General features: G+C 36.8%; 1 long non-coding RNA gene across 1 annotated transcript; it reads right to left on the bottom strand.

Annotated features, from left to right (window-relative positions):
* Positions 1-11,480: 11,480 nt before the first annotated feature.
* On the bottom strand, positions 11,481-42,954 carry LOC116422472. Its single transcript, XR_004233138.1, has 3 exons — positions 42,444-42,954; positions 12,521-12,699; positions 11,481-11,580 (listed from the first exon to the last, which is right to left on the bottom strand). It is a non-coding gene; the product is annotated as an uncharacterized LOC116422472 (long non-coding RNA).
* Between the last annotated feature and the right edge of the window lie 29,135 nt (positions 42,955-72,089).

Genomic DNA, 72,089 nt, shown 5'->3' with positions numbered 1-72,089 from the left:
TGCTCTAATTGCTAGACTCTCCTAGAGACCAGCCCATCAGCTATGACATAAAACTTTTTTGTGACTAAAAGAGAATCTCTTTGAATTCTTTCAAACTAGTTATGAATCATAACTCTCACACACTTCAGTTGGATGATTGAAAAGGGAAAAATGGATTTAAATTATAAAAGGAGGAATTCAGGCAAAACATGATGGACAACTTCCTTCTCTCTCCTAATTAATCACAGTACCACAATACATATATTAATTCCCAAGAATATCTCCACAGTTGTGATTTTGTTATCCACCAATACAGTTCACAATCCATGTATAATTAAGTAGGTAATCCTTAGAGAACTCAGAAATAAAGTGATGGGCTGGTCACATGACTATTGTATCAGAGATGAGATTTAGATGTGTCTACCTGACTACCGGCATATTATCCACTCTAGGTTGTCCTACCTTCCTCCACCATACATATATCTAGATGTATGTGTGTGCATGTTATGTGTGTGTGTATGCATTGCAATCAGATTTATCTTCATAAAACATTAATTTTTGGTCACTGCATTCTTCTGTTCTTTGTCTCTGTCTCTCCTCTCTGCCCTTCTCCCTCTCTCCTCCTCTCTCCTTCCCTGGCTGCCTGATTTCTCCTTCCTTCTTCCTCCCCTTCCCTCTTCCCTTCCAAGAATAGCTTGTGGAATCACAGAATTTCAGTTAGAAGATGGTTCAGAGGCCATTTAGTTTAATGCATTCACAAAAAAAAAATTCTCTCTATAACATAATAGCAAAGTGGTTATCTAGCTTTTGTTAAAAGACCTCAAGTGAAGGGGGATGCCCTTTCTCCTGAGGCAGCCTATGTTACTCTGGGTAACTGTTATTGTTGTGAAGTTTTTCCTTTATACCTAAAGTCTAAAAGAGCTTCTTGGCTATTTCTATCCATTGCTCAAACTTTTACCCTCTGGGACCAGACAATTCTAATCTATCTCCTACATGATAATTCTTTAAAAACTTGAAGATAATCATCATTCCTTCTAAGTTTTTGCTTCTTTTTCTTCTTCTTAGGCCAAACATTGCCAATTTCTTCAATTTATCTTCATAAACTGAAGGCCCTTCACTGTCCTGATTTCCTTTCTCTGGAAACTTTTCAGTTTATTTATGTTCTACCTAAAATATGACACCTATAACTGAATGCAATAGTGTTGTTAGAGCCTGGTAAGAGCAAAGAATAGTAGGGCTTTTACTTCCCTAATCCTGGACATTAGGTTTTTCTTTCTGCAGCCTCAGGTGACCTTTGCTTTCTTGGAATACTGATGGTTCCTATTGAGCTTGTAGTCTACTAAAACTCTTTACTTTTTCAGATGAAGTGTTTTCTAATCATGTCTTCTCCATCTTGTGTTTGCCATTCCATTTTTAGGAAAATACTTAGGCCAGCCATGTTCACTCCTCTTGCTCTCACCTTCTTTCCTACTCTTACCCCCACTTTTCTGCTTTGTTTGTGTCTTGTCTTTCTCCATTAAATTGTAAGCTCCTTGAAGCCAGAGACTATCATTATTTTTTGTTTGTATTTATATTCCCAGCACTCAGCACAATGCCTGGCACATAGTAAGCATTTAAATAAGTATTTATTGGCTTGATTTAAACTAAATGTAAGATATCATATTTATACCTATTTAATTTCGTCTACTTTAATTTGGCTTAATGTTCTAGTCAGTTGAAATCTTTTAAAATTCTTCCAATCTCATGTAATATGTTAGCTCTCCTTCTCAACTTTGTGTCATCTCATGTAATATGTTAGCTCTCCTTCCCAACTTTGTGTCATCTGCAAATTTGATAAATATATAAATTAATAAATTATATATTAAAAAATTTCCTTATCCCATCTTGATGGGGAAAAAATATGTAATGTGGCAGAAGGGATAGTATAGTTAAGTAAATTCAGAATTGATTGAATCACTACACCCAAAGAAACACTATTAATTACTCTTTTTCATTCTGAACTATCATCTTGCCCATTTGTCCTCATCTAAGAGAAGTGATTATATTTATGTTATGTTAATAACCAATTATTAAGTTATGATTGAGGTTTTTCCTTTCTGTTTCCTTATTCAGGGATCAGTCCTGGAAGGTAATTCATTCAGTCTCTGAAGGAAAAGGCTGATAAATGAAATTGGCCTAATCCTTGGGGTACATGCTCCATGATCTTGAGCTGGACTCTACCCAACTAAGAGATCTTATTTTCTTTTTTCTTTCTTTTTTTTTATTTAATAGCCTTTTATTTACAGGTTATATGTATGGGTAACTTTACAGCATTAACAATTGCCAAACCTCTTGTTCCAATTTTTCACCTCTTACCTCCCACCCCCTCCCCCAGATGGCAGGATGACCAGTAAATGTTAAATACATTAAAATATAAATTAGATACACAATAAGTATACATGACCAAAACATTATTTTGCTGTATAAAAAGAATCAGACTCTGAAATATTGTACAATTAGCTTGTGAAGGAAATCAAAAATGCAGGTGGGCATAGATATAGGGATTGGGAATTCAATGTAATGGTTTTTAGTCATCTCCCAGAGTTCTTTCTCTGGGCGTAGCTGGTTCAGTTCATTATTGCTCCATTGGAAATGATTTGGTTGATCTTGTTGCTGAGGATGGCCAGGTCCATCAGAACTGGTCATCATATAGTATTGTTGTTGAAGTATATAATGATCGCCTGGTCCTACTCATTTCACTCAGCATCAGTTCGTGTAAGTCTCTCCAGGCCTTTCTGAAATCATCCTGTTGGTCATTTCTTACAGAACAGTAATATTCCATAATATTCATATACCACAATTTATTCAGCCATTCTCCAACTGATGGACATCCATTCAGTTTCCAGTTTCTAGCCACTACAAAGAGGGCTGCCACAAACATTCGTGCACATACAGGTCCCTTTCCCTTCTTTATAATAAGAGATCTTATTTTCAATTATAAAATAAACAGAATCTAATCTAGGTGAATTCCAGCCTTAAAGTATTAAATTCATGCTTAATTATTCACCAATTGATTTTCACCTATCGGAGTACCTCCTTGTCTCAGAGTATTCAAGTATTTGGAGATCTCCATGGTTTTGTCTTTGGTTACTTAGAGAAACCACTGATGATCAATTTATTGATTATCAGCTAGTCTAACTAATAAATTGATCATTAAATTATCCAGAAACTCCATCTTTATGCTTTTCATTTATCTTACATCTTATCTATAAAAAACCCCAAAGTTTTGTTAAAATTTAGGTAAACTTTAAGCTGTTCCCTTGATCTACCAACATATTTATTGCTTTGTTCTTGAAGACATATTGACTCATAGTGATCATTGTTTTCCTTTTCTAGGTATTTATTAACCAAATTATTTAATAATACATCCTAGAATTTTCCTGAGAATCAAAGTCAAACTCACTGAACTATTTTAGTTTGCAAATTCTATTCTAAATTCTTTTATGAAAACTGGGACGCTGGCCTTTATCCAATCTTGAGGTAGATCTTGTACTCTTTGCCAGTCTAGTGGTTCAGGTTGAGGGTTGGAATGAAATGAGACATTGGAAGAACATGTAATACTTTAAAAACTTATTTAACAATAGCATAGAAAGGATAGTTCATAAGGATACAACACTGGTTCTGGTAGTCAGCCCTCCTCCCTTATCCATATGGAAATGCATCTGATCATCAGGTTATGTAGAATCAGATAGGTGTGATATCTCCTGGGCAGTGCAATATCAGTCAAATTTGAGGGGCGTTTATTTCTCATAGACTGGCCTTTTTATATCGTTGGCTCATCAACAGCTTGAGCCTTAGCCCTATGGACCAGTGAAGTCTTGGGGAATACCTTCCCTGCCATACAGGGGAAACTAATCCAGCCCTAACTAATCATTTGTGGTAGGTCTTGGGAGAAATTGATTCAGGATAATGTCAGAATTTAGTCCATGTTGCTTCTACTATATCATCATGCTCTTCTATCATCTTGCTCTTGCACACCTTGCTCTTGATTACAGCTCTGCAATTATTGTATCTGAGGATGTAGTCTATCTGGGCAAGTCGCTTGAATTCCTCAAAGACAGCTAAGGGCTCTCTTACTATCTCAATTTATTTTGGATATTGATACTCTTTTCAATCTGTCCTTTCCCTTTCAAAGATCATTTTCCCTGGCAGAAAGAGACTAGGAACTGGCTCTGTGATTTCACTGGTATAGAGACCTTCCAGATGAAGAAATTCCCTCTACAAATGCAGCTGTACCTTCCCTGAAGTTTATAATCTTTAAGAGCTCCCTTGGTTACCTGGAAGTTGAATGAGTAACACAGGGTCACATAACCAGTATGGCAATGGATTAAACCAGGTCTTGTCAGTTGAAAAGCTGTTTCTCAAGCAATTATGGCCTTGGTAGAGGAAATAGAAACGGAATAAGAATTGAACAGTTTTGCCTTTTCTTTATTGTTAGGTTATCATATTCCTTTGTTTTCTAATGAGAATTTTCTTTTCCAGTCAGTTTGGTCTCAACTGTCTCATAATCATTCAGACCTAATACCTCCACCCTGACCTATTTTCCCCTTTCTATCTGTCCAAATCTTACCTGTGTATGCTTTAAGAACAACTTATGCCCTATGAAATACACAAAACCTAAAACAATGCCTTAAATCTAATAGGCATTTAACAAAAACATCACAAATATAGCAAGAAGGAATTTGTCAACTACTGTGCCTATTGTTTAGAAAATATTTTTCAAAGCTCCTCATCTTATTTTTAATTGTATACTGTGGGCTAAGAGATAGTAGAGTTGGGCAGATTCAGAATTGATTGAATCACCAGACTGGAAGAACACTATTAATTATTTCATTTCACCCTGGAAGGATGTCCTGTGGATTGAATTTCTCTGAATTTTTCCCTGGGCTATTTGACATTCTTATCAATAATTTGGATAAAAACACGAAGGTCATACTTATAAAATGTGAAGGTGACATCAATCTGAAAGGACTAAAGAGCATGTTGGACAGTAGAGTCAGGATCTAAAACTATCTAGGCAAAAAGATAATTGGCTAAAACAAATTTAACTGGGCAAACATAGGATAAGGGTGGGGATGGGGGAAGAAGGTAGTCAATTAGGTGAAACATTAGAGTGCTGGCCTGGAATCAGGGAGACCTGAATTCAAATGTGGCCTCAGACATATACTAGCTGTGAGACACTGAGCAAATTATTTAACCCTCAAATGAATTGGAGAAAGAAATGGCAAACCACCCCCGTATCTTTGCCAAGAAAACCCTAATTGGGGTTATGAAGAGTCAGATACGAATGAAAAGTTAAACAACAGCAACAAAAGCATAAGATGAGGGAATTTATGGGTAGATATCTGTTCATAAAGGATGCAGTTGGGAGTTTTAGTGGATTGTAAACAAAAACCTAATATGATTATAGGTTGCATTAAAAGACGTATAATGAGTACCCTTGGAGATTCTTCAGGTATAAAAAGTAAGCCCCAGTTCCCTTTTGGATCAAAGATAAGGCAAGTATGATTTAGAAAGCTATGAATTTCCCCATCCCAGTCTTCTTTGCCTTTGTTCTCACATTGGCTCAAAATCATTGCTAGCTCACATACCTAAACTATGTCCTTGGGAAGTCTGCACAGAGGTCAGGGTCTGACAGAGAAATTCATAGGGTGACAATCCACAGATAATTCCCCTGAAGAAACCTGTATCTGTGCAGCTCTCTAGGACAATGAATGCTGAATGACTTTGGATCACCTACCTCTGTCAATAAAAATTTTAAGCATGCATCTCATTATGTGGATATTTACTTATGTTTTATTTTTATATTATATTATGTTCTATTATAGTAATAATTCTATAAATTAGAAAACATATACAAGTATGGGAATTTTAAGAGTGTGAGATAAGGGTGAAATAACAATTGATTGTAGTCACTGGGGAATTTCTAGAGCTCACTGAGTGACATGGTCAGATCTAAGTTTTAGGAAAAGCATTTTGGCCAATATGTGGAGGGTGGTTTGTAATGGAAGAGCCTTGAGGCAGGGAAATGGTTTACGTGGTTCTTTCAGAGGCTTATTAGTATCTTATTTGAAGTTCCCTAAGCCAAGGAAATTATAGATCTGATCCAACAAGAATGGGAAAAAGTTTAATTGCAAAAATGGCAGTAAATATTTTTTTTACATTATCTATAGTGACATTTTTCAGTTCTTTCCGCCTATACCCAAATAGGATAGAGAGCCTATGAAATTTGGTTTGTGCTTGCTTTATTTACTGTTGCCTCTTTTCTTCCCATTCAAAGCTTTACTTCCAAGATAATTAGCAGACCGAGGAGTTTTTCTACCTATCAGTCACTGGTAGCCAACGTTCTCTTGATATTGGCACAAGTGCCTGCGTCTCATAGTCTGCAAAATTCAGGCAGGTGTCCAGCTTGTTCTTCTGATGCTCCCTCAGTGCCCCAGATCCACCACAGCCATCCAAGACGGCACAAGTAAATATTTAACAGACTCAGAGGCACCTCAGCACTGTAGGACTTTGGGGGAAAAAAACCAAAACCGAAACCTGAGAAACAAGCCTGCTTTGGCATCCACATGCTTCTAGCTTGATGGAGCATATGTCTTGATGGGAGATATTGTCAACAAACTGGGCAACCTGTTGTTTTTTTTAAATTAACAATCATTATTTCTACTCAAACTCAGAAACAACAATCAGATGTGGCAGACCGCTCAGAATAAAAAATAAAATAAAATAAAAGGAGATTTCCCCTGACAGGCTTAGATGGGAAAGGGGAATGATACAGGATGAGGTGCTGTGGTTTTCTCTGGCCTATAGGGCCCCAGTTAGGCCCCAGTTATGTTCTTGGTGCAAATATATGGTATTTCAAAGCCTCTAACAAAAGATGGGTGTCTCGTCAGGAGAAAGAAGACCTCACTGAAGAGAGGGGGCTGGCAGGATGCCGCTGGAGTCAATACTGTGACTCCTTGGGACAATCAGAGGCTGGGAATTCCTTCCATAGAAAGCAGCCCTCCTTGGAAATGCCCTCTGCTCAGTGCCTGGGAGCATGGATAGGGAGTCTGAAAAGTAGCCCCCTGCCAGATCCAAAACGCCAAGGAGGCCCAGGGGAGGGATAAGGGCCATCTCCAAGGTAACTTGAGAGCTAAATCACCCAGAGCTTTATGGAGGGATCACAAATCCTGGAACTGCACCCCAGGGCAAAGTGACTGCAGAAATGGCCCTTTTTGGTGGAGATAACCCAGCTCAGAGCTCCACTCTGCCTAGCACACAAAGCCACTTGTTCTTCTCAAGAGTCTGGGCCAGAGTTGTTTAATTAAAGCTACAGGTAAATTACTTGGTTCTCTGGCTGTGGAACCCCGAATACCCGAGGCTTCGGGAATACAATGACAAGAGCACTAGTTCTTGAAGCAGAGGACACATCCTTGACCCCTCTTGTCTCTGGCATTTTTGGTCGTCTCAGCTTTCCTGGGTCTCTGTTTCTTTTTTTTCTCCCCAAAAAATTATCTCATACTTCTTTATTTTATTTCTTTTTTTTATTATAACTTTTTATTGACAGAGGTCTCAGTTTCTTTAACTGTAAAAGGAGAGGAGTTGGACTAGATGGTCTCAGATTGCCTCCATCTCTGAATCAGTGATCCCCCAGGGGTGAGGGGCAGACATCCTAGGGGTCTGCTGCCTTTCCTAGGTTGTGCTTTGGGATTTTTTCCTATTTCTATAGACCTGAATCCCATATCTGGTGTGTGTGTGTGTGTGTGTGTGTGTGTGTGTGTGTGTGTGTGTATGTGTTGTCATTTTGGTGGTTGTTGTGGTTCAGTGGTTTCAGTCCTGTCTGACTCTGTGATTTAAGGTTTTCTAGGCAAAAATATTGGAGTGGTTTTCCATTTCCTTCTCCAGCTTAGGAGAAACTGAGGCAAACAGGGTGAAGTGACCTGCTTATGGTCACACAGGTAGTGTCTGGGATCAGATTTAAACTCAAGAAGATGAGTCTTCGGATTCCAAGCCCAGGGAGCTCTGCTTCTGTCACCTAACTGCCTTCTTCTTGCCCTAGCTGCAGCCAGTCTTTAGAAAGAAGTCGGAGCCTTCTTAGATCTGAGGAGAAAACTGTACATTTGTAGATCCCTGGAGTCATAGAGAGCAGAATGGTGAGTCTAGTTTTACATATGACTTCAGAATATCTTGCCTTATGAGTAATAATAACAACAACTGACTTTATATAGCACTTGGAGGTTTACAAAGAATTTTACTCCATAGTCTCATGGAGGTCTCACTGCAGATATTTTGAGGGAGCCACGTGTATTTTGGATTGAGCCTCAGGTCTGGAGCCAGAAAGACCTGAGTTAAAATGTGGTCTTAGATCCTTAGTGGATGTGTGACCATCACTTAACCTCTGCTTGCCTCAGTTTCCTCTTCAGCAAGATAATAATAGCACCCACCTCTCAGGTTTGTTGTGAGGATCAAATGAGAGAATGATTATAGACAGCTTAGCATAGTGATTGGGATGTAATGAGTGCTACATAAAATGTTAGCTATTATTCCTTGTTATTATCCCATTTTACAGTTCAGAAAACTGAGGCTCAGAAATGTTAAGTGACAAGTTCAGGATCCCAAAGCTACCAGAAGCAGAATTTTCCCTTTAAGTCTTTCTGACTCCCAAGTATATTCATTGTACTATATAGTCTTTGAGTTAATCTCTCAATTCTTTAGCATTTGTACTCAGAGGATCTGGGCTCAGATTCGAGTTCTGCCACTTTATTTAAGGAAAGAGGCAATATGTTATCCTGGGAAGACACTAGCTCTGGTGTTGGGAGGATAATGTTCAAATTCCCCCTTTGATGCTTACTCCATCTGTGACATTGTAAAAATCACTCCAGCCCACTACGTTTTCCTTTTCTCATCTGTAAAATGTAGTCCCTCTCAGCATTAAATCAATGATCCCATACATTAGTGAAAGACCTTAAGCAAGCAATGTAACCTCTGGACTACTGTTTCCTTATCCATTAAATAATGGACTCGATCGGAGCAGAGGTCCTTTCCAGCCCTAAATCTATGATCCTACCATTCCCAGAAGAAGCAGTTACTCACTCAGACATGATAATTTACAACCAAGCAGTTTTCTTGAGTATTAGACTTATTTTTGATAACTGTGTTAAAGATCCCCAAGACCCAATCGACCAAGAGATCATTAATGGAATTTATTGAAATCTTTGGTGAAGAATGAAAATTCTCCCTGATGGAGAGTCATCTCTCTCCATGCAGTCAGGGTGCAAGAAGGCTTTCTGCAAAATCACGAAGGTGTAGCCTCCTTGTCCCCTACAAGACTACAAGGAAACCAGGGGGTGGGAAGGCCATCTCTTCATCCCCAGAATGAATTCTGGGTATTGCTGCTCGGTTACTATAGCGAGCAGCCCTTGGAAGCATGCTGGAGTGGAGCTAGCAAAAAGGCATTATCTCAGAGCATTTATATAGCAATGCTCTTTATGTCTATTATCTCATTTGATCCTCACAACGGCCCTGCATTAGCTCTCAATGTGAGAGAACGTCAGCTTGTCACTTCCCTGGGAGCAAAAAGAGTTAATAGTTTCCCTGAATGTTTAATTTCCTACCAGGGATTAATTTGAGTACTGGGGAGAATAGAGCCCTTTATGTCTTACATACTCTGCACACTAGGCTAGTGTTTCTCAAGCAGTGAACCAGGGCATATCAGTGCATCATAAAAACCTAACCATCGAGTGCGTCATACATAGAAAGTGGTGCTTTCCTTGCAGCTCAAGCATCAATTTCATTAGCAGTGTGCATTTCCTCTGGGACTGCTCATGTCTGTGTGCTTTGTAGTCTAGCCTCCCCTTCTCTGTCTCTGCTTCTCCCTCCCTCCCTCCCTCCCCTTTCTCTCATCCTTTTCTTGTCCCTTCCTCATGCTTCCCTTCCCCTCTTTTCATGGAGAATGAATTTGAGATTATACATAATTTATCTGGGCAGCTCCTAAAACCACTGGCACAGTGGGGAAATGGCTGGTTCTAGAACTAGAGGAGCTCCGAACGTACCCACTTCTGATTCTGGGTCTCTACCTCATCACCCCCCCTCTGGCTCCTCTGGTTGGAAGGCAGAGCCAGGAACTCCAAAACCTCCATTTAAAGAGCGAGCTCAGCTCAGACATCTCCTCACTTGGCTATACTATTCTGACATATCTCTGACTTCTCCACCATGATCCTCCACTACACTTCCTCTTGGTCTTTTTCAGCCTTCTGTGGGTTGTCTTCTTCCTTAGATTATAAATTCCTTGAGGGCAGAAACTATCTTTTTATTTTAGTATTTGGCACATAGTAGGTGCTTAATAAATATTTATTGACTATTGATATTTATCCCTTGTATAACATAAAGTGAGTCACTTGGGTCCTCAACTTTGGTTGAAAATGAAGAAATCAGATTAGATAGACTTTCTTGAAGCTCTACATTTGTGAGTTTATGATGACCTTCCATTGATATTCCTTTCCCCAGAGGACCTTCCACCAACCCCACCTCCACACTACCATTAATGTTTTCTTTTCTCAGAAGTCTTACATTAAAAGTTTCTTAGTATTCAATAGTTTCTCCCCTTTTAAAGCCCTTATCTCCTGACCTACCAACCATTCTCTAAAGTTCTGGCCTAATAAGCCCCCACCCTCATTTAAAATAATAACTTGCTAGCCCAGGAACTATGGCAGCAAAGGGACTATGATACTCCATCCCTTTGACTTTTGTTCCCAGGAGGCCTTATGATGGAGGAGTTGCCTAAAACATGGACCCCAAAAGTTTGCTATTTGTCACCCCTGCGTTTGGTGAGCATTGATTGGCTGGCTCAGATTTGGGACTTATGAATGAGAGGCATTATGGAAAAATGCTATTGGAACAATAGTAGAGCCACCAGAGTGTTATTATTAGGGCATGGCTTGGTTTTTAGTTATGCAGCTATGACTTTCTCTTTGTTCCACTGATGGGTTTTGAAGGTATCAGCCAAATTGGGAAAGTGGCGTTGCTGGTTTGTGGGAAAAGAATGTGCTGTCTGAAAGAATCTCTTAACCCTTAAATCTGTTTAAATCAACCACCTTCCTCTTCAGATAAATAAGGACTCTCTCTAAAATTTGGAAAATAAGAATCTCTGTCTTACTTATTATGCAAACAAATTTCTTTGAAGGGCACTATTCAGAAGCATCTAAATCTCTCAAATGGCCCAAGCAGCAGAGCCAGAAGGTCCCAGGGAAAGCATTATTCTTAGTGTAGCCTGGTAGGTATCTTGAAAAAAGATCCTTAAACTACATGCTTTTTGACAGACAGAACACTTACCAGTCTCCTCACTCTACATGGTCCCATAGTAACTGGTGGTCACCAACTGACGCAGCCCAGAATTCTGGTTGTGATTAGAGCTCACAAAGACTTTCTTGTCGGTAATTAGTCATAATATTCTGAATGAATGCCTGATATTAATCAGTCAATCAAATGGCATTTATTAAACTCTTACCAAATTCCAGACACTGTGCTAAGTGGTAGGGAAGCAAAGAAAAACCACTGTCCTTGCCTTCAAGACATCACAGTCTTAATAGGAAAAACAACATGCAAAAAAAAAAAAAAAAAAGATATATAAGATATATATAATGTCAATCAATGAAAGTCAAGCCTCTTTGACTCCTGGCCCAGGAGACTGGTTGAGTCTGAGAGGCAGATCTTCTTTACTCTTGACTTGTCCTAGAGCAGATCAAGACTTTGGGGATAGCTCCAATCTTCCATTTTTAGGATGGACCCTCGTTTTTCCTATTTCATTCCCAGTGGGTCTCTTTTTCAAATTTTTCTCTTTGAAATAGTAGCAACCCTGTTTTCAGTGTTGTAATTTTTCCCTCCTGTCACATAAAGTTGATCTCATGGATTCAGTGAGTGGTTTTGTATGCTAAAAAGTAACTGTCCCCTCCTCTCTAATAGAAGCCTAAAGATTTTTTCCCCCAGGGAGGACACTTTGGGCCCAACCTCCTCATTAAACTTCAATTACAATGAAACGGATTTCATCATCTACCTTTTGGATCTTCCCCTTTGCTACTTAAGTAGGGAAATGCTAAGGTGCCATCTAGTGGGTGGCTCCAGAATGCTTCAAATGGGCCGGCCAGGCAATATCTGGGTCCCCATAAGATTAGAACAAATGAAGTCTGATTTTATGGCTTAAATATAGTCAGCTGATTGCCTAGCATCTCATTCTACCCGCAGTACATTTGGGGGGGGCAGGTAGAAGGGGACTGGGGAGGATGGGGACCACACTAAAAACAGACTCCTCTGTTCATGAGTGCCATCGGTGGGCTGGCTACCCCCTCCCCTGGAGAGGACCGTCCCTTCGGCTTGAGCCCTTGCCTTTCCCTGATGCTTCTTTCCCCTGGGGGACCACTAATGTTCTTCTAAGTCTCATGTAGTGCCCCCAAACTTTCCCCCATGTTTCTTCCACTGTTTTGGGGTGGACCATCAGAACCTTCACCTCCAAGCCCCTTCTCACCTCCTTATAGCTGGAACGTTCTCAAGCACTGGATCTTCTTTTTCTATCTCCTCCCCCTAATTCCTCTCCTTTCAGTGCTTAGGGTCAACTGATCCAAGGAGGCTGAAATTTCAGGTCTCAGGCAAACTCAGGTCTTGGAGGGGTTCGAGGAGATTTGGGAAGCAGAAGTTTTCAGGGTCCTAGGAAGATCCAGGACTTCTGTTAGGGATATCTCTGCTAGATGATCGACTTTTTATGACCTGGTTTGAGAAACTAAGAACCCCTTATATATTTGTTCCTCTGAGAATATAAATTCTGACTTGTAAATAATTGATCTACAAATGAACTTTGGGCAAGTGAAAGACTATTTGTACATTACTATCCCCCAAACCAGTTCCTTTCCTCCAAAATGTCTTGCTGGTTTTGGTTTTTGGTTCAGATCCAAGACAACCTTGTTGTGGACACATAATAATGATAATAATAACCGTGGGTTTGCCAAGAATTTTATTTATATTATCCTTTTTCATTCTAATAACCTAGGGAGAGAAATGCTATAATTATCACCATTTTACATATGAGGAAACTGTGACTGAAAGAGACAAAGTAATTTGCTCTGTGTCATACAATGTCTGAGGCAGGATTCAAATACAGATTTTCCTGATTCCAGTTTTCTGCTCTCTATCCAAAATACCATCTGTGTAATAATAAATATGAATTGCTATTTGCTATTCTTTAAAAAGAACTGCATCAGAAACAATATTCTTAGTGGATAATGTCTTGCCTTTCATCTGCAGATCTGAAAACAGAACTAGACTAAGAAGAATTCCAATGCCTCAGATACCCTAAGTCCAGTTATTTAGATGGATCCATATTGCCCTGTTTGCCACATTTCAGGGGTTTGGTACTTTGAATTCCTTTGGGCTCTTTTCAAGTTTTCTAGTTGTCTGCTTATATCTATCTTCCTGGGATTTACAGACAGTACAAAGTACTGTCCAAACTGCTAAGGATTATCAGCTCTGTTAGAATCAATACAGTCATTGTTTTATTTAGGGGCTTTGTGGGGGTGAGAAGATGAGGGTTTAACTGTCATCCAGATAGCCTGAGGAGTTGGATTGTATATAAACTTGAACACACAAATTCTGTATGCTTCTGAGAGGTGGGATGGTGTAAAGGAAAGCATGTTGGATCTTCAAAGGGGAACCTAAGTTCAAATCCTGATTCTGCTGCTTATGCTTCTGTGATTTTGGGCACAGCACTGACCTCTCTGGACATTAGTTTTTCATCTATAAAATGAAGAATGTGCACTAGATAATCCCTAAAGTCTTCTCCCTCTTACTCTGTAATCCTATAGTGTGAACTTCATTAAGTTTGGAGTGTAGAAGGCAGAGAAATCTGAAAAGTTTTATAAAGAATTTTAACTAACAAGAAAGATGGAAAAAGGCCTAGCTCTCTTCTGAGTCTTTGTAATGCCTATATTATATTTAATTTATACAACAAGGTCATAAGGACAAGTACCTAATTGGTTCCACAAAGAGTTAGTTAGTTTCCAGAAAAAGGCAATTCTCAGCTAAAGTTGCTTGGGATATATATATCAGTAGATGAATATAAACATTAATTATAATTTGAGGAACCCCCAATGAAAAACAAAACCTTGGTGGGAGCTAAGCATTCCCTATATCCAACCAACTTCCTCAGTTTCCAGGTCAGTCTGAGTTTGATAATAAGCTTTGAGTAAGATAATGTCTAGCCATGTAAAGATAGAGTCAAACAAGACTGATAAATAACAAATATTGAAGTAATTTTGCCAAAGGACACAAGAGCCAATCAAGAATGTAATAGGGATTTACAAAAAATTTCTAACATTAAGTCAGATAGTTGACTGGGTCTAAGACCTTGAAGTAGTATCAAAAACAATCATTCAGAATGGATCCTGGTTGTGAGCAGTAATTGACCCCAAAGAAACTAAATAGCTCAAGTCCAGAATATGGTAGTAGAGAGAAACCTAGTGACCACAAGACTAATGATGACCTGATACCCAACACAGAAGTGGGATGCTCAGCAGACAGTAGTGGAGAATAGTCCAATGACATCCCAAAGAACATTAGCAGCTCTGTACCATCAGAGGTATAAGCTGCTCTGGACACATATGCTTCCTACATATGTGCTCTCCATAGGTACTCCCTTGTAACCTAAGTTCTCTGTATGTTTCTCTCCTCTACTTGTGGGAAAATGTATTTCATGCCTGCATGAGAGGGACTCTTGTCACTTTATTTGTTATGATATTAAACTGAGTGGCTTTTGGTTTGGACTCTATTGTGTCTTTGGGGTGGCAAGTGAAAGCAAACATTAATGGGAATTTATAAACCATGGCTGTGAGAGAGTGCTGACTCATAGAATACCTCAAACTTGAAGAAGCAATTTTAAGAAGTCACATGTGAAGGGAGTGCCCTGGGTGTTATCCATAAGGTAGAAGGGGAAATGGAGAGGGAGATGTGCTTCATGAATGAAAATACTAATCTCAACCCATTACTAACAGGCTTTACTATGTAGGAAAAATTCTTCAAACTGGAATGATATTCCACAAGAATCTTGTTTGAATAGGCTAAGAAAACTTGGCTGAGGTGACCTAAGGTGATGATAAATTATCAAATTAGTTAGGAATGGAGTCATTCCAGAAACTGGAATAGAGTATAGTGTTCTAGCTAAAGCCTGAAAAGGAATCCCGAAGGGAAGAAGTCTCAGCATCTTCCTTGGATCTCCTCCCTCCCCACTCCTTTCTATTTCTTTTGGCTGGAAGAAGACATTTTAAATTTTGGAGGACTGGAATATGTTAGATTTCCCTTCTTCCCATTATTGTCCTAGAAGAATACCCAGATTACCAGCCATAAGGGTTTTCATTCTATACAGTGTTCCCTTCTTCATTGCTAAGTTTCTTGGGGAGGGAGTAGTTGGCTTTCATTGTGGAGACAGGACTTAGGCTAGCCATCCTTCCCTCCCTTCGAATCCATAGTTTTGACTCACCAAACTTTAACAACCCAACATGCCCCTGTTCAGGTACTTCATCTTCTTCTCCCATAGCCATTTCCCAATCCCCTCTCTCTTATAGCTGCTTTTATGTCCTGTCTTCCTCCCTCAGAATAGAAGCTCCTTGAGGGCAGGGACTGCCTTTTTGCTTTTATTTGTATCCCCAATACTTAGCATTGTGTCTAGCATGTGTCCTTATTTAGTCATTCAGTCCCTGCTGACTCTGTGACCCTGTGGACCATAGCACACCAATACTGCCTACGGGGTTTTCTTAGCAAAGATACTGGACTGTTTCACCATTTCCTTCTCCGGTAGATTAAGGCCAACTAGATTGCTAGTGTCTGAAGCCAGAATTCAGGTTTTTCTGATGCCAGTCTCAGGCTCTATTCACTGAGCCACCTGGCTGCTGCCCACCATGTAGTAAGCATTTAATAAATGCCTTGGGAGCCAAGAACAGTGGAGCTATAGCTTTATAAGGAGCAGGCTTAAGTCCACTTTCGCCTGGAAGCTATGTGTCCTGGTGGGAGGAAATCACATACTTCTGAGGAAATATTAGATACCAATTAAGCATAGTGTTTTAATTTTAATCATTTTCCACTTGCGCCTGACTCTTGATTCAGGGTTTTCCTGGTAAAGATGCTGGAGTGGTTTGCCATTTCTTTCTCCAGCTCGTTTTACAGGTAAGGAAATTAAGGCAAATAAAGTTAAAGGACTTGATCAGATTCACACAGCTAGTAAGTGTCTGAGGCCAGATTTGAATTCAGGTCTTCCTGATTCCAGATCCAACATTCTATCCACTGTGCCGCTTAGCTACACCTTTCTGGGAGCTAATGAGATCTGGCTGAGTAAAATGATTTATAGCTGATTATTTTGGTGGGGCAAGTATACTGATGAGTTTGAACTCGTAACCTTAGGGAATTACCATCAGTTTCTCGGGAGTATCCCGAGAACCCTGATGGGAAGATAAGACCTTGTTCTGGACCTGAGACTCATATGTGAAGGTGAGAATTAGGAGAAGGCTCCTAAGAGCTTATAGGACTCCAGTTTAATACAGACCTTGAATATCCAAGAAGTCTTATCTCATTCTCTAAGTTAGTAATGACTTTCTTCTCCAATCTTGCTTAAGGTTTTATTTAATACAATTCTTTAATATCAACAAGCATTTACTAGCAGAGCTATCAGATTTCATTTTGGGAGCAGCTAGATGACTCAGTGGACAAATCAGCTTCAGACACTTACTAGTTTTGTGACCCTGGACAAGTCATTTAGCCCTGTGTGCCTCAGTTTCCTCATCTGTAAAATGAGCTGGAGAAGAAAATGGCCCAAATGGGGTCATGAAAAATTGGACTGAAATGATGAACAACAACTTTAATGTAATGATTATTCTAATACGGCATTAATGAATCATAAGAAATGAGAAGCAGGTTGATTTCAGAAAAGCCTGGAAAGACTTGTTACGAACTGATGCTGAGTGAAGTGTTCCAGGAGAACATTGTACATAATAACAGCAAGATTATGTTATGATCAACTATGATTGATTTAACTGTTCTCAGCAATGCAGTGATCTAAGACAATTCCAATAGACTTGGGATGGAAAATGCCATACCCATCCAGAGAAAGACCTATGGAGACTGAATGTGGATCAAAGCATAGTATTTTCATCTTTTTGTTTTTTTTTTTCTTACGATTTTGTTCTGATTTTTTTTACAACATGACTAATATGTGAATATTTTAAAATGATTGTATGTATGACATATATCAGCTTGCTTGCTGTCTTGGGGAGGCGGAAGGTAAGGAAAGGAGAAAGGAAAAAATTTGGAACTCATAATCTTAAAAAAAAAAATGTTGAAAATTACCTTTACATGCAATTAGAAAAATAAAATAACATTGAGGAAAAAAAATAAAAATAAAAGTTCCCAGGAACTCTCAGCATTTAAAAAAAATCTTCAGTGGCTGCCTACTGCCATTTTGAATGAATGAATGATTAAACACTCTTTAAGCATTTCCTATGTATCAATCACTATGCTAGGTATAGCTAGTTCTATGATAATGGAACATATGCAGTTCTCCAAATCACCAAGCTATACAAAATGATGCAATAAAAACTACAGAGAAATGAGATGGGACACAATGCTCAAAAACTTGCTCAGTAGCATATTAAATAGGAAAATTGTGGCCACTTTCACAGCCTCTGGATGTTGCTTGACCTTTGTTTCAAACCACTTGAGTAAATTGGACAGTCCTGGGGAGTGGGGTGGGTGGGGTGGAGGCAGTCCTCTGCTCACATCTCCTAAGGTGCCAGAGGATAAATATAGCACTTTACCTTGACAAATACCTGGTTTGCTTGTGAAAGTGAGCATTGGAAAAGTTGCATCTCGAGTTGCAGCACACAAGTTCTTTGTGAAGTAGTGTGGTTTTGTGCATTCTCACTGTATCTTGTGGACGAAATAGGGGAAAAAAGAAAACTCAGTATTTGAATTATATGAGTCTTAATACAGCCAGTTATGCTATACCTTGTGTTGCAAAAACATGAATTTATTTCAGTGCTCTTGATGTATTAGAGCAGAAATGACTGTATATTGATTGTGTTGGAATAAATTTGTGTTTTTTAAATATGAGTTATAGTGTAATTGATTATACTAGGAATAACAATATAGAAGCAAGACAGTTCTTGCCTTCAATGAGTTTATATTTTAATGTGAGACAACATTTATAAGGAAGTGCTGGCCAGGGCAGAGAAGGCCTGGGGAATTACAGAAAAGTGAAGACATAGGGAAGTTTGCCCTTTCCAGAAGCAATAGCAAAATCAATTTGGTTATCATTCCCATAGCAACTGGGAAGTTGGGGGAAGTTTTGAAAGAAAGTGTTGCTATGTATAAGGTGCTAGGATAGGTTTGTGTAAATTAAATCTTCATTTAAACACATTAAATTTGCTTTTTTAAAGGTATTTATACCCTTCCCCATTTAAATTTTAAAAGCCCAGTTCAGGCTAGTTTAAGTACTAGTGTACATGGTCTAAAAAACCGATTATGTGTGTGTGTGTGTGTGTGTGTGTGTGTGTGTGTATATATAACTATTTTGTAATATAATTAGCTTCCTTTAAAATCCTAAGTGTTTAGGTATTTGAGAATATTACTACAAGGAGTTCATAAATTTCATCAGACTACTCAAAGAGCTTGAAACACAAAAAAAATATTAGGAATGCCTGGCATAAAAGACATACCATGTGTTGTTCATGAGAACAACCCCCCAAATCTGAAATAGTTTTAGAAAAATTTATTAGGTCATTTGGTAAAGGAGAGCAAGCTGGAAAGGAAGAATGACTCCCTTTCATCCAGATTTTCATTAGCTAGAATTCAGACAATGAAACTCACATGAACACAGTTAAGCAACTTTGCCAAGAGGACCACTTGAAAGCTGAGTAGATTGAGATGGATTTTGCTAAATATAAACATTCAATAAAATTTGAGTGAAATCAAAGCACAAGGGAATTCAAAACACAAGCTTGGGTGAATCTAGGACCTAAGAGAATATTGTAGAATCCTTGTAGAATATTCCTGGAAAATAACTGAATTTAAGGTGACATTCTGGGTTCCATCATTAGTCACAAAAAGTTAGGTTCAGACAATATCAATAAATGATCAATTGTAATCCACATGAGAAGGATCCTATCTCACTCTGATCCACTTTGACCTTGAATTATGTCAACCCTTACTCAACAGGGATAATTGAAAAAATTAGGTAATTACCACCCCCCTCCCCCAAATCTAAATTTAACCAATAACCAGAAGCTCTGTCTTAACCATATCTTTTTGGGGAAATGATTAAAAAAGGCCAAATCTCTCCCTTGATTGGATAAGGGGTGTGAATGAGTTAACTAGATTACTTGAAGACAGGAATGAATGATGGAATGAGTTATTTTAAAAAAAAATTTCTTTGCTCTTAGTACTTAGCATTGTAACCTTGTACATAATAGGCATTTAATACATTTTGTTGTTATTGTTGTTGAATTTAAACTGCCAAAAAACATGTGGCAGAAAGGAGCTGAAAGGAGAGGATTTTTTTTTTTTTTTTAAACAGAGAGCACACTGGATTTCTTGGGCATGGACGGAAGTAAGGACTTCAGGATCATTTAATTTTGCCTGGAGGTGGGGTGTGGAGCTCCTGAAAATGAAAAGTGTCACCTATGGGCTGTTAATGGCAGCAGAATCAGTGTCCCTACTGTTTTCTGCCCCTTCCATTGAAAAGTGCCTCACTCCTTTTTCACACAAGCATATCTGGGGCTGTCCGCTTAGGTCTCTTTATAGCCTGGCCTTGAGGGGCCAGAGCTCTGCATGGGGCTGTCAGAAGGCCTGAACAGGACTTTATTTGCTGTCTCGTGCCAGGCTGGAGCTACAGGACACGCTCTTTCTGACACTCTGAAAGCGGGAGCCAGGCTAGTCGGGGAACTGGACCATGTCATTATTGCTAGGGTTTTTTATTTTATTTTCCCCAAGGAGCCAAGTCAGCAGGCTTCTTCTCGGAAGTTTTACAGCCTGTGCTCCTTGAGTCTGAAGCAGGAATACAGCCCTGCTCCCTTCCGGAGCCGGGAGCACAGAGCCGGGATGGAGAGCTCACGCGGAGAGCACCAGCATCCTCACCCAAGGCCAGGGACCACCTGGCCGTTCTTGATCACTTTCTTTTCCTGGATCCCTGAAGCAGAAAGAAAGGGAGGCAGGACTGGGAGGGGGGAGGCAGCCGTCCTTACAGGCTGACAAGTCAGGATGCCGGAGCACCTCATAGAGATGCTTTGGCAGCTGCCTGGCTCTTCAGTAAAGCTCATGCAAGAGCAACACCTTGACGCTGCCGCGCCACCCCCTACTGTTCCTGACAGAGGCGGCTGAAGACAGGGAAGGGTTTGCATCTGTTTGACATTTCTAGGGGGTGGCCCCCTTTTGTGTTCGCCCCCTCCCAATTAACGAAGCCTCCTGGAGACTCCTCCTAAAGGATTGGTTTTGTCATCAGAACTGACAAGGAACAGATATGTGGGGGGAGGAGGCAGCTTGAGCCGGAGCTAGAATCTAAGACCTCTTTTCTAATGGGTCATTTGCATCATTTCCCTGACTTCAGCAAAAATACCAATTAAGTAACTCACAGCAGAGGAAGTACCTGCACTGGAGGAATTTGGTATCATAAGTAATGGGTCTAAATTGGCAGGCTTCCTCCATAGTCCCACCAATCTTCAAACCTACAGCTGCCTTGAGTCATGTAAAATGTACCTGCCTTTAATGTATAGTTTCATTTGCTTGAATCTTGAGCTAGGTAAAGATAATCAAAGAATGGCTTGGGGTAGAGAATTTAATATGAGGATCTGGTCTGAGCTGTAGACCCATTTATGTGCTAATGTTAGAATTTCAACCTTGGTCTTAAGGTCAAGATTAATTTAGTGAAAAATATTATTTTGTGACATGCAGACATCTCTTGGGGTAGTGAACAAGAATCTAAGAGTCTGAGGGGGAGTGAAGGCATCATGGGACATAGTATAACCCCTAATTGGTCCTTTAAAAGGATCTAGAAAGCCAGAGGGAGCATGATCTGAGGCAGTCTGACCCAGCCCATGACTTAACTCCAAGAATGGTGTCTCCTGTTGAGCATTTAATAGTGAATCTACTGGTATAAAATCATACAGGATAAGGGTCTTCTCTAGATGTCTGGAATACAGCCTCCTGGGGAAGGAGCCCCAAGAAATTTAGCTGCAGAGAAGGGAAGAGCATCCCTGTCACTAGCTGCTAATACCATTGGGAGGTGCTTAGGTGATGGGTGACTGGGTTGAATCCCTCCTGGGAATCCTACTAGCCACCAGGAACCCTCTCAGGTTCCTCCAGCTCACCTGGGCAGGGAACACTCCAGCCACTGAAACTGTGCTAGCCTTACTATGGACTGGTAATGGAAGAGTCTTTGAAATTATCCCCATACAGAAATACCTATCACTCACTCACCTTCAAAATTGTGATCACAGCTCAAATTTCATAAAACTTTCAGGTTTGTAAAATCCTTTACATATAATTCCTTATTTAATTTTCATGATAATCTTTCTGAAGGAGATGCTGTTAATTCCTGTTTTATAGATGAACAGATTGAGGTTCAGAGAGGTTAGGGGCCTCCCAGAGTCATACAGCTGTCTGAAGTAGGATTTGAACTCAGGCCTTTCTTCAATAACTCATTTATATGGGGATTCACACTTTCCTTAGAACAATTCTGGGAAGTAGTAGTAGTAATTAAAGTACTATTATTATTATATCTATCTCAGTAGAAAAGAAACTGAATATCAGGAAAGTTAAATAACGTGTCCATTGCCATGTAGGTAGCCAAGATTGAAATCCGGTTCCTCTAAATCCAAGGGCAAAAAAATTTGCCCCTACACAACTGTCCAAATAGGATGAAAGGCAAATGATTCCACTTAAACCTGTGAGTGAAGAAAGGGTCTCCATTTGTTCTTTAAAAATTTTTTTGAAGGGGGGCTGAGGCAATTGGGGTTAAGTGACTTGCCCAAAGTCACACAGCTATTAAGTGTGAAGTGTCTGAGGTCAGATTTGAACTCAGGTTCTTCTGACTTCAGGGTCAGTGCTTTGTTCACTGCACTATTTAGCTGCCCCAATGGTCTCTCTTTGGAGGATTATGGAGCCTCATATCCCCACAGTAGAAAAGAGGAAAGATTATTTTAAAAAGTTGTAAGTATTTTCAAACTCACATATATATATATATAATGTATATACATATATACATGTATATATGCATATACTCACACATATGCCATAAATGTATGTGAATATGTATACACACAAAAAAGTATAATTGTAAAAAAACCCAAATTAAATAGATGTGTGTGCATGTATGTGTGTGTATATATACACACACAGACACATACATAGGTGTTTTCATCATTCTATCCTCCATTCTCTCTCAAAGACAGTCCAAGCTCATGTTTGCTGCTTTCATAACACTATGCATCCATTATGCCATTTATTTTCCTCTTTTTCTTTTGCCTTAACTTTTTCCTGACATCAGGGTCTTTTTCAATGAGTTCTGTCTTTTCATTATATGGCCAAAGTATTTAAACTTCAGCTTCAGTATTTGACCTTCCAGTGAATAGTCTGAATTAATTTCTTTTAATATTGATTGATTTGATCCTTTTTTCTATTCAAGAGCCTCTCAAAAGTCTTCCCCAACACCACCATTCAAAATCACAAAATCATCAATTCTGCAATGTTCAGCATTCTTTATAGTCCAACTTTCACAGACATACGTTGCTACTGGAAAAACCATAGCTTTCAGTATACATGACTATATATGCTTTGCAGGAAGGTGACATCTCTTCTTTTTAGTATGCTTTCCAGATCTGCCATAACTTTCCTTCCAAGGAGCAAACATCTTTTAATTTCATGGCTGCAGTTTCATCGGCAGTGATCTTTGAGCCCAAGAATATAAAATCTGACACTGCTTCCATTTCTTCTTCTTCTATTTGCCAGGAAATGATAGGACCCGTTGCCAAGATCTTAGTTTTTTAGATGTTAAGCTTCAGGCCAATTTTTATACTCTCCTTTTTCACTCCTGTCAAGAGACTTCTTAATTCTTCTTCACTTTCTGTCACCAGAGTTTATAATCTCCACATTTGAGATTGTTGATATTTTTCCCAGAAATCCTTAATTCTAGCTTTTGATTCATCCAGTCTGACATATCATATGATGTACTGTGCATATAAGTTAAATAAATAAGGTTACAATTTACAACCTTATCATACTTCTTCTCCAATCTTTAAACAATAATGTTGTCCCATGTTTGTTTTTAACCATTACATCTTGACCTGCATACTTGATCTAGTACTCCCAACTCTAAACACTTGTTACATTTTTTTTTTTAAATCCACAGTCAAAGGCTTTAGTGTAGTCAATGAAATGGAAGTAGATGTTTTTCTGGAACTTCCTTGCTTTCGCTATAATCTAGCAAATGCTGGCAATTTAGTCTCTAACTCCTCTGCCTCTTTGCAAACCATCTAGTTCTTCTGATAATTCTCTGTTCACATAATACTAAAGTGAACTAAAGTTCACAAATTATACATAATAGCTTGCAGAATCTTAAACATAACCTTGCTGGTATGTAAAAAATTAGCACAATTGTTTGGTAATTTGATTATTATAGGTATAAATACACATATATACATATCCATAAATAGATTTTTGTACATATACATATATATGTATAGCATGTGTATATAGTAACATATGCAGTTATATACATATTTATTGTATATATTTGCATGTACACATTTATAAGTGTATGATATACAATATATATTTATATATTTTTATGTTGTAGTAGAATTTTAGGAAGACTCAAGAAATTACTTATCCAAGTTCTTGAGGTCAAGGATAGATGATAACAGTAAGGATATTTGTAAGAGTGAAGCAAATAGCCATTTTTTTTCAGACAGGAAGATAGCAAGGTGCATAACATCTACAATGAATCTGACAAGCATGAGTTCCCCTAAATACAAAATTTTAGAGAGCATACCTAAACAAAATATTATTTAAAGTCACATTGTGTTAAATAAAGAAAAAAGAGCTATAAAACACAGGTAATTATACAGAAAGAACAGTTTACTGGTTGAAGAAAATTATATATTCTTAGCCACAAAAGATATGTAAGAGAGTTATACTTTAAATATAGCTGATCTCACTAAATGAGAGAAATATGGCCATCAGCGGACAGGGAAGAGAACTTTTCCAGACTCTGGATAATACACTACCTTCAGCAGCTAAGTTGGTTTTTTTTGTTTGTTTGTTTGTTTTTTTTTTGCTTGTAAAAAGTGAAAATGAGATATTGAAGGACACTAGCTGCTATAGCTGGTGTTCACTAGGGGGTCATTTACAGCAAAATAGCTGATACAGACCAAAATGGAGTCAGCATACCTTGTAGAAAGACTATACAAACATGTCAGAGAAGTTCATGGTGTAATATACGGGGGAATGGTAAGGGATTAAGGCAAAAGCAGTGATGAGGCTCATTAGACACTGCCAACCTCAGGAAGCACTGAAGTCATTCTTTGCAATTTTTTCCATCTCTTCTATAACATATAAACTCATAGACTAAAAGTACATGTAAACATATAGTCACAACACATTATACACGTACAGTACATATCATGCATACAACTCACATACAATACACATGTGTATACACCACATGCACCCAAAAATATAGTATCTGTGTATATATTAAAGATGGAGCAATGTGTATTTTAATGCATACCATATAAGTATATGTACAAACAATATATGCATGCATACTTAAGTTCACATAGTATAAACATTCTGATATACAGAAATAGTGTATAAGTACTTATATAGGTGATACTTTATATATCCAGATACATAATATGTATATATATCATACACAATAATATATATGAATGTACACACATATACACATGCTTCCTTTATACATTGTTGTTGTTCAGTCATTTCTGATGCTCTGTGACCTCATGGACTATATACTCTCTGTGGAATTTTCTTGGCAAAGATACTGATCTGGTTTGCATTTCCTTCTCTCATACATTATGGCAAACAGGGGTTGTGATTTACTCACAATCACACAGCCAGTGTCTGAGGCTCGATTTGAACTCAGGTCTTTCTGCCTTTAGCCTCAGCTCTCTGTTTGCTGAACCAACAAGCTGTCTCCTACATCTGAACAGCAGTTTATGATATACAATGTATATGTGTGTATACATACATGTTACAATGTATATATGTACAATATACATGTATATACGCCTAGACAGTGCACATGTATTAAATACATATTGTTTATAGAAATATATATATATATATAGTATAGGTTTATACACATGTTATACACACATAGCATATATAAAATATAGTATATATGTATATACATAAATACACATTTCTATAACTATATATATACACATATAAATATAAATATATATATATATTTATATACATATATAGATATATAACACATTTATATCTCTATATCTTCTTGCCAGGAAATATTGGAGGCTACAAGTCTGATGAAGAAGTGTAATTTCATCAGTATTCATTAACTTCTAGGATGAAAATCCCCTTGCCTGAAGCAGAGCAGCGACTTATCTATAATTTATGTTTTTAGATTGCTCTTGGCACTAAGAGGTTAATTGATTTGCTAAAGGCCCATGCTCACATAGACAATCCATTTGAGAGTCAGGTCTTGAACCCAGGTTTTATTGATTTCAAGGCTGTTTTTTTGTACCCACACATTATTATGTGCATATATAGAGTTATTTATATAACATTTTTTCTAAGGAAAATAAAATATTTTGCAAAATTTCACACTGACTTCTACCACATAGACTGAAGGAGGAGTGGGTATTAGAAGAGTACATATTGAGTTTGGTTCATTTGCAAAAACTGATCATCTTGAATGTCAATTCAGATCACTAAGTACTTCCCCCAAACACATATATGGACCAAATATATTCTTCTGCCATGGAAAAAGAAAAGGTATAGGAATCTTGAGCCTTCAGAATACTGTTCTGCAAGGAAGGTAACCTAAAATCTGTTCTATGGATAACACAAAGCAATTTTAGATAGGTGGAGAGAATATCCACAGGACTACATTTCCTGAAATGGGTTGTATACCACAGGATGGACCATGATGATGCTGGTGTCAAGGCAACAATTTTTAGTCATTCTCTAGCCTGCCCTAGGGAGTTATGAAACAGATAGTCCAAGAGTTATGCTACTTGGCAATCCAAGTGTCAACTTTAGGACTGACTATTAGTTCTGAAGTACTATGCCTTCCTGCTCTGCTGGGGAGCCAGAAGATCAAAGAAAAAATTAGATTATAATTCTTTTAGAGATGTAGAAGATTATATACTTTTGGGGGGTATTATGGTTGTTTTCAAATATTTGAAGAGCTGTTAGGTGAAAGGATAGTCACTGAAATTCCTTCCAACTCTCAAATTCTGTATGGGTGCAGAAAATATTTATGGCTTGATTCCATTCCTTGTTACTGACACTTTCATTTATTAATATAATTGTTTTGCTATTGAATCAATGCATCTCTTCTCTATCCTCATCCTTGTCCTAATCCTTGAGAACTTTACATAATGATGTCCTGGCTAATAAATTGGCTTCCATGTTCATCTCCAATAATGCCATAACCTTCACATCCCATCCATTTCAGCCACACATTAATCTAACTTTCAGTCATAATGGTTCTGCCTTCATGATATAGAACTCCAAATTTCCCTTTTTCAACTATAACTTTTTACACTTCATCTGTTGCTTTCCATCATCCTTTCTCACTGCTAATTCCAGGATTACATACATTTCCCTTCATCATCTCTGTTCTTGTCTCTCTTCCCTCCATAGTCAATCATACTATGGTTGATGGTTCAATCACATACTATCAGCTATTTCTGAATATTCTAACCTATGTGCTAGTTTCAGTCTTACCTTGCCAAACCTCTCCAAGAAAAGTCAAGTAAACATGCTAAATGAATTCACTATAAATTTATGTTGTCTAATTTCAACTGGGTTCTTATTGTTGCAGAGAAACTTTTGTTCTTCCCTGTTTCTTGATACTCTTGATCACACTTTCATCAACTATTCTGTCTTCTTTCTTCTAAGACCTCTTATATTATCTCCTTTCCCCTTTTTCTTTGCAGAGAATCTCTCTTCCTCCTAAAGGAGGTCTAACAAAGGAAGTTCCTGTTCAAACCCATAAGTTTTTCAAAACAACCTGATGATGTGTCTATCAAGTGAAACCTGATAAAGGTAAAGGCGTTTCCTGAGCAACTGGATTACAATAGAATCTGATTGATTGTTAGTCAATAATCAAATTGAACTGGTCTCAACCTGATGTGAATATAGAGTTTTGGATATTGTATAAAGATAAGTAAGGAGGCCCAGGAAGAATCAGCCATGTCTATATAGCCACAAGCCTATATAAAAAGAAAGCTAGCCTCACACTGAGACTGGGTGATTAAAATGGTTCTTAGTTTTTGAAGGATGCAATAGGTAGGGTATGGAGGAGAATTTATCTCTCATTTCATCTCCTCTCACCTCCAAGCCATTCTTAAATAATGTCCTCCAGAAGATACACATGATTGTAGAATACATGTTGATTTGCAACCTGAAAAGAGAATACAAGAATATTGCTTTCAGAGCCCAAATTTTCTTTTTTTAAATTAAAAAAAATAATAGCTTTTTATTAATTCATTCTTGCAAAACCTTGTGTTCCAAATTTTTTTCCTTTTCTTTCCTCTAATCCCCTCCTCTAGTCAGCAGGTAATCCAATATAGTTAAACATGTGTAATTCTTCTAAACATATTTCCACTTTATCATGCTGCACACAAAAAATAGATCAAAGAGGGGAAAAATGAGAAAGAAAAAAAGCAAACAAACAATAAAAAAAGTAAAAATACTATTTTGTGATTCACATTCAATCTCCATAATCCTCTCTCTGGATGCAGATGGTTCTATCCATCACAAGTCCATAGGAATTGGCTTGAATTACTTCATTGTTGAAAAGAGCCAAGCATCACAGTTGAACATCACAAGTATTCTACAACCATGTGCTTCTGCTGGAGGATATCATTTATGGATGGATTAGAGGTGGGGGGAGAATATGAAAGAGAAAATCTTCCCTATACCCTACTTATGGTACCTTTCAAAAACTAAGCAACTTATTGCTCTGTACAATGTTCTCTTAGCTCTACTCACCCCACTTAGCATCAATTCATGCAAGTCTCTCCAAATCTTTCTGAAATCATCCTGCTAATTGTTTCTTATAAAATAATAATTATTCCATAACATTCATACAACATAACTTATTCAGTCATTCCCCACTCAGTTTTCAGTCCCTTGCCCACAAAATGAATTCAAATTTTCTACATAAAGAGGAAAGTTTGAAAAGAGATAGCTTGTTACATTTTCCCAGATGAAGTGCCTCTTGATTTTTTTGAGTTATATTTTTGTTTTTTGCATTTTATTTATAGAGATTTACTTTTGGGGTTATAATTATAGAGATTTACCCTATTAGAAATAAAAACTAATTTCTGAAAGTGCTTCAGATCCTTCCAGGATTCTCTGGACTACACTTTGAGAATTTTTAAGAAACTGAGAGGTTTGAGTGTCTTTCCAATGGCTTGAGCCCCCATTCCAGTGTGTTCTCCCCAATTTTATCTAAAAATAGGAAAGAACAGAAACAACATAAACAATAGAGACAGAAGTAACATCAGGGCCACAGTTTCACAGGCCATGACCTGAGTAAGAGAACTCTTGGTTTTTCTTCCATTTAAAGGCTTATAGCAGTTCATCCTCACTTTAACAAAGCCTTGGAAGAAAGAGAAAGACCTGTTTGATCAGTTAATGACTTGGATGCACAATCATTTCCAGCTCAGCAGTCAACTGAAAAAAATAACTCTTCTCTGACACATAGAAACAGTACAATAAATGGTCAAAGAATACCTATGTATGATCTAAAATCCACATTTTTGGAGGGATGGGGCAGTAAGAAGAGCATGCTTGCTTTTGAAAAAGGCTGTTACTGGTAAGTTCCCTTTTATATTTGTATGTACTTATTTGTGTACATGTGTATAGAGAGTAAACTCTTTGAGTTCAGGAACATCAGTGTTGCTGTTTTTGATCTGGGGATTTTTTTTTGTCTTTGTTTTATTAAAAGTTATAGTGACTCTGGCTGATTGTTCCAGACAATGTTGCTAATCAGTATTGGAGAAAGGCATCTCATCTAGGTCTACAGCTTCATGTTACCTTGTTTTCATTGCATAGAAAATCATCCCTTACCTGTCTGTACCTGGAAAATTGTCACATACTTGCTACCGTGGGAAAGAACTGAGATGCAATGGCCCTTCCCTTTTACTGATGCAGATCTATTCAAATTGCCTTTATCTCATTATGAAAGTTATCAGTACAAGCTGGCCCATTCTGAAACTCTTGCTGATCTGTAGTGATCAGCCCTTCAATGTGAGGCTACCTTGTAATATTTTAATAAACTCCTTTTAATTATCTTTGTCCTAAGTTTTGCCTCATTTAATCAGGATGAAAGTCCAAACATATTCTTTTTTTTTTTTTTTTAAAGAAGAATTCCCATTAACTATCACAACACCTTACATTTAGTAGGTAGTTAATAATGTCTGCTGAATTAAATTAAGAAATATTAAACTATAGCAGTGAAAGGTTATAACTTTACAGTAGCAATTATACTTATAATAAATACATGCTTAACTTTTTTTTAATAAGTAGATACTATGGGTAAAATAATTGTTTATTGGGAAATAATTGTGACAAAGCAAAACATGTCAATACATAATTTTGCAAAAGAAACTTGAATAAATGCACATAGTAAGAGAAAGATTGCTGAGGTTTTGACAATTAACAAATTTGCTGAAAATACTTGAACTCTAGGTCAGTCCTAGATTTTCTTCCTAAGGAAGGTTTGAGCTCATTAAAAAATTAATCAAGGAGTGAAGGTGATTCAAGTTTCCTAAGGTACATGAAGTTATAATTATTATTATTACAACATAATAAGTTGTATTATTATGGTTTTGACAATATTTAGTACCTGTTTAAATTTATTTTTTCATGGAGAAAGCATAATTGATTGGAAAATTAGGCGGTAGTGGGGCAGCTAGGTTCCACAATGGATAGAGTGCTAGGGTTGGAGTCAGGAAAACTCATTTTCATGAGTTCAAATCTGGTATCAGCTATTTAGCTGTATGATCCTGGGCAAGTCACTTAACCCTGCTTGCCTCAGTTTCCTCATCTGTAAAATGAATTGGGGAAGGAAATGGCAAAACCACTCCAGGATCTTTATCAAGAAAACCCTAAATGGGCCAAGAAGAATTGGACATGACTGAAACAACCATGTCCTTAGTGCTTAACTTCAGTAATAGGCAAACATCAAGACAGAAATAAAACAACCAGAGTCCCCAAAACACAGATCTACATTTCTAGGACGTTTAGAGGTGAAACGAACATTGCTTTCACTCAAAAATACCAGTTTTCCCAACTTCTTTCCACTTAGTTGCAGATAAGAAGAGGCAGGACAGACAAAACAACTTGTCAATAATAGTTAGAGGGCCAATGAAATTAGCAAAATTTTGTCAGATAGGCTTGGAGTTCAAAAGCTCACACTAATGCCAAACTTTAGTCTCCAGAAAACTGATGACTTGAATACTTCATTAGAGACTTAATAACATGAATCTGCATTTCCCCAAAGTATTTATGGTGGGGGAGGGGGGGGGGAAGAAAGGCAAAGTAGGGCAGAGCAGGAATCCCACGGTCTCATAGGATGTTGAAAAATAGTATTTATTTGGTGTTATTAAAGAGCATAAAAACGGGAGTGGGGGGGAATCCCCAAACTCCATCACTGGGTAAGGGTCTTCTTGGAAAGGAGCTGGATTTAGACAATATAAATGAACAATCTGTCTTTGTAATGGCTGGCTCAAGGTTTTCCTTTCTGTTGATTTATGACTAATGTAACACGAGGGTAGATATAATTAGCTTCAGTGTTTCTACCTTACCTTTTGTACTTATCAGTTTTTGTTGGGAATAAATCCTGAATCCTAAAGCTGTCATTAAAATGGATGCTAGGACAGCAATGACATCATAACTATAATGAAGTGGAATATTTATGATTGAACTTTCCAGAGGCAGCTGCATTTGTAATCTCTCCTATATTCAGTATTGGGTAGTCTCTATGGCAATTATGAGTTAGATTATTTGTTAAAACAATAAAGATACAAATTTCAAAAGTGAATTAGGTGTCAGGGAAAGATAACCTATTCTCTGTAGAGTATGATGAATACATTGAGACTTGCTTCTGGCTATTCAGAGCTAATCCTGAGCTAATAATAAACTAGGTCATATAGTTAGACCTAGGGAGAATAAGTACTTCCTCTGAGCAATTAAGATCTCTAAAGTCAATACTAATTCACTACAGAGGAAACTATAGGTAAAGTTGGTCAATTTCCAAGCAACCCTAGTAGCTTGAACATTAGGCGAATTTAGAAAAGACTGCATTGTTGTTGAAAATAACCTCAGCTAGGTTTTAGAGGTGTTGAACATAAATCAAATCCAGAGCATTCTGGATAAGGGAATAATAAAGAACATTGTGGAGAGAAGTTGAGAGATGGGGGTGGGGAGAATGGAAGGAGAAGAATGCACACGCATATTTTCAGCTCTCAATCTGTGCACATAACTCCCCCTGACAGTAATGGGAATTAAACACCCAGATATGGAGGGAAGAATATAATCTATAACAATCCTACCTTCTCATCATCTTCCCATCCCCAGTGTAAATTATAAATTAGCTATGTGCAGGAGAAAATGGAGCAAGGGATTTGCCCGTTTTATCTAGCAGAAAGGAAAAACAGATTGAAGCAGATTAACAAGCATTTACCTATTACGTCTGGAAGGGATAGAGATATGGAACATGGCACACTAGGGTCCCAAATTTTTCCTACTAACAACTTTCCTAATATCAAATGGCGTAGACAATCTTTCCAAGAAGCACACTGCTTCTGTGACTTCCAGACATATAAATTATACTTTTATTTCAATGAAAATAAAACTATGTAGTCTGGTGTGTTTGTGTTTGTGTGCGTGTGTGTGTGTGTGTGTGTGTGTGTGTGTGATGCTGATGGTAGTGAGAATCTGAAAGACACATCAAGTTTTAGAAAGATGAATCAGTTCTTTAGTGAATCACTAAACTTTTATTAAGAAAGGCCAAAATTGACTCTAATTTAGTCCCAAATCATATAATTTTTAAAGTACATTTTTAGATAACAAGAACAATTCTTATTGTACTCTCATTCACTGAGCTTTCAATGATTGTTTCTATAAGAGACAACACAGGTTGATCATTTTGATTGAATTTACAAATCAAGTGAACTAAGTTTTAACTCATTTTTTCCCACTCGAGTTTGACCAGTTTGATCTACTATATTGATAAGGGGGAACACTTATTTACTCTTAATTACCCAGCAAACCTTCCAGGCAAAGTGTCAGGTAGACCCCTTCTCCTATCTGTCTCTGTAGGCATTACACTGACATAAATACATATTCCAGAGCTTCAGAGGAAGAAAACAGACAATTGCTGACATAAGTCAGTGACAATGGGAAACATGTTCATGGGCTCTCTTGCTACTTCAACACATTTTGCATGCCATTGACAGACTAGTCAGCTTAAAATACTGCTTTTATCACATCACTTCCCTGATCAAGGGCCTTCAGTGTAAATCCAAACTTAACTGATTTAACAATCTAACCCTTATCAGCCAAACCAATTTCTTTCTTGTTACTTTTCAACCTTCATTCTCAATTCCAATCAGACCTGTCTCCTCATTGTTTCTTAAACACATTATATCAATTTTAAAGAAACTCTAAAGGTCTTCCCCTTCCAAAGTGGTTATTTTATTAAGGAAAACTAGGCCATCTTTTGCCTCAATTCTTACCTAGCATCAAATTATTAATAGGAATTTCCTCAGAAAAACTGAGATGTGGGAAAGAGGCCTTAACTTGAAAAGGCTGCCTCCCACTGCATCTTCTCCAGTCCTCCTGACCTATGTCTTGCCACTGACTCTGGAGGAGAGAATGAAGCTGATGACTTTGCACATTCCTGCCTCACTTAAATAAAATTAACTTGTAACCCAGATATCATCCTCCTAATATCACTGATCTTTGAGAAGAAAGGACAAACAACAACAATAATATTCATTTCCTCATTCATCAATTCATTCAATTCAGCAAGCATTTATTGAGTGATTGTAGTATGCAAAGTATTAAATAAATAAATAAGATATGTACAATTCCATGAAAGGAATTATAAGTTGGTAAAAGATAGGACAAATATTCAAGTAATTTGAAATCAAAGAAGAATTTGAGAAGTGCATAAAAAGATAAAGTATAATGAGAACTCAGAGATGGAAATCAAGGAAAGCTTTGTGGAAGAGATAACTTAGTTGGATTTTGAAAGATGAGGATTTCAATATAAGGTAAAAGGGGAAAGGGAGGAAAATAGAGAATAAGATTGGTGAAGGGAAAAAGGAAGGAAAGGGTGGAATATACTCTGATCTATGCATAAAAATAATTATAATAAAAATGATAGGTAACATTTATATAGCACTATGTGCCAGGCACTGTGAATGCTTTACATTTACATTTTACATTTGATCCTTACAACAATCCTGGAAGGTAGGTGTATCACTATCCCCACTTTTACAGTTGAGAAAACTAAGGTGTGAGGGTGAGACTGGAGGAGGTTGTGAAGCTGGAGTAAGCAATAGGAGATAAAAAGTGCTGCTTTCCCCCTTTTTCCCATGCTGCTCCCTGTACCGAGAATGCTCTCCCTTCTCATTTTTTCCTTTTGAAATGTTATACAGCCTTTAAAATGCACCTCAAATGTCATTCCCTCTATATGGGTGATATATCCTCAGAGCAAAGGAAACTGATCTTAGGGAACTTAAGAAACACCACCCCTGACAGAACCTGCAGATTTTTTTTTCTCATTGGCTGTGAATGGCCCTTGCCTCAACCATGCTTGAATTCCCATCAGTGGCGGCAGCAGACGAGAAAAATGATAATCCTATAATAATATTACAGGGAAACAAACTCCAAGCAACTTCTTAGGTCTGTTCTCAAGTTGAGAAAGGCCGTAGAATGACAGGTTTGGTTAGTAGCTTCATGTTTTAGAAATATAATATCAAGTCACCAAGAATTTGCATAAGGAAAGATGTGGTCCCTGTCATCTTGCTTGTGTCAAAGACCTCATCCTCTTCTCTCGTAATTGTCTACATTGCATTCTGTCACTAACTTGTAGGGTATCCCAATTAACACCAACGGCCCTTCCAAATGTAATTTGCAATTAATTCCTGTACCCAGAGGCAGTGATTCTTACAACAGCACCTGAACTCTTCTCATTTCTCTGGCCTCCAAGGCACCATCTCATTCCTCAAAGTGAGGATGAAGGGTGGGAGCATGAAGTATGTACTTCACATATATTTCCTGGCCTTCATTAGTGTGAAAGGACAATTTGTAGCCCTGGCTATAAGTGTAGCACCAGGAGGCACTTCCTAATATGTAGAGTGAGTCTCCAGGTTCTTGGTAATCAATGGGTCCACATCCACTGAAAGATATAGCCCCACTAATGGAGCTACATATATAGGATGACAGAGTTAGAACTATAACAGATATCTAGTCTAATTTAAATCCTTCATTTTATAGATATGGAAACTGAGGCTAACAGAATGAAATGACTTATTCCATGTCATAAATTACTGATGTGAGTTTTGAACCCTTATTCTCTTACTCCAAATCCAGTTTGCACCTCAAAATGATTTCAAAGAAAAGGCATTTATTGAAACAGCATATAAAAAAGAAACAATTAAATAAATTAAAAATTAAATTAAATAAAAATTAAATAAAGCTGAGATATATTTACCCCAAAATATATTCATTACAAATGGGAAGAGTGGAAACATGTGTGCCCAGAACACATGCAAGGAGGACAACTCTTATCTCTGATGCTACCAGAGAAGTGCTCTAGAGATGTTATTGTTCATCTCTCATACCCATTTCTTACTCCTCACCTGGTTCCTGCTGATAATCTGCTGGATATAGTCTCTTTTCAAGCAGTAGTTTTTCCCATGCTACATTATAAAAATGGCTTTACTGGGCATGTGATTGTTTGGCTTCTCTCCACTTTGAATTTTTTCCTTCAGTCGGAGTGCTTAGATGATCTCTTGGTTAAGATAAGAGTGGACTTTTAGTTTAAAGCTTCAAATTTCTACAGCTCCTTCTAAAAAACCATAGCCCTTTAACATACTTGGCCACCTGACTTGATAAAGATATCTTCTTGGCTTATTTTCCTTAGGGAATGGGCTATCTATTTCTCAAGAGTCTTGGCTAGAAAAGGCTTTCATCTCCAGCAGAAAATTCCTTTTTCTTACGAAATTCTTCAGAACCCAGAGTAGTGGTCCTTAGTCTCAAATATCTCTTACATTCACTTTCTCTTCATTACTGTGATATGACTGACTGACTGTGGCCTAGGATGGGAGTTTCTTATACCTCCTTGTCTTATCTTCAATAGCCAGACTATATCATCATTTATATAAAAATTGTCCCCCACAAATTCTCAAGGGTTCCAAGGGCCCATGTTTCCCCAGATCCTCAATTCCCAAACCAGTTCCACTCTAACATAAATATAAGTGAATAGAGGAATAACATAGCTAAGATTAGGGGGAAAGGTAATTTCCTTTTCCATGCTCAGCCAAATTCCTGTCTTTATTTTTCATCTTTAGTTAGTCATCTATGACTAATAAAGTCCTCTTTATGCTTTAAGCCCTTTTATTTTGGTAACTTTAAGACAAAAACAGAATTTTATACATTTTTTGCATCTCTCACAATATCTAGCACAGTATGGTATTCTTGGTAATTTATTAATTGGATAGGTTTAGCAAGACAACTCCCTCTCCATTCTTCTTTACCTAAGCTTCTCCCTATAAATAATCAACTAAACCTATCCAGCAATATGCTTCATATCCTTCATTATTACTCACGATGAGCCAAATAGCAATTTTGAGGGAAAAAAAATTAAAAGGTTTTGAAAATATAGTTTATACCAGACCCTGAAAACAATAAAATAACTGAGCTATCATCACTGTACTGATCCTCAGAAGAGAAAGAAAAACAGGATGTTAGTCCAGAGGCCATTATTAAATTTAGTAATATTGTAGATCAAAGTAGCGTGATGTACTCAAATGAGGTGGACCAATCAGACTACTATTCCTGTCATCTGTAGTTCTGCTTAGTATTTGGGACTGGTGAACTCTTCTTCCATTTAAAAATTATTTTCATTTTGTTAAATTTTATCTTAAATTTTGATTCTAGGAAAAATAGACTCAGTAGCATAATCATGCAGAGAAATAAATTAAATTCTTTTCACTTTGGTGTCATCTATTTTTGCATGTTAGAATCTGAGGATGGAGAATTCAAGAGCTCTTCTGGCTTTGCCCTCTGCAAGGCCATAAATTGACTATGGCAGACTACCAAACAGTTTGGTCCCAATGATGCTACTAAATATTTCTTTGTGAAATATGCCTCTAATTTGCTCTTTTTTTCCTGAAGAACTGAGGTTCTCAAAAATTAGTATGAGTCTCTTGGTTGCTGTTGACAATGTATTATCCATATGTCTTCTGAATTTTGGGGGATAAAAAATGGACCTTCATCCTTTGTGCATGCAAAATGTGCTCTGCCTGCTGCCAGATCACAGGGAAGAATTGGAGAACTCATTTCCAGAAAGGTATGATAAAGTGTAATGGAAGTCCTTTAGTTACCTCAACTATACAATGGCAGTCATAACAGAATTTGCCTCATAAGACTGTTGTATCAAATGAGATTATACCTGAAAAGTTCTTAATATTGCACCTGGCACATAGTAGGTGCTTAACAAATGTTTTCTTTCTTTCTTTCTCTGATTTGAAATATATAAAGAAAAAAAAACTGGATCAGGTTTCCTAATCATATGGTCATTAGCTGCTGAGCCAGAATTTGGGTGCATTTGAAAGTGCACCTAAATAGAGAATATAAGTTTCTGGTTCTTTCTTTTTCCTGCTGGCAACGTTCAAGTGAGGAGGCAAGGATTGCAGTAAGCATTCAGTGCTCTTACTAGAGTTATTATATAACCAATGAGTCAATGATTCTGCTTTTACTTGACTATGTCATCTTTATTCTTCCTACTTCTTAAGTTAATGCATATTGGAGCTGGCTGTGAGTTTCTGAGCCTGGAAGAGCAAGCAATAAAAGTCTAGAGGTTGTAATCTATACTGGAATTTGTTGGATGACAACAGGACTGAGGTCATAGTAAGGTCCTAAAGACTGACCTAACTGACCCAATCCAGCAGTAGCAGATATCAGACTTATCCATCCATCATCTATGCCAAATTTAAAAGTGAACTTGGTGGAGTAAATGGAATGTAGAAACTGCTTTAAGTCTGATTGCAATCATCCTAGGGACTGAGGTATTAGAGGGAAGAATGTGCCTCCAAGATTGGAGGAGGATGTTTTGAAACTTCGGTTATTATATCTTTGCAATTACTATAGGTTTGTAAAAATGAATTGATGTTAATTTGTTAAAGGAAATTGGTGTGCTAATCACTAGTCATTAATATTAGGAGAACATACCAGATTGAGGATTCAATATGATAGCATTAGAGAAAAGCATTCTTATGACCCCTCAGAACTGTAAGAAGACCAGATGTAACTAGTTTTGTGCTGGAGGACTTGATTGATTCATCAGTTTGTGTCTGTTTTGGAATGAGGACTTTCAGAGGATACTTTGAGTATCCTTTATGTGTTACATGTATATTCAGTAATTAATTAATTAGCAAGCATTTATGAAATACCTACTATGTGCCCAACATTGTTAAATTCCAGGGGACAGAATGAAAAAAGTGATATAATTCCTGCCTTCAAGGAGTTTACATTCATTCCATCAAGGAAGATAATATATGATAAATTACTGCTGTGTTCAAATGAGGAAGCAAGGACTACTGTAAAACCTCAGAGGCCTCAGTGGAGTTATTGCCATGTAGCTCCATGAGCGAATGACCCTACTTTTGCTTGTGCTTCTGGTGCCTATTCTTCCTACTCTTAGGTTAAAGTGTATTGGAAATAGGTTTATCTAAGTGTGTATATAAGATAACTGCAAAATAGACATAAGATGATTGGAGCCTGAGAGGAAGAACCAGGAAAACTTTATGGAGAAGGGGGTACTTGAAGGAACCCAGGGATTCCAAGAAGTAGAGATGAGGAGAGAATGAATTTTAGGTATGATGGATAACCAGTAGCAAGTATGGAGACAGGGAATAGAGTGCTCCGTGTGAGGAACAATAAGAACAATTTGACTGGACCACAGAATAGACGAATAGGAGTCAAATGAACAGTGGGAAATTCCGGGGGTCATGGAGAAAGCTACAATTTTTCCCACTCATGATTTAACAGTTCTGTATACTGGTAATTAACAAGGAGAATTGATGGAGAGGAAAAATTGCAGAGACTTCTTCTACCAAGTAATTAGTGCCACTTCAGGAAGCAGAGTTTTAGAAGCATTGTAGAAAGGACTTCAGCTAAATTCCCATGTTCCTTTAGGGTAGGTGCCACGTACAGTAACTGGTATACAGTAAGTGCATAATGCTGAATTGTTAAATGTTCATAATGAAATAAAGATTATGAAAAGAGAGAAAGAAAAGTGGGAGTCAAATGAACAAGTACTGATGAAAATGAATCCAAATAGAATTAAAACAGGCTAGAAAGAGAACTCGTTATAAATTATCTTCTGTTTAAAGAAGAAAGGTACAGATAAATTCATTCTTTAGAACAGTCAGTTCTGACTTCAAAAGTAAGATAGTTAGCTTTCTTGGAAATGTTTATCTTTCTTAGTAATGTTTTATCAGGTAAATAATTGTCCAAATGAGACCACCAACTAGCTTTTTTCACACAGACCTGGACTACGCCATTAAAAGAAAATATCCCTTTTAATGTTGTCCTTGGGATCCATGTCATAGAACATTATATCTTATGCCCCTGACCCACTCCATGACCACCACCAAAAAACTCCAAACAAACAACCCCCCCCAAACACTGGGAACTTCACCTTAATTCTCTCCTTGGGGTCCATACCACAATACTGATTACCATCTATCTCATAGATTCCTGTTCATGCTTCAGAAACTAAATCTTTCTTTGAATTGTATCCAAAATATAATCACAGAACTTATGATAAATAACTTCAAGATGTAAAGTCCAACTTGTGCCTTAAAGAAACCCTTTAGCAACATCACTGACAAATGGTCATCTAACCTTTACCTGGAGGCATCTAATGAGGGGACCCCTCCCCCAGGGGCAGATATAGCCCATTCTACACTTGGATGGTTCTAGTTGTTAGTCTTTGGTAACAGGAAAAACTCTCCAACAACTGGAACTCCTTTCACCTCTTACTTGTAGTTCTGTTTCTGAGGCCAAGTTCTGTCTCTTGAGAACTAGTGCAATCCCTTTTCTATATTACAGCTCAATATACACTTGAAGATCCCTACTGACCCCATTAAGCCTTCTCTTTTCCAAGCTAAGACATCCCCAGTTTCTCAACTAATCCTCATATCATATGAACTGGGGACCCTTCAGCATCAGCAGAAGTCTCCCTCCTCAAAATGTTTGCCATCTTTCTCAAAGTCCCTCCTAAAAAGCAAAGTCCCCCTTAAGGGAATAGGAGAATCCTGGGAGAATGGTGGAATGTAATATCCCTGACCTTCAAATTGGGTCCAGGGTAATCAATATTACAAACAAATGATTATTGATTAATTGAAAAATCAATAATGGTTCAGGAAAACATTAAACACTTCCTCATGGCAGAAAAATAGATTTACTAGAATAGAATGTTGTGAGTCACTATTGTTAACTAGTGTGGTAATCAGAACCCTCAAAGCCCATTTGTATGGGACTCTCTCATTGGTGGAGAGCAAAATCCCTTGATCATTTATATCAAATGGAAAAGATTTGGGAAGAGGAATAGATTAAGGGAAAAGGAGTTAGGACCAAGAAAACTGATAGTCTTGGAAGTAACTGGAGAATTGCATGGTAGAAAAAAATAAAGCAAAACTAAGAGTTGTGTGAAGGTGGAGGAAGAGAGGAATAAGATAAATTTTTGAGCAGGTGGAAGCACATTATTTAATTAGGGTTTTGCTTTTATCTCTGATATCTTGCCTTTAGGTTATTTTATTGTTTGAAGGCTTCCAGCAGAAATGTGGGAGGGGAAATTATTTTGCTGATTCTGCTTATGGCAGCTTTGAGGAAAGATTTAGTAGAAAGAGGACCTGGACGCTGGATGCTAAGGGATGTACAGAGTAGTTTACAAATCTGCTTCACTTTAGCCTATCTTGGTGCTCCACTGCCATAGATATGTTTAACGAAAATGTCCTATAAACACAGCTCACATTATAGGGTGCTTTATGTTTTCCAAATCATTTTCAACTTCACTCTCTCATTTAACTCTCATCACCACCATGTCATGTTGTTAATGGATGTTATTAGCCCTAATTTACAGATGAGGAAATAAAGGCTCAAATGATTTGACCATGAATAGATGTGGCCAGGCAGTGTTCAGAGCTGGGGGTACAAATGCAAAAGTGAGACAGTCCTTGCCCTCAAGGATCCAAGGATTTTGTCTCTCTGCTGGTCTCTCTTTCTGTCTCTGTCTCTCTGTCTGTCTCTCTCTCTTTTTTTCTTAGAAGTGGGTGAAAAAGGATATTTTGGTCTGGAAAGTCATAGGGGTGGTAAATGGAGCTATAAAGCACTCAATAGACACACCCTTTCCAGACTGAAGGTATGGTAGTGTTGACAAGATTGCTGTGCTGAGCCATGATAAGGAGAGAATGTTATTGCCTGAGGAAGGCAGGTGAACTTGATGGAGGTTTGGGGCTAGGTAGATATAATGGGCTCTCATCAATTTGAAGAGAAAGGCCCCAGCCCAGGAGTTTGAAAGCTCTCACAACTAATAAGTGGAGAAGATATAATTCTTGCCCTCCAGCACTCTGTCTACACTGCCTATGAAGTATGATTTGAGAAGTCCTTAGAAGGACCCTGATTCAAATAATGTTTTTTTTGCTGTCCTAAATATCTACCATTAGAGATTTATTCTTTTGGAGCCTTAAGTCCCGGGAAGAAGGTCATACATTAAGCCTTTCTCAGCTAACACTCCAGCTAAGGTTAGTTAGGATTAGTTGACAGCTAGCTGAAAATAAGTGAAGCCCCTGATTTGTGGGACAGACATCAGTCCCCCATCTCCAAGAGGGGAAAAAAAACACTAAAAGAAAAAAGAGGACAGTCTAAAGACCACAACGGCCCGTCCCCATCCCCACAAGAGTGGGGAATAGTCTAACTACATTCAGCGCTAGTAGATGATTTATAAACGTTTGCTGAATTCCGTTTAATGCTTATGTAGTATGTGGAAGGGGCTTCTCAAAGATCTTCCCAGGGGCTGCTGTCACCAGCAGTTGCATCAGCCCCTGACACTGGGGAGAATTAGGGAAAACTGATGAAGTGGGAGAAAGAAAAAGACAAATCTCCCAGTTAGATGGAGCATGAATGAAAAGTGTATTTCCCTAGGAAAGAAGAAAGACAGTGCTTGTGGTTACTCAGGAAGGAAATACTCGGCACCTACAAGTAATTGGGACAAATGCGCCTACACGTGCAATTGCAAACGGAGGGAGGATGGAGGGCTGAGAGGAGACGTCAGCCGCTTTCTGCTCCCCTCCCCCAGCAGATGGATCAGGTGTGAGTGATCCGTCGAGGAACCGTTCCAGGTTTTCTGGCTTGCCTCTGAGCTGGTTGGGGTTGGGGTCCCAGCAGGCTCCAGGGAGTTGCTGACGCCTGCTTCTGTGCGGTTATCAGAGCTGTGAGCTCCACAGGGCCGTTTGCTTTGTCCCGCCCTGGGAAGGGGAGCTCGTTTGGCAGCTCGTTGCAAACACGCCGACGTGCCCGGGGGAGAAGCTATTGTGCTCCGCAGCCCGGGATAGCTTTGTCCCTTTCCCGGCTCCCGAGAGCGCCTCTTACCTCGCTCCAACATCACCTCGCTTGATCGTTCATTCCTTTCCCTAACCGAGCCGCTCACAGAGGCTTTCTTTGTCTTTGCCTCACTCACACCTGACTGCATTACTGCTCCCCCTCCCGCCCCCTCAGCCCCCTCCTCTTAAGCCTTGCTCAAAGATTGCAGAAAAGCCGTGGTCTGGACGAAGGTGGTGACTGCACCGCTGGCTCCCGGCCAGGGCACTTTCAGCAATAACAACATTAGTCATGCCTCTTACCAGAAACGGCATGGACCAGCGGCCAGGATCCGTGTGGCTCTGGGCGGTTTGCTTCATTTCCTTTATATGTTGTTTTCAACTGCAGCTCGCGTTCTCATGCCAAACGGGGACCTTGCCTAGAAGCCTCAGCTCGCCTCCGAATGGGGCTGGAGGCTTTGAAGAGGGATTGTGCCGCACGCGCGCGTGGGAAGGGTCAGTAATACCGGCCAAGTGGAGGCAGCATGATGTACTAGGTTTAATGGGGCTGGGGATGGAGTTTGGGAGGCATCTTTCTGAGTATGTGCACAAAACCCCATCACTTCCAATCTTCCAAATAGCACAGGGGTCCTGGGGTTCCTTCCTGGCTCTTACATTTACCAGTCCTGTGATTCTGGGCGAGTCTCGTAGCGCCTCTGGGTCTCAGTTTCCTCCTGTAAAAAGGGATCCCTACAACTGCTTGAGTCACATGGTCGTCCCACTTTGAAGTAAAAGTATTTTATCTGATGTCCCCAAAGTCTTAAAGAAGTTTTCAACTTTAATAGCTTGAAAGTGCCCTAAGACTTTGGGGACACCCTGAATAATGCTATTAAAATTTATTACTGAAGGCATAAAAATAGTCATAAAGTAGGTTCCTCTTTCAGTAGCAAAATTGTTCTTTGAGAAATTAGTTGCTGACATTTATTTTTATTCATAGCTTTTTTTTTTTTTTTTAAGTCACTGGGTTTTCTTAGTTATCCTTTACAATATCAATTTGAATAAGGGCATTATAATTTTCCTCTTTCATGGGAGGACAAAAAGGGAAAATAACTTGCTCATCCTCCCACCAGAACACTGAGGTTGATGCAGTTAGGGTAGACAGGCTCCTAAACTTCTTAGGGGATGAAGCTGGATCAGTAAAAAACAATGTAATTCTTACCTTGTGGGCCCTCAAGCAAGAACTGTTGTAAAGAAGGGGAAAATGAGAACTTACATATATTTTTTGTATGGATAGATGTATAAGTGTATGTAGAGATAGAGTGCATACTCACAACCCTATGAAGTGGGTAGTATAAGTAAATCTGCTTTTGAGGTTCTCTCCCTTCAGCTTGAGGAATGAAGCTGGATGACTGAAACAATGTTTAATTCTCGTTTTCAAGCTCCTCTAGAATTGTTCCTGAGAGGGGAGAAATGATTGTTGTTTATTCAGTTGTTCAGTCATTCAGTTGGGGTCATATAGCTCACTTTTTTTTTTTTATGGCTGGATGTATATGGAGAGAGGGTGTACACTCACAATGATCTTAGGAAACAGGTAGTATAAGTAATAAATTCTCATATCACAAGTAAGGAAATGAAAGCTTGCAAAGTTAAAAACCTTGATCAAGGTTTTAGAATCAGAAGTCAAATCCTAACATTTAGTACAGTTTCACTACAATACACTGATCCTCTCCTTTCTCTTCATTGCTCTGTTCAGAAAAGCTGAATTCTTCCAGTAAACTAGCATGAAGGCAAAGTAGATAGCCTCTAAAAATCTTCCTCTCCCAGTCCCAAAGACTGAATTTATTCAACTGTAGAGGATCCTTGTCTTATCTAAATTTTATATCTGTACCCAACAGGATTTTTGTTGAATTGAACAGTTGAATGTAAACTTCTTGAGGGTAGGGATTATTTGTATCCCCAGCACCAGCATTGGTAGTTCCATTTGGACTTAAAAAATCCAATGAAATTGTACGTAGAATCTTTATCCCTTTCTCTGTCTCTACCTCTGTGCCTTGTTTTGAGTACTATTTCCTATTAGTCACTTTTAAAATGTGATTTTAAAAGGTTATCACTTGGCCCAAACTAATTAGTGATGGAATTGGAATTAGTACCTGAATACCCTGATTCCTGAGCCAATTTTTCCTCAATTGACTTTTATGGCTTTCCATTTTTATCTCTGTCTTTCAAATAGTGGCAGTTTGTGTGTGTGTGTGTGTGTGTGTGTGTGTGTGTGTGTGTGTCTGTCTGGGTCTTGTATTTTGTTGAGGTAATGGGGTTAAGTGACTTGCCCAGGGTCACATAGTATCAAATGAATGAGCCCAGATTAGAACTCATCTTCCAGCTCTTTCAGTGCTATCTAGCTGTCTCTTGGCATTCTTTTTGCTTTTAAGTTGCTTATATTAATGGAACCTTTCCCTCCTCTCCACTCTCAGAGAGTAATCCTTTATGACATTCCTAATAAAAAAATCTCTAATGAAAAAAGAGGAAGGAAAGATGACAAAACTAACCAACATATTGAAAAAGTTTGAGACAATTTGTTGTTTTTCTACAATCATCACCCTCTGAGGAGAAGTAGAAATAGTCAACTCTTTGTATTTTTTCTTTGGGGTCAAGCTTGTTCTTTGAATTTCAAAGCATTCAGTTTCAATTATTTTTTGCTATTTCTTCCCTTCTCCATCCAGCTTACATTGTTGTAGTCATTTTGTTTGTTTTCCTGGTTCTGTTCAATTCACTTTACAGCAGTTCATAATGACTCTTTGAGTGCTTCTTGGAAGTCACTGTATTCTTACAGCTTAGTAATACTCCATTTATATTCACATACCACAATTTGGCCATTTACATCACGTGTATTTGCTTTGTTTCTAATTCTTTGCTACTACAAAAAAGTGTTGCTTTAAATCGAGTTCTTAGCCTGTAGTCCATAAATACACATGCATATGTGTGTGTATATATATATATATATATGTATACATACATATGACTATCTTCAATATAATTATTGTCCTCTATAATCTTGCATGTTTCATTTTTAAAGAGTATTCTGAGAAGAAGTCCATAGACTTCCCCAGATTTCCAAAGAGGGTCATGACACAGAAAAAGTTAAGAACAACTGTTTTATGTTTTGGTGCTTTGTTTCCTTTCATTTCTTCATTGACCTTGGGATATTTGCCAAGAAGAACACTAGGTCAAAGGGTTTGGGCATTTTGGTTACTCTCTTACCATTTGTTAATCCAAATTGCCACATGTAGGGAATATTGATCAAGATGACTTCTAAACCCCCTTCCCACTCTGAGATATCATGATCCTGTGACTAAGAGGGTAAAGACAGAATTTAATTTCCCAGGAAGCACAGTTGGACAGTGCCTAGATTCTAGACTCTGTGGTATGAATATGTTATGCTGACTAATTGGCTGCCCCAGCAACCCAGGCTGTTATTTCATAAAGTTCCCATAGCAGCAAAAGCTTTGACCATTATCCTATCTTTCAACTCTCAGTGGGATGACAATCTTGTCTTCAAATGTCCCACTGACCTCATTGTCAAAATACTTTGCAGAGTTTGTGGGTGTAGTGGAATAATACTAACCCACATTAAAAAATTGGAAACTTTTGGGACCATATTATGGAAGGCAGGCCTAGGAAATAATCTGTCAACTCTCTGCAGAAGGGAGAGGGTCTGTTCTCTTATTTCACTATTAAAATTGGTATCTTATTTGGTTTGAAATACTTGGGCCCAGCCTTGCTTCAGTGGCTAGCGCAGGCTCAGCATCCCTTGGTCTCTCCAGACTAGAACTGATCTAGGTTTGTTTCCTACCCTCATTCCTGGCTTTTAGTGAACTCTTTGGAACCTGTGCTCATCTATACCTCTTCTGCACTGAATGCTGCATGGCATCAGATTAACAGGGTTCCTGCCTCATGTAACAGGATTTAAGGGTAAAAGAAATAACGAGGTAGCTTGTAATCTACAGACCAGTCCCAGGGGCCACATGGGTGAGCATTGTTACTCTGGTTAGTCCTAAATTCACAACTGTCAGAAGACTATGGTCCCCAAAAGGTGATGACAGAGTAGTTCCCAGATGAAAAGACTTGGGACTACTTTAAACAGAAGACTTGTTACTTTTATTTCATTGCAAGAAAAGAAAGAAATATCAAATGCTTACAAGGTACAGAATACTGGGCTAAATGTAAGAGAGAGAAACAATGATTAGCTAAGACAGAGTCCTTGTTCCCAGCTGACAGCCAGCTTTAAAGGGACAAAAGGTTGTCTTTTTCAGAATGAGACTTTAAGATGAATCTAGTCTCTGTGTTTAATCAATTCTCCTTCATAGTGAGTCATCTAAAGCACTGTATACTCAGTTTGCTCTTCAAAATGCTATTATTTTCTTTTTTTCATGTTTATGTTTTCTTTTATTGTATACTCTTTTGCAACAAACAAAAATAGTTCAGCAAAACCAGCTGAATCTGTCCTTGCAGGTCATTGTATAGGCATAGATCATTTTCTTCCTTTCTTATATGAGGAGGGAACTGTTTCCATGGTTTATTTTAAATGGTACATGATGAAATGGCAATTTTTCCCTTTTATCCCTCTTTTCTAATTTAATGACTGAAGAAGCTGTGTCTCTATCCCAAGATATATATATATAGCATGAATAATATTCTAACTTGGAATGACTAGATTAGACTGGGAAGTCCCCAGTTAATTGGTTATGCATCGTATGAAGGATTTATGGGAAGACATGGAAAAGAGTCAGGCAGGCATGGACAGGTTATGTAGAAAGAAATATCCACATCTCAGTGAAATCATGTATCTAAGTAAGTATCCAAGTTGTAACCTATGTTCTCACAAGTGGGGAATTCATATGAGTATAATGGGAAGATATTGTACAATGTTTTTTGGGGGGATTTCCTAGGTAGAGGCTGGAACAGCCAGATGGTGGAGTGGATACAGCACCTGGCCGGGAAGACTTGAATTCAAATTTGAGTGGCCTCAAACACTTACTGTGTGACTCTAGGGAAATCACTTAACTCTGTTTGCTTTAGTTCCTCATATATAAAATGAGCTGGAGAAGAAAATGCTAAACTACTCCAGCATCTTTGCCAACAAAACCCCATGGACAGAGTCCATTGGATTACTTAGGGTTGTACTCAACTGAACAACAACAGCAAAGTGGATGCTGTGAGCTAACTGTGAGAGAAATCTCCCCAAAGTATGCCTGCGTGAATCTCTGAAATTAGTACTATATTTGATATCAGGAGGAATCTGAAGATACTAATCATATCTACAGGTAGTCAAAGTATAAGTATTGTAGTTACAGAGGCTGTCTGGGTCCCACTTAACACAGAGACCTTACTTTTCTCCTTTTTATGCCCAAGTTAGCTGTCTTCCTTCTTCTAATCTACAATCTTTGAGAGAAGAGATATTTTTTTCTTGTGATTTCAACCCTTGAGTCCAAGTCTAAATGATCACCCAAATTACATCAAATCAAGTTTTTATTCTAATTGTGCCACTATTCACTGGTTTCAATCAATCCTGACTGACTTTTTGTGACTCCATTTGGGTTCTCTTTCCAAAGTCACTGGAATGATTTGCCAGTTCCCTTCTCTAGTTCATTTTGCAGAGGAGGAACTGAGGCAAACAAGTCTAATTGATACCGTCACATAGCTATCAAATATCTGATTTTTCCTATCCCTTCTTCCTTCCTACTTTATGCTTGGAAGAGCATAAACTCAATTCAAAGCTTACTTGTTCTTTGAAGTTTATTTACATTTCAGTTCAAGCTACCATTAAATAAAACTGTCCTACATTGTGAAAATTTATGATTTTTATGTTTTGTGTTTTATTGTGGGAGTGGGATGTAAGAGGCAGTGAAGGGTATGTTAAAGGTGAAAGAGACAGAGACAGAGAGAGAAAGATAGATAGAAAGAAATAAGACATGAAGAACCAACTCTTTCTCAAGAATTTACTATGATCTTCCTAGCTAAGGGCTTTGGAACCAAATGAAAGAGAACTATATTGATTTATACTTTATAACTTTTCAAAACAGGGTAAAAGCATGTCCAATATTCTCCCAGGCAAAGGACAAGCTCAACAGCAGTAGCTCATATCTGGTGGGAAGCAGAGAAGGATGGGTCAGTTGCTCAAGGGGATTACTTAATCTTCCCATTGTTCAATTTGGAACATGCTCAAGAAGTAATGGAGACTTCCATAGGGAGGAAAAATCTTAATCCTGCCTTCCTGAAGAAGTCCAGCAGAATCTTTTCAATTTTTGCAAAAGCTACTACCCTATATCCCCTCCCCAGACATATCTAAGACCTAATTCATATGATTTCTGTTAGAGACATTTTGTCACCTTTAGAAGCCATAATGAAAGACAGGTTGTTTTTTTTTTCTTTTTTGTATCCCATGCCATCATAGCTTTAGATTTGCATATTCGTTTTTATTTTCATTTATTTAAAAAAAAAGTATTTTTGATGTTTTCTGTTTCTTATATCATCATAATATCCCATGTACCTCTCCTCCATTTCTTCCCAGAAAGCATTCCCATATGATAAATAGAGGAGAAGAGAGGGGAAAAAAAAGCTCAACTGAAAGATATATTGAAAAAGTCCAAAAAAATCTTCCAAGCACCATGAAGAGGTAGTTTTGCAGGCAACTTATATCTTTTCATTTGAGATCTTTATGATCTTTATAATTTTGTTATATTTACCTTTTTCGAGTTTCATTCTTTCCATTATATTGTTGCATAGTATATATTGTGTGTATATTATCTGTGTGTATATATATTGTGTTTTCTTCTTTCTGTTAATTTACTCTGTATCAGTTCATAAATATCTTTATATGTTTCTCTGTATTCATCACAAATCATTTTTTACAACACTAATCCATTTCATTCCTATACCACACTTTGTTTAGCCTTTCTCCAACTGACAGACATTTACTTTATTTCCAATTTTTAGCTATCAAAGTAAGTGATATTCATTTATTTGGATAAACAAGGTGTTATTGACAAGCAAAATGAACTAGCAAACTTAAGGCAAGGAATCTTATTTGACCACACAAGGATCATTGAAATTTGATGAAATGAGAATCATGGCTATAATATAGTTATGCAAAGGTATATTCATTCAAAACAAATGGGAAGATTAAAAAAAGGAGATTGGAGCACATTATCAGTTTATTATAGGAAGATAGTAAGGTTTTTTTATATAGCACTAAAGCAATAGTTTTGCTGTATTAGATATGCATAATAATGACAGGACTGTGGTCTAGGTGAATGGAGATAGCTTTCTTAACATTTATTTTGTTCTGGCTCAAATTTATTATCTAATCCCAAATGTAATAGATGTCAGGAACTTCTAAGGCTGAAATTTGCTTTAGGAGTCAAAAAGAAAAAACTTGACTAATTCATAGATGGTATATTCTTTTGAAGCTGGCTATATTTAAAGAACTAGCAGCTTTTCCTTATTAGGGGAAAGTTGTGGTCATTGAACTCTAGTAAACTGGAGCTGTGATGACTAGTGGGTGACTCTAAGGGATGAAATTCAGAAACTGATAGGACTGAATAATGCCCAGGAGAAAGCACACATAAAGTTACTTTACTAGGTCATTTAAGACCAGCAGAAAGGCAGTAGCCCAGAAATCACCATAGATCCAATAGAGCAATACCAGGAAAGCAGCTACTGTGAGAGCAGAGAAGTGCCATCCTCCCCACCCCAAACTCATAATCTCAGTCATCATTGGTCATAGCAACATTAATTATGCATCAATTATAACACCTGAAGACCTTGCCGAACCTTCATCATTGGTTGTGTGTGTTACCCCTCTGAGTTGTTTTTTTTCAGCCACATGTGTTTCATACAAGTGTGGATTCCTTATGTGTGGTACCTATGCATATTCACTCTATCCAGTGATAGTGTGCCCTTTTATTCTTATGTCATTAAGAGATTTTGCTTTGAACTAATTATATTCTATGACTGACTTGAGAAAAAGGAAAGTTATTGGTGGGGACTTTTGAACTAGGATTTTTAGGTGGATGAAGTCTCAGATGATATCTTTGAATATGGTAAACTGAGCGAAGATCTCTCAAGATTGTGGCCTTGATTTATGCCCTAATTGTGATTTGAGACTTTGCAATAACAAGTTGTTATAAATAAAAGCTTCAGATGTTCAATTATCTTAGATAAACTTACATTTCCCTCCTATCCCCTCTCCATCCTGACCTTTTCATTAGCATTTTTTGTTTCTGGAGTAGATTTTTAGTCTCTGGGTAGATTTCCATGTTAGGATTTAAGCCTGTACTCCCCCAGCCTATGGGAGGAAGAGTCATAAGGGGGTGGGGGCTTCTGCATTAGGGTCTGTATAATCCTGTGTTTGCAGCATGTGCTTTTCACTCCTCTACTGAGGATACCTTGTCTGTTGAGAGTTGCTCTTTATCACATTTTTTCCTGTTCATGAGGGGTTTCTCCTGTACCAAATCTTCAAATAGTTACCTTTCAGAGAATTCTTCAGTGATCCTTGAATGTGGCTCAGGAACTCCTGTTCTGATCAGATAAATTCCTGAAGGGAGACACTCAGATAAAGCAAAACCAAAAGTAAGTGGGCTAGCAGAGATAGAAGATTAATTAAGCTCAGGAGATAAGCCAATGGAGAGAAGTGTGGAATCAGTCAGGTAAGCTGTGTGTACAACCAGAATAAAAAAACTGGTAAACCAGGATAGACTTTAAGCTGTTAAAATCCATAAGAATATTTTCCCTTTGACAAGAATTAGTGAATTACCTGGCTGACTGGGACTGGGAGATTCTAAGTGGTAAGAGTCTATAAGAGTGCTCCTATTTCCCTTGGCTGGAGGTGAGTCCTTCATCAAAGGGAACAAGATACTGTGAACTATGAGAAAGGAACAATCTAATGTAACTGGCTCTAAAAACCTACTATTGTCCCGGAAGATAGCCCTTTAGGAAATAGACTTAAGAACTGGGATGAAGTAAGAATTTGAAAACTGTGTGTGTGTGTGTGTGTGTGGTGCAGCTATCCTGCATTCTCTTTCCCTTTAACCTTAACTGCAAAAGGGTTGAATTGGATAGAGGACCTTGAAAGGGAATTTTTCTGCCACCTTAAATTTTGGGGCTGTGTGCATTTAAATTGGAATTCTGATTCTGAAATTGTATGAAATAATTATTAACCAGTATGTGTTAAAATTGTGAACTTGTTTATTCTGGTAAAGATTTTAGAAATATGTGTGCACTATTATTGAAGTTTTGCTGCCAGAAGTTTGAATCTGTATTTGATTTGATTTTAAGCTTAACAAAAATTGGTATTAAAACAATGTTCTTTGGTAACTTACCTAAAGAGGTCACATGTTTGTATCTTCTAGTTAGACAGAATATATTTAAGGTACTATGTTGTTTTTTAAATTGTATTTTGGGCAATTTGTAAAAATCATATGAGCTATGCTTTAAAATTTTGTCAGTTTTGTTGGACATGAGGTATAAATTTTATGAAATTTGGTCCAAAGTTATTTAGATATTACTTATATTCTGAATCTTAGAATTTATTTTGCTTTCTCCCTTTATATGTAAAGGATAGAGTTTATAAAATTTTTATAGAAAAAAAGTGATATACAAGCAAGAAAGGTTGGTTGGGAAAGCAATTGATAAGACTGAAGATTTTGAAGGAAAAATTTCTTTCTCTCTCCAAACCTCACTACTCCCACTTCTTGCTGCAAGGATGGATTAATGGAATAGAGAAGGAAAGAAAATATATTCAGCATAGTGAAGATTTTAAAACTATCAGATCAGAATAAGAAAGAAAAACAGTAAGGAAACTATGAATAAAAGATCTGAAAGTTTTGGGGAACTTTAGGGAAACAGAAAAGCAGTTTGCCACTACTTTAAAAACTGACATGAATAGCCTGTTTTTGCAGGTACTTAATCCTTTCCTAGTTAAGAAAAGGAAGGAGAAAAGAGTTGGAAGATATTGGAGAAATTAAAATAACAAACAAACAACCCCCTGAAGGATATTGGTAATTACCCTGTGAGAAGAGAATGTTAAATAAGGTCATGACTAGGAATATTTTAGCTGTATTGTAAAGTCATTTAAGAAGTATTGTGCTTAAACAATGTGTGGTGTCATTTAAAAGAAAATTTGGAAAGTGTAGCCAAGATACCAGAGTAAAGACAGGGCTTGCCTGACCTCTCCCCCAGGTCTCTCCAAATTGCCAGAATACCCCAAAAGCTAACATTTTCTAGCTGAAGGCAACTTGGAAAGTCAGCAGAAAAGATCTGTGATACTTTGTGGGAGTCCATCGTGCTGTCCTGATGCAGGTCACACCATTGCAGTCCCGGTCCAAGTCCTGCCTTGGTATCAGCAAAACAAGAATATTTGTAATTGCAAAACAAATTTTCTCAAAGGTGAATAATATGTTTAAAGATAAATAAGAAGGTATTGAGGAGATGGCCCTCTGGAGGGACAGACTATTCAAGTTGGGATTTACTGAAATGACACCAGTGGGATAACTGAGATATTTACTGCTTAGAGTAGACCATTTGATAAGATGGGTGAAAGCTTTCTCCTGAGCTCTGCTACCTTAAAAGGGGTTAATGGAATAATATTGGAATAAATTGTACCTAGGTATGAATTGGTAGAGACTAATGATTCTGATAATGAAACATACTTTCTTTCTAAGGTTTATAAGAAATCATGGGGAGGGATTGCAAATTTAATGGCAACTTCATATACCTGGGCATCTGCCTTCATTAGGGAAAGTGGAAAGAATGAATCAGGTTCTTAAGAAACTGATTACTAAATTGATGTTAGAGACTAAATTACATTGTACCAAATGTTTGCCTATTGCTTTATTAAAGAATTAGAATTGTCCCCAGAAGTGATCTGGGATTTTTTCCATATGAGACGCTTTTGATTTACCTTATTTGAGAAAAGAAAAGGAAATACCCCCTTTTGAAACAAAGCATAAATTTTTAAGGAATTATATACTGGAAATGTCCTCCTCCCTTTTAGTCCTTAGGAAGCAAGGATGGCTGACCCAGACAACAGCTTTGGAGTTTGCAGTTGCAGGAAAATGGATACTTATTAAGTTCTGGAAGAAGCAGAGTGGGAAGGCCAGATGTTACTGATGACTGAGATTGCTGTCCAGAGGCTAAGAAGGGATGGATTCATTATACCAGGGTTAAAAGACCTGTGGATGAACCTCAAGAATGTGCTGTTAAATTATACCCAAAGAAAGAACACTGGGAAATGAATGTAAACTGTTTGCATTTTGGTTTTTCTTCCCGGGTTATTTTTACCTTCTGAATCCAACTCTGCCTGTTGAACAAGAGAACTGTTCAGTTCTGTACACATATCAAATTGTATCTAGGAAATACTGTGACATGTTTAACATGTATAGGACTTCTTGCCATCTGGGAGAGGGGGTGGAGGGAGAGAGGGGAAAAATCGGAACAGAAGTGAGTACAAGGGATGATGTTGTAAAAAAAATTACCCAGGCATGGGTTCTGTCAGTAAAAAGTTATAATTCTTAAAAAAAAAAAAAAAGAAACTAAGTGGATGCCCATCAGTTGGAGAATGGCAGAATACGTTATGAATGTAATGGAATATTATTGTTCATAAGAACATAAGAAATGATGAGCAGCCTGATTTCAGAAAAGCCTGGAAAGATTTACACGAACTGATGCTAAGTAAAGTAAGCAGATCCAAGACAACATTGTTCACAATAATGACAAGATTATGTGATGATCAAGATTATATGATGATCAACTGTGATGGATTTGGCTCTTTACGACAATGAGATGTGATGGAAATTTGTGATGGAAAGTACCATCTGTATTCAGAGAGAAAACTATGAAGACTGGATATGGATCAAAGCATGGTATTTTTACCTTTTATTGTTGTTGGTTGGTTGCTTGTTTTTTCTCTTTCTCATGTTTTTCCCCTTTGATTTGATTTTTTTTTTAATACAGCATGACAAATATGGAAATATGTTCAGAAGAATTGCATTATCTATATCAGATTTAATCTATATCAGATTGCTTGCTGTCTTGGGAAGAGGGTGGGGGGGAAAAAGGAGAAAAGTTTAGAACACAAGTTTTTGAAAAGGTGAATGTTGAAAACTATATATGTATTTGGAAAAATAAAATGCTATTTTTTATTTTTATTTATTTTTTATATACATATATGTATAAACATATTTATTTCTTTTTTAAATTATTATTTTATTATAGCTTTTTATTTACAAATAGATGCATAGGTAATTTTTCAGCATTGACAGTTGCAAATCAGGGCAATTTACAACCTCTAAAATTAACTTTGCACAGGGCAATTAGGGATGTTTTGGTGAAGGGAAATAAATTGTATGTAGAGGGTAGTTGGGGTAAACAGGTGGCAATATTAAGCTTAGTCCCTTCTTGGGGATCCCTGTTGATTCCCCTTAATTTGAAAGCTTGCTATGTTTCTTGAAACTATATTGTCAGTTCTGAGAAAATAATTTGTTTTTATAGTTTCCAGCAAGGAATGAGTTTATTTAGAATCTATAAGTTCCTTAAATGTTAAGTGAAATCTCTTGGATATGTGAATTTTAATTAGTTGTATTAAGTCATCTTAAAGTTGTTCCCATTGTTTTAGGGGGATTATGGGAACAGTAGACTATGCCATTGTCCCTTTGACCATGGTTAATACCTGAACGTGTTTTAAAAAACATTTGTGTAATGTGGAATTTAAAACTATTTTCTTAGATATGAAGATAAGTTGTGAACTTTCTAGGATGAATTTCTTACTGTTACAAATGTAAGATTATGTCAATATTTATTTAGATATGTGATCCTTGAAAGCTTAATTCACCTAAAGTTTGATTAATAAAATTTGCTATTTGAATTAAAATTTCTTGGTACTATAGCTGATATTATTTGGAATTTTGAATCCAAGTGTGATTGATTGATCATCAAGTTGGTAACTCACCAACTAAAGAAATATGCTACAAACTACTCAGAAGAATGTTATCCTGAATTGTTACAGGTGAAGGTTAGTAATTGGGCAAGAGTTGGGAGGACAACCTTAGCCTCTGCTTAAGATTCTTTTGACTCAGTTTCCTAGTGGTGTTCCTTTGAATAAAAACCACATGATTATTCCCTAGTCTGGTTTTAAAGTGGAATTGTTACTATATACAATTACCTAAAGTCAAACTGAGCTAAAAATGCTTTATCCTGTTATATATGTGCTCTTAGACAGGCCTAAAAGACCAGTTTTGATGCTATTATAATCATGCCTCTGCTTTTTCCTTTTATAGTAAACTTCTATAATCAGAGAAAGTGGTGGTCATAGAAGCTATAAGCATAATTCAAGTATGTAAATTCTTTAAGTTTTCAATCTGAAAATATGTAGTGATTATATCCTAAATAAATATGTAAGTGAATATTTGGCTTAATTGTCTATCTCTTGCTAGATGCATATACTTGTCTGTTCCTTTTTCTGTTGTTGCCAACTTTCATGATAGGTATCTTTATTTGTGAAAGGATGCCTACTCCAATGACTGGAGGGTTGGGATGATAGATGGCCCCAGATGGGAGTTGGGGGTACAGATCCCTAATTTATATGCTGAATAGGCTCATCAGACTTCAGGCTGGGGCAAAATAATGAAGGCACTGGATTTATTAGCAGACTAGGTCCAGAGGGATTGGGGACTCAGGTGGAGATGGTTGAGAAAATGTATCAGGAGGGTGAGAGAGATCTTCAAAGGTTAATAAATAAGAGGAGGGATTGAATAGTAAAACTGAGTGAGGACCTCTCATAAGAATGTGGCTTTGACTTATGCCCTACTTGTGACTTGAAACTTTGCAATAACAAGTTGACCTACAGCTAAAACTGCAAGGTCTTCAATTATTTTAAATAAAGAAATACTTTTCTCCTGTCATTCCCTTTCATTAGGATTAAGAGATTGGGTAATATTTTTTGTTTCTGGGATAGATTTTAAGTTTTAGGATGTAAGCCTGGACTTTCCCAGCCAATGGTAGAAAAGGTCAGAAGGGGGTGGGGGCTTCTGCATTAGGGTCTATATAATCCTGTGTTTGCAGCTTGTGCTTTTCACCCCTTTACTGAGGATACCTTGTCTGTTGGGAGTTGCCCTTATTGCAAAATCGTAATAAATTATTTTTGCTTTTTACTTTGAAAGTCTCTGATTTTAATTTGGGTAAGGGTTGCTATCCTACACAGCTTGAACCTGGTATACAATTATATTTCATGCCATATGGTGTGTATTGGTATGTGTCTGTCTGTGTATGTGTGCTCCTAGTGCTACATTATAAGATGTAGCACCTTTAAGCTTTTAAGTCTTTTTTTTTTTTTTAAATAGCCTTTTATTTACAGGTTATATGTATGAGTAACTTTACAGCATTAACAATTGCCAAACCTCTTGTTCCAATTTTTCACCTCTTATCCCTCACCCCCTCCCCCAGATGGCAGGATGACCAGTAGATGTTAAATATATTAAAATATAAATTAGATACACAATAAGTATATATGACCAAACTGTTATTTTGCCGTACAAAAAGAATCAGACTCTGAAATATTGTACAATTAGCTTGTGAAGGAAATCAAAAATGCAGGTGGGCATAAATATAGGGATTGGGAATTCAATGTAATGGTTTTTAGTCATCACCCAGAGTTCTTTCTCAGGGCGTTAAGCTTTTAAGTCATAAAACTCCATGAAAATTTTTGGGACATTCTGTAATAAGATACCCTCATAGTAGAAAATTTAGAAACAAGGAAGAGAGCACCTAGAAGAGGATAAAGTGGGGTGAATCTAATGGAGACAGAAATATTGTTATCAGAGCATAGTATAAACCATCTGAACAGAAAAAAGGAAATAAATGAGGACTTAGCGGAACCAATCACTAAGGCTCAGAGACTTGAATTACCTGGAAATTCTCTCTGCCAAAAGCAGACTAGTTAATACCTTCCTGACTTGCATTAATGATCAATTGTATCCATTAAGAGGTTGAAAAATGAAAAAAAAGGGGGAGATGCTTCTCTTAATATCATTCTCAGTGATAACAGGTGGAGTGGAAGTGATCAGAACCTTGGGATAAAGTGATCATCTAAAAATTTGCAACAGAGGAGAGAAATACCACTGAGAAAAATTATTATTTTCTTATATTAATAACCTATTTTATATGCAGAACCCAACAAACCCCTTTTTGCTTACTTACTCAAAGCTTAGTCACCCTTGGCCCAAAATTCATTATACCTACACCATCTTATCCAAGTAGAATTATTACTTTAATCTCTTTATTGTTCAACTCAGGTAGGACTGGGTTTGGAATAGATTCTTTTGTATAGATTACTGGAGACAGAATGATCTGGGAGAGTGTTGACATGATCAATGTCATATCCCTTAGTCCCTCATTAGAAAAAGTCCACCTTTAATTTATAATATTCATTTTCTTAATTGTTAACCAATCAGAGTTGATTTTCACCTTTCAGAACACCTTCTTTCCCAAAGGTATTTAAACATCTAGTGACCAAATTTGGCAAACTGGCATAATTAATACATTGATTATTAATTAGGTCTGTCTCTTTTTATTTGTCTCACCACACAAAGTATGACATGAATCCTAGAAGAGCAGATTTCTGAGGAACAATAGGCAGAATTACATGGATGAAAATTCTTTTTTAAAAAAATAGTATTTTCAGTAAAATAACTGTTTGGACATGTATACATATATTGTATTTAACTTATACTTTAACATATTTAACACGTATTGGTCAACCTGACATCTGGCATAAGGGGTGGGGGGAAGGAGGGAAAAAGTTGGAACAAAAGGATTTGCCACTGTCAATGCTGAAAAATTACCTATGCATATATTTGTAAATAAAAAGCTATAATAAAAATAATTTAAAAATAAATAAATTTGTTTATACACATATATGTATATTAAAAATAAATAAAAAATAGTATTTTATTTTTCCAAATACATATATAGTTTTTAACATTCACCTTTTCAAAAACTTGTGTTCTAAGTTTTTCTCCCTTTTTCCCCACCACCCTCTTCCCAAGACAGCAAGCAATCTGATATAGGTTAAACATATGCAGTTCTTCTAAACATATTTCCATATTTGTCATGCTGTATTAAAAAAATCAAATCAAAGGGGAAAAACACAAGAAAGAAAAAAAAAACCAAGCAAACAACCAACAACAACAATAAAAGATGAAAATACCATGTTTTGATCTACATCCATAGCTTTCTCTCTGAATGCAGATGTTACTTTATATCACAAATTTATTGGAAGTGCCTTGAATCACCTCATTGTCGTGAAGAACCAAATCCATCACAGTTGATCATCACATAATCTTGTCATTATTGTGAACAGTGTTGTCTTGGATCTGCTTACTTTACTTAGCATCAGTTTGTGTAAATCTTTCCAGGCTTTTCTGAAATCAGCCTGCTCATCATTTCTTATGTTCTTATGAACAATAATATTCCATTACATTCATAACTTATTCTGCCATTCTCCAACTGATGGGTATCCACTCACTTTCCAGTTCCTTGAAACTACAAAAAAGGCTGCCACAAACATTTTTTGCACAGGTCCTTTTTCTTCTTTTATGATCTTTTTGTGATACAAACCCAGTAAAGACACTGCTAGATCAAAGAGTATTCACAGTTTTATAGCCCTTTAGTCATAGCTCCAAATTGCTCTATGGAATGGTTGGATCAGTCATGGATGAAAATTCTATGGAAAAAGTCAATGCAGAAAAAATGGGAAGTTTTCAAGAATAAAATTCCAAAGACATGATAAGAAACAGTTATGAAGATTAAATAGACTTGTTGTGTTCTCTTCTTTTCTAGAATATGATGATTCTTTGGGGAAATTTCTTGGGAGGTTTCTGGACGCAGCCTTAGTTTCAGTTCCAAGTAATAATCACCTCAAACACAGCCAGCTGATAAGAGTTCAAATCTTTTATTGTCTTTTCCAAAATAGCCCAGTTAGCTTTCTTTGGTTCTGAGAGCTCTTGTTGCTAGCTTCAGCCTCTCTTTGAATCTTGGTTCTGTCCGACTGCAGATTAGTTTTTCAATCTCCTTAACTCACTGACTCAGCTCCTTTTTATGCTCTTTTAGAGGTGTAAACTCAAAGGTTGATTCCTTCTCCGAGAGTGGGATTATGGGAGATATAAATTTGGATATCTCCCGACTTGTGAACTCCAATGTGTGAGCCAATGTGTAAACTCTCTTAAATGTGTGAGCTCTAATGTGTGACCTCTAATGTGTGAATTCTCCCAAAGGTGTGTACTACAAAGGTGTAAATCCAAGCACATAAGCACTGTTTCTATCAATTCCAGTGAGTCAACACTAGGATTCTAACATAGACTGATTTAGATACAAAGTGAATTCATTAACAACTTAGATTTTTAAAAAACACATGAAAAGATTAAAAGGATGTTTGGTGTAGTGGCCTTGAAGCTAAGATCTTCAAGGTGGAGGAAATTTCCTCACTCAGAAGTTCCCTGTACAAATAAAATCAAAGATCCAGTCCTTGCCCCTCTTCCTCTCATAGTGCATAGATTATAAAGAGAAAGCATCGGAATGAGATTATACCTAGGCCTGTAAATCTCCCTGCTGAGAACAAATTGGGTACCTGTGAGGTCAGGGTGGAGATCCTTCAAAAATCTTACCCAGACATGAATCACGCTGTTTTTCAAGTCCCTCTCCAAGAAAGGATCTCCAAATCCAGAGGAGGAAAAGAGGCTTAGATAAGGCAAAGGCAATGGGCCAGGGGATCCTGGAAGTGTTTGAAACCATTTCAGATAATCCAGTTTTTAATTCTAATATGATAAATAAATATATGTATATGTATAACGTACACAACTAAAAATTCTTTAGACATATCCTCAATAATTTTTAATAGTGTAAAGATGCTGAGAAACCAAGGTCTTAAGACACCATACTCCACATATTTTCCATATTTACCATACTGCCTTCCAGTTCCCTTGGCTCTATCCTAAAAGGAGCAAGTATATACCAAACATACCAAGTTCTTTTCAATCAATTCTCACATGGCTTAACTATGTTTACTCTCTCCTCCACATTCTCTATCTTTTTGATGTCCTTCTTAATTTGTGTTACCTCTGTTATCTACCAATAACTGAGGAATTCAGAAACAGGCAATTCTTCACTTGTCCACAGTAGCTACATTGTCTAACATTTATAGAATGTTTACTATATGGCAAGCATTGTGCTAAATGCTTTACAATTATTAATTCATTGATCTTCACCCCTAGAAGATAGGTACTATTATTATCCCATTTTATAGACAAGGAAACTGAGGCAAACTGAGGTGAAGTGACCTGCCAGTGAAATTCTTATCTGATTTTGGGGACCTTTGGATTGCCTATAATTTTTTAAACAGCAGTGATATAAAGTGGCATGTGAAATAATTGTTCAGAAATAAAGTCTACCATGTTGAGAGCCCAGTGTATTAGATGTACTCTATTTAGTGTTTTTCAAAATGGCCATTTATGCAATAGCCACTTAATCTTTACCTTCTTGTTCATCTTATTTATTTATTTATTTATTGCTGAGGCAATTGGGGTCAAGTGACTTGCCCAGGGTCACACAGCTAGGAAGTGTTAAGTGTCTGAGACCACATTTGAACTCAGGTCCTCCTGACTTCAGGGCTGGTGCTCTATCCACTGCACCCCCTAGCTGCCCTTAGTCTTTATCTTCTGACCAAGGAGGATCACACACCTAGTAAATACCTAAGGTCAAATTTGAACTTGGGTCTGTCTGATGGAGTCCAAGCACTTTATTCACTTACTTGTCCCACTATCTACAACACCCAGAAACTTTGTCTCTTGAAATTTTTTAATCACCAAAGTTCAAATACTGGCTTTTTCACTTACTATTTGTGTGCCATTTGGGCAAGTCATTTAATTTCTCTGGGTTTCAGTTTACTCAACAATAAAGCAAAGGGGTTGAATTAGATGACTTCTAAGATCCTTCCAGCTTTATATCTATGACTTTATGATGAATTTTTCCAATGTCTGTTAAAAGAATTTATTAGCTTAGTCTGTTCACAAATTTAAAATATCATCAAATCATATGTTTCTCCACATCTTAAGATCTGCTTGGAATCATATAGCTTCCAAATGTTAAAGATTAGGTGACTATTGCATTAAAGCCATTTTGAAAAAACACACTAAATAAAGCACAGATCCAAAACATCAGACTCTTAACATGGTAGATAGTGCTGAACAATTATTTCACACACCACTCTATATCACTGCCTTCTAAAAATTTATAGACAATCTAAAGACCTCCAAATCAGATATAAATTCCAATTCCCTGTCCTACTAATCTTTCTTTCCCACTAGCCAAGTGGCTAGCCACTTGGCTGGCAATGTCTTTGAACCAGCTGATTCTGGTTAAACTAAAATAGCTGGTGATTATTTTTTAGTGGCCATAATCAGAGAATGACAACTTCTTTTCCTTAATGGTATTGTCACATCTTCAGAACACAAACAAACCAATGCTATCCATCTGTCTTAGAGACATTTCTAAACATTATGCTACTGTCATTTCAGCCTCAGCACAATGACTTTACAGTTGATGAACATGACAATCTTATGCAGACCCACTGCAATCTGAAAATCTATATGATTTTAATTGTGGTGTCTGGAATCTACGTAGGTCCAGCTGTATAGCTCTCAGCAAAGACGGACTCTTAAAAAGATGAACAATGACTGTAGAAGGTTTGGTAATGATCAGGCAGACAATAAACATTTGATAAGTGTCTACTATTTGCCAGGCACAGTGCTAGGTGCTGGAGAAACAGAAAGGCAAAAGAAACTCCCTCCCCTAAAGGAGCTCACATATTAATGGGGAGACAATATGCAAATAATTATGTAAAAAAATCTATGTACTCACATGTAAATCTACATATAATAAATTGGAGATAATTTACAGAGGGAATGCATTAACATTAAAGGGGATCAGGAAAGACCATATTAGATAGTGGCATTTTAGCTGGGATTTAAAGGAAGACAAGGAGGCAGAGATAATGAAAGAGAGAATTTCAAGTACAGCTGAGATTTGGAGCAATGGCACAGGAGAATGATAAGGAAACTCCAAAGAGAAGATTGTTATTCATTCCAGGAGAATGATGATTCAAAAGGAGACCCCAAACAGTTGGGGTCACAAACTGATGTGGTGAGGTATCTCAAAAGAATATGCAGACTTGAACCCATTTTCAAGTCAAGGGGCAAAGTTTATTGTAATTGTAATGCCAGTTAAAGTGAGCTAAATTTCAAGAGGATTTAGCAAAGACCCAGCAGCAAGAAGACAAATTTGTAGGAAAATACAGAGAGATAGGGTTCTTCATGTCACTGATATACTAATTTTATGGCCCAGAGGTAGAACTGAGGAATGGTCTGTTATGCACTTCACCATTTATCTCAGAAACCCTGTTATCACTGACCAATGGATTGTTGTCAGCAAAGTTTCTAGGACTGTGCCAGGAGACTTTAGGATCAATGATAAACAGATTCTTAGAACAACAGCACTTCTAAGGTCTAGGGTTCTCAGGATTGCTGCTATATTTCTCCTAGAAGTTGCAACCCCATCAACTTGATGCACATTGTATTATATTTCTGTTAAAAGTAACATTTGTAAATTCTTGTTATCGAATAGGAAATATTTTTTACTTAAATTATATATGTATATATACATACGTATATATACATATATAATATACATACACATATTTATACACACACACACACACACACACACACACACACATACACACACACACACGCACATACATATTTAGAGATCTGGAATTGAACTCAGGTCCTCCAGACTTTAGGTCTGGTGTTCTAATCATTGCACCACCTAGCTGCCCCTAATTTACATTTTCTTGTTGTTGTGGACCTTCCAAAACACTGAAAAATATGCTTAGTAAACTTATATTTATTTATCTGTTCATGCCTTGTTTAAATGTCAGTTCTCAGAGGATCATTGAACAAAGCAATCTCTGTAGTCATAGCTGTCATAGAGGCTTGTATAATTTTGACAAACATGAAAGATAACTTTCTGAAGAAAGACTTTAAGGATGCATTTTGCTCTCCTGAGTCAAGTACTTTCATAAAATTAATAAATAATAAACACAATGGGATCCTATATTGTCTGTATGTCTCTGTCAACCGTTTAACCATAACTTTGTGGTCTGCTGCAGAAAAATCATCCATAAAAACCTTCCCATTTTTTTCTCATATTTTCACTGAGAATGCCCTCAAAGAATGCATAGACTGTGCTTATAAAAGTTTTATAGAGATGAGAAAGCAGGCATGTAGGTCAGTGGTTGCTAGTGTCTTGGGACTTAAAAAAAAGTGATAGAGAAGATTAAATTATAACAAGGTATAAGAACATATAATAGAATTTCATTGTATGAACTTTCTGATGACTGAAACTTGAAAGGTTTTTCAATCAGCTCACAAACATTTATTTATTTATTTTTAAAGTGTGATATTTTATTCTTTCCCTAATTACATGTAAAAATAAATTTTAATATTTATTTTTTTTTAATTTGGGGGTTCCAAATTCCCTTCCTTCCTCTCTTCCCCATCATATTGAGACATCAAGAAATTTGATATAGGTTATACACATACAGTCAAGAAAAATGTATTTACACATTAGTCATATTGTGAAAGTAAACACAGACAAAAAAAAAAAACCCAAGATAAATAAAGGTAAAAAAAAATATGCTTTGATCTGTAATCAGATTTCACCAGTTCTTTCTCTGGAGATGGATAGAATTTTTCATCATAAATTCTTCAGAATTGTCTTGGATCATTGTATTGCTGAGAATAGCCAAGGCATTTACAGCTGATCATCATACAATATTGCTGTTACTTTATATAATGTTTTCCTGTTTCTACTCATTTCATTTTGCATCAGTTCATGTAATCAATAAACATACTGTGTATCAGGCACTGTGCTAAGCACTAGGGATACAAAATAAAAGTCAAAGTCCCTGCTCTCTTGAGATCCATAGTCCAATAGGAAATACAACATGCAAACAATTATGTACAAACAGGATGAAGATAGAATAGTCTTAATGCTAGTACCTTCTCAAACTTAGCACTAAGAAGGACCAGAAAAGGTTTCTTGTAGAAAGTGGGATTTTGCTTGAAACTTGAAGAAAGCCAAGGAAATAAGAACAGAGAGAATTCTAGGTAAGGGGCACAGTCAATAGACATTCCTGGAATGGAGAGATAGAGATCTTATGTGAGGAAGAACAAAGTAATCAGAGTAACTAGATCATAGCATACATGGAGGAGAGAGGTATAAAAAAACAAAACAAAACTGGAAAGGTAAAATGTTTATGGAGGGCAACATATTTGTGAGAATCATAAATTTTATCACATAAACTCTATAAGAAAGTAATACAAGGTAAATGTTTTGCCTAATTTTATCCACCAAAACTTCATGTTATTTAAAGACATGGAACACTCTCTGCAGGAAGTGAAAGACTATATCCATGGAGATATTAACACCATCAGTATCATGACCAGACTTCCAATTCTTTAACAAATGATACTTTAACTTGTTGCTCCAAGGAATCAAAACTCTTTTAGGTAAGAATATTTTCTGTATTGTTTATATTAAGGGAAAACTAAAAAATATTATACTTTTTGTATTACATTTTGACTATGTTTAAGATCACTTCTATTAAACAATGCAATTTGTAAATATTATTGCTGGGTGGAAATTGTCAAAGTATTCAAATCTGAGATGCTGACCTTATTTCAAAATGGTCCCTTATCCTAACCTACCTTGCTGATTAGAGTGTTACTGAATTAAATGAAAAATGACTGGGAAGTAATAATCAAAAGGTATCAATAAACCTTCTAAAATTTAAGTGAAATAAATGGTACTGCTTTAAAAAAACAGATTTAGAGAAAACCATAAAGATAGTTTCAGTCAAGCAGAGAGAATCCAGGGCTGTAGTCTGGTTCCAAAGATAGGTAAAATGCCCTAGGAAAAGAATAATCCAAACCAAGGATGCTACTTTTGACTATTTCCTTTAGATTGAGCAGAAAACCAAAGTTACATGGGGAGAATCCTTAGAATATTGACCTTTAGAATGTTGAATTTAGGATCAGTGTTCAAAACTGATTTGAATAGTAAATTAATAATAAATCCAGAGAAAATAAAGATGGTTCTTCTTAATCTTAGATAGTCACCTGAAGAAAACCTACCCTAATAACTAGCCCTTTATACAACCCAGGTGGATATGCCATAACAAAGAAGTAATTTTCAAAGTAGAAAAAAAAACCCATTCTTAACACATCAAAGAACATCCAAATGGAAATAAGCAACCCCCTATTCTCCAAAGCCTTGATCATTAAATCAATCACAGTATTTAAGGAGGAATGGCAGAAAAACATAATGTTACTCATTACTTAACTGATACAAGAGTACAAAATTCCATAAGTTGAGAGCAAAAGTGATAGCTTGGGTTGTTCAACGGTTCTAGCAAGGGATTAGGCCCTCATATCCTGTCCCTAAATCTCTATCTCATGTCTCTGTATGCCAGTTTTCCCCTATTTCACCAGACTTAGAACTAGACCCCATAAAAAAGCTCTGTGTTTTTAGTTTTTCAAGTGTTTCTTTCTCTTATTCAAGTCAATAAGCATTTATTAAGCCATTACTATGTATTATATACTGTGTCATTGTGATGCATGCTAGGAATATGGGATCAAGAATAAGAACAATAGTGAATGTTTCTCTCTTTTTAGCAGCATTATGGAAACTGGGTCAAATCCATAGTTTATGAATTTATGGCTTTGTTTGAATTCCTGTGTTAATGGAATTGCTGAATGGGTTCTGTAGGCCTTACATAGTCTTATAAATCTGGTAGGTTCATGTATGCCTATTTAATATATTTAATATATAGTTATATATTAACATGTATTTATAATTTTTATATAATGTTACAATATTACTAGTAATATAATAGAACTGATTTTTGTCATTGAGCATGTCTGGTCACACGTCTAATCAGAAAACTCCCAAGGGTTTTAGCTAATGTCCTTCAATAATCTGTTTGAGGGTATACTTCAAGTTTGCATAATCTTTTCAGCAAATCTTTCAATTTAAGAGGATAGCATAATAGTGACAATTTAAATAGTTTATGTCCACAAATCCCCTTAATTGAGTTGAGAAAAATATAAGCCTGATGAAAAAAAAATCTTAATTTCTGACAATATTTGTATTAGAATTAATGGTTATAGGACAAAGATTGTTGAAAAAAAAAAGAGCTTATAATGAAACTTGGAACACTTTAAAACATTTCAAGAAGGAATAAAAAAAATATCTTCCCTCTCCTCTCCTTCCCCTCCTTCAGTAGTCCTCTCAAATTAATGTGGATTCTTAACTAAAGTTTTTTGATCATTTTCACTGGTTGAATTGTGGAAGTTGGATCACTCTTTGGTCCCTATTGCCATTTTTCAAACTTTCTTTCTCCTACAAAATACTCAATAATTTTTCCATCTTTGAGATTCACTTAATCCCTATTTATCACTCAATCAAAATTATAATAGCTATCATCTATCAATATCCAGGATACTCCCTTTCTTTATTCAATGAGCTCAGAGTTTCATTTATAGTATTTCTCATCTTGCCAATTCCTGTCTTCACATGAGGAGACTTCATTGTAAACATTGATACTCCCTCAAACACCTTGAACTCTGAGTCTTCAATTTACTCATTTTCTATGATCAGCTGCTTCCATCTACCTCAACTACTAACAACTGATCATACCCTTGCTCTTGCCACTGTCCACAAATGCACCATTTCTATGATCATAAACCTTGAAATTACTTTATTTAATACAATCTGTTATTATTCTCCCTTTTCTTCTATCTTGTAAGAACAAACCTTGTTCTTTATCCTTACCATTACCATTAAAAAGAGAAAAAGAGGTTTCTCTTTTTAAAAAAAAATAGAATCCATTTATCAAGAGCTCCTTTCCCTCCCATCCTCATTTCATATTACTCAGACAAGTTTGGCTATTATCTCTTTCTTTATTCCTGACTCACTTGAACAGATAACCTTTCTCCTGGCCAAAGCAAACCTCTCCACCTGCACAAGTGATTCCATTCCATTTCATCTTCTCTAGCAGATCATTCCCTCTAACATTTCTATTCTCTTGCTTATTTTTAATCTCTCCCTGTCTGATGGCTGCTTCATCTTGATTTCAAACATGCCCAAGTCTCCTTCATCCTTAAATATAAAAACAAACAAAAACTCCATCTTTTAATCCATCCATCCTGTTAGCTGTCATCCTATATTCTTCTTTTTGTGCGTGGCTAAATTCTTTGAGCAGGCCATCTGTAATTAATGTTTTTATTTCCTTTCTTTTCACTTTCTTAACTCTCTACATTTTGGCTTCCAACATTATCATTCAATGAAAAGTACTCTCCAGAGTTAACAGTGATCTCTTTCTTTTTCAAAAAAAAATTATTTTAAACATGCTTTTCTTTTTAATTTTTGAGTTTCAAATTCTCCTCCCTTGCAACTCTCCCCCACCTACTGAGAAGACAAGCAACATGATATTAATTATACATGTGAAATCATGCAAAATATATTCCCACATTAACCATATTACAAACAAGTAATAAAAATAATGAAAGTGAGAAAATTATACTTCAATTTGCATTCAGAGTTCATCATTTCTCTCTCTGGAGGTAGATAGCATTTTTTCATCATGAGTCCTTTGGAATTGTCTTTGGATCCCTGTATTGATAAGAATAGCTAAGTCTTTCACAGTTGATCATCATTACAATATTGATGTTACTGTATAAATTTATCTGCTTGTTCTCACTTCACTTTTTATTGATTCATATATAGGTCTTGCCATGTTTTTTTTTTTTTCTCTGAAACGACCCCCTCATTAATTTCCATAGCAAAATAGTACTCTATAACAATCATATGCTACAACTTGTTCAGTCATTTCTCAATTGATAGGCTTCCTCTCAATTTCCAATTCTTTGCCACCTCAGAAAAATTGCTACAAAAAGTTGTATTTTTGTACATATAGGTCTTTTTCCTTTTTCTTTGATCTCTTTGGGATACAGACCTAGTACTGCTATTGGTACATTAAAGAGTATGCACAATTTTATAGTCCTTTGGGCCTTGTTAAGCAATTATTATTATGTATTATATACTGTGTCATAGTGATGAATCCTAGGAATATAGGATCAAGAATAAGAGCTATAATGAATGTTTCTCTCTTCTTGGGAGCATTATGGAAACTGGGCCAAATTCATAGTTTATGGATTTATGGCTTTGTTTAACCTGTGTTAATGGGATTAATGAAAAGTAATCTGGAAGAGTTAAAGAAAGAGATGAGTAGTAGAGGAAAATTTAGGAAAAGAAACAAAAATGATGCAAAAATTATGGAAAGAGAATTAATAGCTTGGTTTTTAAAAAAAGCAGAAAAATTATCTGAAGAAAGCAAGTGGAAGTCAATGGCATAAAACACCAAGAAACAATAAAACAAAATCAAAAGAATGAAATAAATGGAAGAAAATGTGAACTATTTCATTGGAAAAACAACTGACTTAGAAACTAAGTCAAGGAGAGATAGTTTAAGAATCGTTGAACTACCTAAAAGCCATGGTGAAAGGGAAAGAGAAAGAGAGAGAGAAAGAGAGAGAGAGAGAGAGAGAAGAAGAAGAAGAAGGAGGAGGAGGAGGAGGAGGAGGAGGACTATAGATAACTTTCATTTGACTATAGACAACTTTGATTTCTTTTTCTGCAAACTACTTGTTCATATCTTTTGACTATCACAGGGAATGGCTATTATTTTTTTATATATATATATAAATTTGACTCAGTTGTTTATATATTTGAGAAATAAAGCCTTTATCAGATAAATTTACTATAAAAAGTTTTATATTATTATCTACGGTAACTTTTAGCAAAATATAGTTTTCCTGATGATCTCTTTTAATTAGATCTTTTACTTTTGCTTTGTCTGAGATCATGATTGCTATCCCTGTCTTTTTTACTTCAACTGAGGCATATTAAGTTCTTCTCCAGTCCTTTATTTGAACTCTGTAAGACCCTTTCTGTTTCAGGTGTGTCTCTTGTAAACAGCATACTTTTTTGGATTTTGGTTTGTAATCTATTCTGTTATCTACTTCCATTTTATGGGTGAACTAATTCCATTCACATTACAATTGTGATTACAATTTGTATAGTCTATTTACCTCCGTCTGTTCTGTCTTGTTCTCTTTTTATCCTGATCCTCCTCAAAAGTCTGTTTTGCATCTTACTGCTGCCTTTCTTAATTTGTCCTCTGTTTAATCTCCTCATTTTTCTTTTATTTCCTTCCCTTCCTATTTCCTAGTTGAGTAAGATAGATTTCTATATACAAGCCAGTGTGTATAAATATTCTTTCCTCTTTGAACCAATTCTGATGAGAGTGACATTCAACCATGGCCCATCATCTCCCCCACTACTCCTATTTCCCCCTCTACTATAAAGGTTCTTTCTTGAGTGCTTCTTTTATGTACGAAAAAATTTCCCCTCTTCTTTTCCCTTCCCCCTTTTTTCAGCGCATCTCTTTTTCTCATTCTTTTTTGTTTGTTTTAAAGATCATTACAACATAATTGCTGAACAACCATGTCCTCTTCCTGTGTATACTACTTCTAACTACCCTGTACAGATAAAATTCTTAGGAATTATATATATCATCTTTCCATGTAAGAATGTAAATTTTTTAACTTCCTTGAGCCTTTTATGATTACTTTTTCATATTTACATTTTTTAAGGTTCTCATATACTTATGAATTCCTTTGAATTTTGTCTTTGAATGTCAAACTCTTGTCTTTTCATCAGGAATACCTATATTTCATTAAATATCAATTTCCCCCTGAAGGATTATACTCAATTTTGCTGGATAGGTTATTAATGGGTATAATTCTAGCTCCTTTGCTTCCTGAATATCATGTTCCAAATCTTATATTTCTTTTTGATAGGGAAGCTGCTACATTTTGCATGATCTTGATTGTAGCTCAAATACTATTTGAACTATTTGTTTCTGGCTGCTTATAATATTTTCTTCTTGATTTGGGAGTACTAGAATTTGGCTAACATTCCTTGGGATCTCTTTCAAGGGGCAAACAGTGGATTCTATCAATTACCTTATGGATCCAAGATATTGAGGCAATTTTCCTTGATGATTTCTTGAAACATGATGACTAAGAGCTCTCTCTCTTTCTCTCTCTCTCTCTCTCTCTCTCTCTCTCTCTCTCTCTCTCTCTTTGACTTTTAGATAGTCCAACAATTCTTAAATTATCTCTCCATTACTTAGTTTCTAAGTCAGTTGTTTTGTAATGAAATAGTTCATATTTTCTTCTATTTTTCATTCTTTTGACTTTGTTTTATTGTTTCTTGGTGTTTTATGCCATTAACTTCCACTTGCTTTCTTCAGACAGTTTTTGTGCCTTTTTTTTAAAACCAAGCATTAATTCTCTTTACATATTTTTTTGCATTCATTTCCTTTCCTAAATTTTCCTCTACTACTCTTATCTCTTTCTTTAATTCTTCCAGCAATTTTTGTTGGGCTTGGGTTCAATTAGCATTTTTGGAGGCTTTGTTGGTAGTTATTTTCATATTGTTACCTTCTTTTGAGTTTATGTATTGATTTTCCTCGCTATTGTTGTAATTTTCTATGGCCAAGTTCTTTTTTTCTTTTTTCTTCTTCTTTTTTTTTCTGTTTGCTCCTTTTCCTAGCTTATTTATTCACTTTAAGTTTTATGTTAAATTTTGACTTTGCTCACCTAGTGGTGGGGAAGCCTTGTCCTAAGCTTCAGAGGTTTTATGCTTCTCTTTTCAGAGCTAGTTCTAAAGATCAGTAAGTTTTCATGCTTCTACGGTGGTGTGATCTGGGAAGAGGTGTGCTTACTGCTTTTCTGGTCTGTATTCCGGTCTTCATTCAGGAAAAGCCCCTGCTTCTCTGTAGTGGCAAACATAGACCTCCTGTTGGGCTTAAAACAGTGACCGTGGCTCCTGCTCCCTTGTGACCAATAAATAGTGTTTCTCTGTATCCTGAAAATGGGATCCAAAACATCTCTGGGCTATAGGCTCTCAAAGTTGATCTTGCTGCCACTCTCCCAGCTCCCTCTAAGACCTGTTGCTGGTGCTGCTTTGCCTGCTTTCTGGACTGTTCTCCATCCTGATGTAATAACCTTTCTTGCCAACTTCCTAAGTTTTGTAAAGCCAAAAAAATGTCTTAGCCCTAGTCTATTGTTGACTCTGCCTTTCCAAAATTTAATGTGAAGTGTTATTTTTAAATTGTTTGGATGGGAATGGTGGGACATTTCAACAGAGTTGTTGTCTCTAATCTGCCATCTTGGCTTTACCTTAACAATTATCTTTTAGTTGGCAAATAAAATGTCCTTTATTCAATCCTCATCCTTCTTGTCCTCTCTGTTCCCTTTGACACTGTTGATCACTCTCTTCTTAATATTTTCTTCTTTCTAGTTTCTGGAACATTTCTTTATTCTGTTTCTCCTTCTACTTATCTGACTACTCTTGGTTACCTTTTCTAGATCTTCATCAAGATCATCAACTGTTGCCTGGCAACAGTTCTATCCTGGACCCTCTTCTTTTCTCAATGCATGCTTTCATTTGGTGATCTCATCAGCACAAATGGACTTATCTATCATCTCCTCTGTGATAATTTTAAGACCTACTTATCCATTTCTTTTCTAACATCCTGTTACATTTCCAACTGCCCACTGGACATCTAGAACTAGATATCCTATAATTATCTTAAATTCAACATGAAATTCACAAACTCATAATTTCCCCCCATCCTAATTTTCTTCACTCCAAACTTTCCTATCACTGTCTAGA

The sequence above is a fragment of the Sarcophilus harrisii genome, chromosome 3, assembly GCF_902635505.1.
Source record: "Sarcophilus harrisii chromosome 3, mSarHar1.11, whole genome shotgun sequence".
NCBI classification, from domain to species: Eukaryota; Metazoa; Chordata; class Mammalia; order Dasyuromorphia; family Dasyuridae; genus Sarcophilus; species Sarcophilus harrisii.
Note: the sequence above shows the minus strand (reverse complement) of the source record. Positions and strands in the feature narration are given on the sequence as shown.